This window comes from Anomaloglossus baeobatrachus, chromosome 7 (genome assembly GCF_048569485.1).
Source record: "Anomaloglossus baeobatrachus isolate aAnoBae1 chromosome 7, aAnoBae1.hap1, whole genome shotgun sequence".
Taxonomy (NCBI): domain Eukaryota; kingdom Metazoa; phylum Chordata; class Amphibia; order Anura; family Aromobatidae; genus Anomaloglossus; species Anomaloglossus baeobatrachus.
The window spans coordinates 120,047,729-120,119,817 of NC_134359.1; the positions used below are offsets into that span (position 1 = coordinate 120,047,729).

The window sequence follows — 72,089 nt, forward strand, 5'->3', positions numbered from 1 at the left end:
GTGATGGTATGAAGCAGCAAGTTGTTGTGTTGCCCCTCCGTGGGTAGGGGTTGGTGATCCCGGGGCCCAGTGAGGAGGTGGGGGATGCAGGGACGCGGGAGCAGCGCTGTGCCTTGCGGCACTGTGGTACTCACTCAGCCTGAGACGTTGACACAGTTCTCGGTAAAACACACGGCTGGAAAGACGGTTCCCACGGACGGCTGCACTTGCTTTCCCCAGTAGGTGACGGTGATGTCCCTTTTCCTGCATGTAATGTTGTTGATGGTCTCGATGGGTTCCCACCGGTAACCCGCTCCCCGGCTTCAAGCTGGACCGGAGGAGCTCTACTCTTTGCCCGCAGGCGCTGGCCCTTAGAAACTGGTGCCCTGGCGGTGGCGGTGTCTCTACTGTAATGGTTGGGATGTTGCCTTCAATCGGGACTTGGTTGTTGGGGGAATCTACGTCCCCTTCACTGACGGATTTGGCAAATTATGGCGACTCCTAGCCTTGCCGGGGTCCGAGAGGCCCCTGCCCTGGTGCTGACTGTCCTTTGTACACTGCTCCAGACCGCCGAGCCACCACCCGTCCGCGGTCCTTCCAGGAACTTCCAAACGGTCACCCCTCCGGACAATCACCGCCGTTGCTGACCTTGCTGACTCTGTCCTGCACACAGCTGGACCACTTCAGGCTTTTCTACTCTCACTTTTACTCCTTTTCTCCAGTTTTCTCCTTTGCTCCTCTACCACTTCACTTCCTTCTACTTTCACTTGTCTACTTGTTTACTCCTCACTGAAGCCCTGCCTGGGCTAAACTCTGTTCTCTCCACTTCTCCCTCCAAACTCTATCTGCCTGGTTCTTCCCGCCACCAGAGCTGTGAACTCCTCGGTGGGCGGAGCCAACTGCCTGGCCCACCGCCTGGTGTGAACATCAGCCCCTGGAGGAAGGCAACAAGGATTTTGGGTTAGCTTTGGTGTTCCTAACTGGGGTGTAGGGTGTGGTGGTGTGATGACCTGTGACCCCTGGCTTGCCCAGGGCGTCACAGCCGCATGGCACATGAAGTACAGAATATAGAGTAGGACCCCCCTATTGAGATTTGCCGTGACGTTGGCAGGGGTGGCTCAAAAAATTGATCAATTATTTGCTAACAATCTCATTTTTTTTATTATAGTACAGTTGGAATAAATCTGTGAATTTTCACTTTTTATATGATGCATGCTAATTTCAGATCGTGCTGGCTCCTTTTTCTCTGTTATGACTGTAGTTATGCTACAATTTCTGGTGACTGACCATCACCATACCATGCACGCCTGATTTTGGTTTGCAATGTATTCCTCCTGTTGGTAGCTGTTCAGATTCAGTTACCTCACCCCTTTCCACAGGCAATGTTAATTAAGCACCATTCTTGGATCTGGTCCGCCTTTATCAATGGTTGCTGTTTGGCACTGGGAGGATCAGTTGTGATATAGTCCTGGTATGTGTAGAGCTTGCTCCACATGCTGGGACCTGGGCTGGCCTCTATCCACATTTGCCTCTTTTGCAACATGGAAGCGGCTATATACAGGTTACAGGTATGTGTGCTCCATTATGGTTCTGCTTTTAACTTTATCTAGGAGGCTGCATGGCACATGAAGTACAGAATATAGAGTAGGACCCCCCTATTGAGATTTGCCGTGACGTTGGCAGGGGTGGCTCAAAAAATTGATCAATTATTTGCTAAAAATCTCATTTTTTTTTATTATAGTACAGTTGGAATAAATCTGTGAATTTTCACTTTTTATATGATGCATGCCAATTTCAGATCGTGCTGACTCCTTTTTCACAGTATAATAATAGATGACATTTTCTGTGGTTCATTCTCTTTCTTTTCACCTCCATCTTGACCAGGCGCCATGATGACTTTTCATACCCACAGCTTGTCTCAGTAGATCTACAGCCTTCCATCTTCTCTAGTCTTGTGCAGCCCATCCTGAGTCTTATTAAATGCCCTCTGCATAAAAATATTTACCATACTATGCCTTAAAGTAGCCTCTCATGGTATATGATCTCCACATTGTCTGCCCTTAGGAGCTACACCCACCACGCTGTCAGCCATTGTCAGCTATGACAGCTACACCGTATGCCCTTATGAACCACAACCTGTTCCATGGTTGTTACATCTCCAGCGTTTTCTCTTACAGTCTCTATATCTCCACTCTGCCTCCTCCACCGTCCTAACCTCTCCCCATACTATGCCTTCAATTCATACTGCTCAATCTCCATATCAATTCTGTACCCAGTCTTCACACTATGCCCTCATATTGCCCATTACAATGCCCTCTCAAAACTGTACCCCCTCTTCAAACTGTTCCCCTACACAATGGATACCACTGCCACCCATACATTAGAACTCTAAATATAAGAAAATTCTGGTTGCTATGACTATGAATGAACAGTGCTGAATGACCCTTACTGCCACATGGGTGTGGCTAGGGGTGTAACTAGGGGTGTGGTCAAAACTTGCCAAGGCGCGCCGCAGACTTTATCACTCTTTCTGTTCTTCTAAGGTTGGGAGGTATGCGTAATACGCATTCAAGAAGTCATATTTTTTATTTATAGAAGTAACAAAGTAAGAAGAAGTAATAAAGTTGGGGAAATTAAAGGGGTTGCCACTACCTGGACCCCACCTTATTCAATAAGCAGTTCCCTTTATAACATAAAATAACATAAACTTACCTCCTGCACTGGTGCCATTCCAGTGATGTTGACACAGTCTCCCAGGGCTTGCGTGAGATTGTCATGTTATGGGAGCCCTGCAGCCAATCAGTGGCCGCATTTGACTGCTCCTCAGTAATTCCGCTTGTCTGCGTTTTGTCAGAGGGACGTGACTGAGCAGCACAATTACGGTTGCTGATTGGCTGCAGGGTTCACAAAGTCATGTGAGCTCCAGGAAACCCAGCGCTGGTGCAGGACCTGAGTATATTTTATTTTTATTTTTACAAGAGGAATTTATAAAGGGGTTGTCCAGGTAGTGGTATTTACCACCTCATTTGGTACGGTTTCTGCAAGGAATCACATTTTTGTAGTCTTGTTTATGTATTTGGCACATCATTATATTATCTGCTTCTGTGCACTATATGGTTCTGTACAATATTCTACCAGACCAATTTTATCTTTTTCCATAAACCGCAATACAGCTGTATGTGTATTTTTAAATTAATAACATGTCAGGGTATCTGCAGATCGATCAGAAAATACTCAAAAGAATGAACATATGCATTAGGTTACAGAAAACGTTTATCACAGAACAAGTCATTATCTACATTTGAGTAGTCCGCTAGGAAAAAAGTCAAATAGATGTATGGATTATAAGATTGCATTTAAAGGGAACGTGTCACCTGCAAAAATGCTATTAACCCGCAAGTTAATAGCATTCTGAGCCTGCCTGGCACATGCACATTAAACCCCATTGCTGGATGGAAATTAACTTTAATCCTCCCAGCATTGTTCCGGCTTCTGCCACTGGGGTGGCGCTGGTTCAGTCACTACTCTGTGTATGGAGAGCAACAGCTGTAACTACACCCCCTGCACTGATTGACAGCTTCCTCTAATGTTGAGCGGTTGTTAGTCATTGTGGGGTTGGTTACAGCTGCCGCTCTCCTTACACAGAGCGGTGACTGAATCCACGCCGGTGCTGCCCTCGTTATTGAAACTGAAAAACTGCAGTGAGGATTAAAGTTCATTCCCTCCTGGCAGTAGGGCTTAATGTGCAGGCGCCAGGCAGGTTCAAAATGCTATTAACCTCAAGATTAACTCCATATCTGCAGATAAATTGCCTTTATTCCTCCCAGCAGTGTTTGGCTTTCAGTCATAGGGATTTCGCCGGTGTGGCTTGATTCACCATTCAGTATATAGTGAGCAGCAGCTGTAACCGCCCCGACACAAACTGACTGGTGGTTCTAATAAAGAGCGGCTATGAGTCAATGCGGGTGACGTGGTTATAGCTGCCACTCACTATACATAGAGCGGTGACTAAACCTGCACCAGCGCCACCCCTATGACTGAAAGCCAAATGCTGTTGGAAGGAATAAAGTAAATTTCCTCCTGACAGCGGGATTCTAAGTGCAAGTGCTAGAAAGGTGCTAGAAAGGTTCAGACTCCTATTTACCTGCAGATTAACATCATATCTGCAGGTTAATAGCATTTTTGGACATGACAGGTTCCCTATAATATAATAATTTATCAAGTAAAAACTCTGAATAACATTGTCAACTCTATTAGAAGATATTTTCTGAATAATTATTATTTATTTTTAGGGCATCATTGATTCCATGGTGCTGTACATGTGAAGGGGTTACATACAAAATACAGATATAGGCGGGCTTTACACGCTGTGACATCGCTAGCATAGGCTAGTGATGTCGCGTGCGATAGCACCCGCCCCCGTCAGTGGCACGATATCTGGTGATCGCTGCCGTAGCGAACATTATCACTATGGCAGCTTCACACGCACATACCTGTGCAGCGACGTCACTGTGACTGGTGATCCGCCTCCTTTCTAAGGGGGCGGTGCGTTCAGCGTCACAGTGACGTCACAGCAGCGTCACTGAACCGCAGCCCAAAAAAAAAAGGAGGGGAGGAGATGAGCGGCCGGAATATGCCGCCCACCTACTTCCTTCCTCCTTTTCCGGTGGACACAGGTAAGGAGATGTTTGTCGTTCCAGCGGCGTCACACATAGCGATGTGTGCTGCCGCAGGAACGACAAACAACATCGTTACTGCAGCAGCAACGATAATTGGGAATAGGGGGTGATGTCACCTATGAGCAATTTTGAATATTTTTGCAACGATTCAAAATCGCTCATAGGTGTCACACGCAACGACATCGCTAAAGGGACCGGATGTGCGTCACAAATTCCATGACTCCAACAAGATCGCTTTAGCGATATCGTAGTGTGTAAAGCCACCCATAGGTTACAGTGAATACACTAATAGTGACAGACTGGTACAAAGGGGAAAGGACCCTGGGCTCGTGGGCTTACAGTCTACATGATAGTGGGGAAGGAGAGAGTAGGCTTGAATCCTCAAGTATTCATCATTTCATAGCTAGCATAAAAGTCATACTAGTAATAGATGCAGCGCACTCTATGGAAGGGAACAACATCTACTGTCTTTCTGTTGTCACGAGCAAAATCCCACAAAAAGTTATTAATAAGAATAGGATTGACTTCATGGCTTATTTTTCCTCCTTTTTCTTTAAATAGTTCTTGTATTTGCTCATGGATCAGCTCCACGGCCCGGATTGAGCAGCCCCTGATCTCCATCTCTTCACGATCTCCATTCTTAAACAACCAACCTGCAAGAAGAAAAAAGGATTTATTCTCTAATATACAGTAGTTCAAAATATAAAACTTTTACTTCTAGTACATATAATTGGACACAAATACATAAGATCTTTTTTTCCTTGTATATGTTGGATTTTATTGGGTTTTAATACCATGTGGCACAATAGTAAAACGACTTGTTTTTATGAACACCAATCATGATTTCTCTACAGTAGATAATGTAAATCACTTCCGAAAGTTTACAATTCTAGTAAGTCAGTCTGGTTGTGTACAGTCATGGCCAAAAGTTTTGAGAATGCTACAAATATTAATTTTTACAACGTCTACTGCTTAGGTTTTTCTAATGGCAATTTGCATATACTCCAGAATGTCATAAAGAGTGATCAGCTTAACAGCAATTACTTGCAAAGTCAATATTGGCTAAGAAAATGAACTTTAACCCCCAAAACACATTTCAACATCATTGCATTCCTGCCTTAAAAGGAGCAGCTAACATTGTTTTAGTGATTGTTCCATTAACACAGGTGTGGGTGTTGATGAGGACAGGGCTGGCGATCAACCAGTCATGATTAAGTAAGAATGACACCACTGGACACTTTAAAAGGAGGCTGGTGCTTGGTATCATTGTTTCTCTTCAGTTAACCATGGTTATCTCTAAAGAAATACGTTCAGCCATCATTGCTCTACACAAAAATGGCCTAACAGGGAAGAGTATCGCTGCTACAAAGATTGCACCTCAGTCAACAATCTATCGCATCATCAAGAACATTATGGAGAGAGCTTCCATTGCTGCCAAAAAGGCTCCAGGGCGCCCAAGAAGGACCAGCACACGCCAGGACCGTATCTTAAAACTGTTTCAGCTGCGGGATCGGACTACCAGCAGTGCCGAGCTAGCTCAGCAATGGCAGCAGGCTGGTGTGAGTGCTTCTGCACGCACTGTGAGGCGGAGACTGCTTGAGCAAGGCCTGGTTTCAAGGAGGGCAGCAAAGAAGCCACTTCTCTCCAGAAAAAACATCAGGGACCGACTGATATTCTGCAGAAGGTACAGGGAGTGGACTGCTGAGGACTGGGGTAAAGTCATTTTCTCAGCTGAATCCCCTTTTCGATTGTTTGGGACATCTGGAAAACAGCTTATTAGGAGAAGAAGAGGTGAGCGCTACCACCAGTCTTGTCTCATGCCAACTGTTAAGCATCCTGAAACAATTCATGTGTGGGGTTGCTTCTCAGCCAAGGGAATTGGCTCACTCACAGTCTTGCCTAAAAACACAGCCATGAATAAAGAATGGTACCAGAATGTCCTCCAAGAGCAACTTCTCCCAACTGTCCAAGAGCAGTTTGGCGCCCAACAATGCCTTTCCCAGCATGATGGAGCACCTTGCCATAAAGCAAAGGTGATCACTAAATGGCTCATGGAACAAAACTTAGAGATGTTGGGTCCATGGTCTGGAAACTCCCCAGATCTTAAACCCATTGAGAACTTGTGGGAAATCATCAAGAGACGGGTGGACAAACAAAAACCAACAAATTCTGGCAAAATGCAAGCATTGCTTATGCAAGAATGGACAGATATCAGTCAGGATTTGGTCCAGAAGTTGATTGAGAGCATGCCAGGGAGAATTGCAGAGGTCCTGAAGAAGAAGGGTCAACATTGCAAATATTGACTTGCTACATTAACTCATTCTGTCAATATAACCTTTTGGTACTCATAATATGATTGCAATTATATTTCTGTATGTGATGTAAACATCAGACAAACACAATTAAAAACCAGAGGGCAACAGATCACGTGAAAATATAATTTTGGTGTCATTCTCAAAACCTTTGGCCATGACTGTACTTATAATATAGGAACTGAAACACTTGCATTCATTTTCCGTTTACTCACCATTATATTGTCTTCGAGTATGTCCACCACCATCTATTGAACTATCCTATTTTAGATGTTACAGTAAGTATAGACATAATGTATGTGGAAAGTACATTTTTTAATAAATAAATAGCTTTATGTGTTTCTTCATGAATCATGGGTACATCATGTCTTATAATTTAGACCTTCACAATTAAAATTGGATATTACTAGAAATAGGCAATAAACATCCCTAAGCGTTTATAGTGGATATGTTAGTATACCTTAGGCCTGTTCCATTCTATAGAAATAAGGTGGGATATATATATATACAGTACTTAATTATTGCCCGGAGGCTTCTTTTATGAAAGAAAAAATATTTACTGGTTCACACAGTACCATGAAAAGATTTTAGGCAGGTGAGGAAAACATACTGCAAAATGTGAACATTTTCAAAAATAGTAGAACTAGTTTATATTTATTAATTAACAAAAATAAGCAAAGTGAATGAACAAAAAAGTAAATTCAATCAATATTTGGTGTGAACACACTTTATCTTTAAGACAGCATTAATTCTTCTAGATACAATTAGGGTACCGTCTCACTAAACGACATACCAGCGATTCCGACCACGATATGACCTGGTCAGGATCGCTGGTATGTCGCTACAGGGTCGCTAGGGAGCTATCAATCAGGAAGATTTCACCAGCGACCAGCCACCAGCGACTCGTATAACGATGCTGCGCTTGGTAACCAGGGTAAATATCGGGTAACTAAGTAAAGCGCTTTGCTTGGTTACCCGATATTTACCCTGGTTACCAGCGTACACCATTTACAGGCTGCCAGCGCTGGCTCCCTGTATACATAGCTAGGGTACACATCGGGTTACTAAGCAAAACGCTTTGCTTAGTTACCAGATATTTACCCTGGCTACGTGTGCAGGGAGCCAGTGCTGGCAGCCTGTAAATGGTGTACGCTGGTAACCAGGGTAAATATCGTGTAACCAAGCAAAGCGCTTTGCTTAGTTACCCGATATTTACCCTGGTTACCAGCGTATGCTGCTTACACAGAGTCGGTGCTCGTTGGTCTCACGCCGTCAAACACACCGATGTGTGCTGCACAGTGGGAGACCAACGAGCAAAAAATGAACCAGAACAGTGTGTAACGATCAGCGATTTCACAGCAGGGGCCAGGTCGCTGCTTAGTGTCACACACAGCAAGATCGCTGATGAGGTCACTGGTACGTCACAAAACCTGTGACTCAGCAGCAATCTTGCTATGTGAGAAGTACCCCTTAGAGTCAGTAAGGTTTAGGATTATTGAGAGTTGTATGAGTAACTAACTAATTATACAAACCAGGTGATAATGATCATCATTTTTATATATAAGTTTAGACACCGTTGTTAACAGAAACAGCGGAGTACAAGGCTTAAAACTTAGTGAGGAACAGCCAAACTATGCTACAAAGGTGAGGTTGGGGAAGACAGTTTCATGTCACATGTCATATACCAAGGCAAGACTGAGCACAGCAACCGAACACATGGTAGTGATACTGCATCAGCCAGGTCTCTCCCAAGCAAAGATTTTAAAGCAGACTGGGGTTTCAAGATGTATTGTTTCAATTCTTATAAAGAAGCACCAAGAATTAGGCAATGCTGGACACCATAGACGTAGTGAATGGCCAATAAAACGTAGTGTAGCAAATGAAAGACACATCATACGAGTACGTACTTCCCTTGTAAATAAGAAATTGTCCAGCCGTGCAATCAGTTCAGAAGTGCCAGCAATCAGTGGGATCAAGTAACACCCAATTATTGTTCAGAGAATTCTGGTCAGAATGAAAGATTTTTGGGTTCACCGGGCTTGGGGGCACTTAAAAACAAAAATTCCAGTTCGGGACAGGTCTGGAACCTGAATCCCATACCCCATTTAAGTCTATGGGACCCAAAATTGTAACTGTGCTGTAAAATAGCATTAGTAAGGGCCAGGGGACTGGAAAAGGAAGCAAAATGGGGATTAAAGTAGGATAGTTATACTTACTGAGTTTCCATGCAGCTGTCACAGTGCTTCCGGTTCAGCTCATTAAACCTTATGAATATTCCCTGTTTCTCCCGCCCATCCTCTATGGCAGCATTTGTTACTGGTTGTAGTCAGACTGTCGGCATCTGTGATTGGTTGCCCTCACACTAGCTGTCTGGATCCCCGAAGTGGAGTGTGAAAATGAATAAATAATTGGAAAAAATGGCGTAGGGGCTCCCGTATTTTGATACCCAGCACAGATTAAAGCAAACAGCTGAAAGCTTGAGCCCCAGCTGTGAGCTTTATCTTGGCTGTGTATCAATAAATGAGGGACTGCATGCAATTTTTTAAAAAATAATTAAATAAGTAATTAAGAAAAAGCGGCGTGGGGTCCCCTATATTTTGATATCCAGCGCAGATAAAGCAGACAGCTGGAGGCTGGTATTCTCAGGTTGGGGAGGCTCATGGTTATTGAGCCCTCCTCAGCCTAAAAGTAGCAGCCTGCAGCCACCCCAGAAGTGCGCATCCATTAAATGCTCCAATCCTGTTGCTTACCTTTCTCATCCCTATTGCCCTGTAGCTTTGGCAATTGAGGTAATGTAGGGGTTGTTGTCAGCTGTGATTGATCAGAAAATCACAGCTGCCACAAATCCATGTGTTAGTAATGGATAGGGGTCTATGAATCTCCCCATTTCTAATAGTTTAAGTAAAAAGAAATAAACACAAAACACAGAAAAAAAATGTTTATTGAAAAAAAAAAACCAAAAAAATCCCCAACCCTTTCTCCAATTTATTAACCCCCAAAATGCTCCTGCAGGTTTGACGTAATCCACAGACACAAGGTTCCATGACAATCCCGGCTCTGCAACATCCTGACATTGCAGTGTGCTGTCACAATAGAAAACGTGACCGAGCACTGTGGTGTCAGGGACACACTGATGGAGCCGCAGCTGTGAGCGGTGACGTCAGTGAATTCACCTAAGGTCCCAACCGTAGGCTCCCACGTTTTCTAATGTGACCACGCACTGCAACCTCAGGATGTGCAGAGGCATGATCATAGTGGGACATGTCTGTGGATTACGTTGGACCTGCCGGGGTATTTTGGGGGTTAATAGATTGTGTTTTTTTTGTTTTTTTGAATTTTTTAAATAAAAGGATTTTTCTTATGTTTATTTCTTTTCACTTACAAGATTAGTAATGGGGGAGTCTCATACACCCCTCCCCATTACTAACATTGGCCTTGATGGTAACTGTGATTTTTTGACAAATCACAGTTGTCATTAATTCCTTATATTACCCCAATTGCCATTGCACTAGGGCAATTGGGATTAGCCGGATATGCACAAGGATTGTCACATCTATTTTAGGCTGGAGAGGGCTCAATTATCATGGGCCTCCCCAGTCTAAGAATACTAGCCTTCAGCTGTCTGCTTTATCTGAGCTGGAGGCAGGAGGGAGACACATGGACCAGCAGTCATTTTGATATGTAAGTGAATGGATTTGGTTCTTTATATGTGCAATAAATAGAGTGTTGATTACATATAGACCCTCAATACTTTATAACCTTTGGGAAACTGCTATTTGGTAGTGCACTTGTATTAGGCATTTATTATAGCTAAATATAAAGTTGGCATGTGGTGATCTATGAGCAGGTGTTATTTTTGAATAGGCATTTTTGCACTTTATAATATATTTATGTGCATTTATTATTTATATTGTCACTAAGAATATTGAGAAGTTTTAGTATTGCTATAGGGCTTTGAGATATCAGGCTGATTTGTACATGCATGTGTACATACATGTGCATAGTAATGTATGCATAATTAGCGATAATTGCTTAGTATTTATGTACTCTAGTTCTATTTGTTTACTCCTACACTGGTGGTATTGTCCATTTTTTTTAATAATGTTATGTTTTTAAATGTAATTAATAAAAAATATTTTGAAAAAACATTTTTTGGGAAATTGTGTCTGATGGTTCACATTTTTGGGTTCTTCTTCCTTGATTGAGATTGACATAGAACAGTGAGTCTGTTTTGATTGTAAAGTTTGTAATGACACATTTATAGATAAGAGAATTTTGATTACTTAATCTGAGCTGGGTATCAAAAGACAGGAGACCCTACACCATTTTTTCCAATTATTTATTTATTTTTACACTCCACTCTGGAGACCCAGACTGCTAGTGTGAGGGCAAACAATCACAGATGATGACCGTCTGACTGCAACCAATCATCCAATCACAGACGATGTCACTGAAGGTGGGTGGGGGAAGTAGTGAATATTCATGACATTTAATGAGCGGACCTGGAAGCAGTGTGACAGCTAGGCGGAAACTCAGTAACTATAATTGTCCTGCTTTAATCCCTATTTTGCTTCCTTATTTAAAATTTTTATCAGGGTGGCCGAACTCTAACAGTAACACGGACTTCCCTGAGAAGTCTGTGTTTGGGGTCCATGCACGGATCCTAAACGTTACAGTTTGGGTTTGCCCATCACTAGTCAGAAGTGGTCTAAAAGCTATATTTTCAACACGGAAACAAGGTCACTTGACTCATTTATGCAGGAAAACATTTAATTTGAGTGCAGAAAAATGGCAGCAGGTACTCTGAACTTATGAGTTCAATTCTGCAATATTTAGGTGCAACAATACGCAGCTTGTTCATAGAAGGCTGGAGATCGATAGCATAATGTGTGTCTGTGGGAATAGTTAAAGGAATTTTCCCATGAACAAAGTGCATGTTAAAATTGATTTTAATCAATAGATCTTGGAATAGTAAGAATTTCCACAATTAGAAGTGTTTAAATATGTTCCTCTGCTGATATAATCTTTTAAATGTGCCCCTGCTGTGTACTGTGTAATGGCCGTGTCTGACCGTACAGGAACATGGTGTGATCATACCACAGCTCCTGGGCAGTGAAGGAAGCAAAGGAGTATAAAGACATTACAGCACGGGATCACAGCTGATTTTATTTTGTGAGGTATAGCATTTTACGTTTTTTAAAAAATGTTTTACCTCAAAGAGAGTATTATTTGCAATCCTGTCTTTATACTCTTTTGGGTCCTCTTCTGCCCAGGAGCTGTGGTATGATCAGACCATGTCCCTGTACGGTCAGACACGGCCATTACACAGTACATAGCAGGGGCACATATACAGGTATTATGTCAGCACAGGAACATTTTTTAATCACATCCAATTGTATAAATTATTACTCCAAGATCTATTGATTAAAATTAACTTTGTTGGAAAACCTCTCTAATCATGACTGAGGTTCCTGGCAGTACGGGGTTGTTGGCGATTTGGTCAGGATTAATGGTGTCCACATTGCAAAAAAATGCAGGCAGATAATTGTCCGTCATGTAATACTATCGGGGAGGCATCTGATTGGCTCCAAATGTATTCTGCTACAAAACAACAATCCCAAATATACAGCCATTATTATTAAGTGGTTATTCTCCAAGTGTTTTGGACCAACCTCACTGTCGAATTAGTTCACAAATTAAGTAATTGACTATGTTATCCTATAACAGTACAAAAAGGTAGACCAACATATACCAAAATACATCATCAATGAGACTTTATGAAAACGGTGGGAAAATTAGAATACTTTTAAAGAGTCTAATGTAAGATTACAGGTCTCAGTTCAACAATTAAGCTATGCACAAAGAATGAGCAAGAATGCATTTAAACCCTGAAGCTTTGGATTAGAATGTTGACTGTAAGGCCCTGTGCGCACACTGCTTTTTTTGGTGCAGTTTGTGGTCCTAAACTGCATGTATGACCTTATCCAGCAAAGTACGTTTTTCTGCCAGAGGGTGCATTTTTCGCTGTAGAAACAAAACTGCAGTGTGCGCACATACCCAAAGGCTGCGACCGCACTTAGCGTTGTGCTACTTGCAGTTCTAAACGCACATTTTGTGCTTGATTTGACCAAAGTTGCCTTTTTCAGAAATTTAGCGCTGAAAACGCATGCGTATTTACCGCGTTTTAAATGCATTTTCAGCGCTTTTTACCTGCTTTTCCACCTGCGTTTTGACAAATGCATTTTGTAAATCAAGACACTGCTAAATAACGGTTAAACATTCAAATATATTGAAAAAAGATAAAAAAAGGATTAAATACATAAGTGCAGAAATTAAAAAGAAAATAGAAATATATAATGGAATTATAGCGGTAATATAGTATTTATTAGAAAAATAGCACTACATTTAACATTTTCTTTAATTTAATTGTCGGATTATGTGTGTGTGTAAAGGGACATATGAAATCATTAATTTAATGTGCAAAAAGCATACGTTTTGTAAGTTCAAAACGCATGTTTTCTGCACAGAAAAAGAAGGTAAAACACAGGAAATTGTAGGAAACTTGTTTTTTTGCCATTTCTCATTGACTTCAATGTTAGCAAAACACACCAAAATGGCAAAAACAATTGACATGCTGCTTCTTTGAACGCATGGTTTTTGTCACAAAATATGCAAATTAAACGCAGCGTTTAGAAACACAAAGTGCGGTCTAGAAATCCCCATTTTCCATAGACTTTGCTGTGAAATCAAAACGCATGCCTTTTGGCATGAAAAAGGTGCATCTCAAAACGCACATAAAAAGCAGCCAAAATGCAGGTGGAAACGCAAAGTGCGGTCGCAGCCTAAGGCTATGTGCGCACTAGGCGTTTTTTTCACGCTGCGTTTTTATGTGCGTTTTTGTCTAAAAAACGCACCCGCGGCTAAAAAAACGCGGCAAAAACGCATGCGTTTTTGCCGCGATTTGGTGCGTTTTTTGCTGCGTTTTTACTCACTGCGTTTTTAATCAGTGCACAATGCCATTAAAGATTGTTGATGAAAAAAAAAAAAAAAAAAAGGTCTGATGTCATTTCCTTCTTCAAAATGTTCATTGTATGCAGGAGAGCAGACAGCTGCAGAACTAGTGTATGCAGGAGAGCAGACAGCAGCTGCAGAACTACAAGTCTCAGCATCCTCCATTCACTAGTGTATGCAGGAGAGCAGACAGCAGCTGCAGAACTACAAGTCTCAGCATCCTCCATTCACTAGTGTATGCAGGAGAGCAGACAGCAGCTGCAGAACTACAAGTCTCAGCATCCTCCATTCACTAGTGTATGCAGGAGAGCAGACAGCAGCTGCAGAACTACAAGTCTCAGCATCCTCCATTCACTAGTGTATGCAGGAGAGCAGACAGCAGCTGCAGAACTACAAGTCTCAGCATCCTCCATTCACTAGTGTATGCAGGAGAGCATACAGAAGCTGCAGAACTACAAGGCTCAGCATCCTCCTTCCAGGACTGTATGCAGTTTTTTGCCCAAAAAGAAAAAAAAAATGACATGGGCTTCGCCATATTTTTGTATGCTAGCCGGGTACAGCAGGCAGGTACGGGCTGCCCCCAACCCCCAGCTGCCTATTTGTACCCGGCTGGGAGCCAAAAATATAGAGAAGCCCTTTTTTTTAATTATTTCATGAAATAATTAAAAAAAAAAAAATGACGTGGGCTTCGCCTAATTTTTGAGTCCAGCCGGGTACAACTAGGCAGCTGGGGATTGGAATCCACAGTGCAGGGTGCCCATGCTTTCTGGGCACCCCCACTGCGAATTGCAGTCCGCAGCCACCCCAGAAAATGGCGCTTTCATAGAAGCGCCATCTTCTGGCGCTGTATCCAACTCTTCCGGCTGCCCTGAAGCCGGGTGGCTAGCCAGGTAATAATGGAGTTAGGGCTAGCTGTATATTATCAGCTGGCCCTAAGCCCGAAATTCATGGTGTCACGCCAATATTAGACATGGCCACCATGAATTTCTAGTACAGATAAAAAAAACCCACAACACACAGAAAAATATGTTTATTAGAAATAAAACACAACACAATTAGTGACTCCATCTTTATTGAAATAAACCCCCCTCCGCAGTAATCCTGGGTCAGGGTCCCGCGCCGTCCAATCAGGATCCAATATCATCTGATCGGTTTGCTGGAAAGCATACCGATCAGATGATCTGTCAGGTTCAAGGATGTGAATCACATCACACATCAGCTGATTGTATAAAAGCCGATTATACAATCAGCTGATGCATCAGTAGAAAAAAAAAAAAAAAATAATACTCACTTATGTGCTGTGGTGATTACCGGCAGCTCCTGCAGCGATCGATTGGACAGGAGTCTGATCCTATACGATCGCTGCCGGAGCTGCCGGTAATCAGCTGATGAAGTCCCCTGACGGCAGGATCAGCTGATAGCCGGCCGGGCGCGAAAAAGCCGGCGACACCGCGATCAGCTGATGCGTCAGGTGACTGCATCAGGTGATCCACCGCCAGGTCCTGCAAGCAAGGTCCTGCCCCGGGGACACTGCACACAGCCAGAGCGGCGGGACCGGGAGGAGATGGGAGCGGGCATGGCACCGGGACCCTGCGGACAGGTGAGTATATGACATTTTTTTTTTTTTCTACTGTTCACTTTGGTTTTCGCCGCTGCCTCCACCTCCCGCCCAGACATGGCACCGCACGGAGCTGACATGCACAGGACGGGAGGTGGACGCGGCGGTGACGGTACCGGGAGGATTCCTGCTTCTGTGTTTACCAACAGAAGGAATCCTCTTCCTGTACACGTCACTGTAGTACCCACCCCTTGCGTTTATAGCTGCGTTTTTAGTCATAGAAACGCGGCTATATGCGTTATTCATTGCGTTTTTAACATCTCATTGAATTCAATGAGTGAAAAACGCAGTGGAAAACGCAGAAATAATTGACATGCTGCGTTTTTGTGGTCACCACAAAAACGCAGCTAAAAAAAAACGCTGTGTGAGGACAGCACTTCTGAAAACCCATTGACATTGCTGGGGAAGCAATGTCACTGCGTTTTCAGCACAAAAACGCGGTAAAAAACGCCGCTAAAAACGCGGCAAAAACGCCTAGTGCGCACATAGCCTTACTCAGGACCAGGACAATAGATATAAAGAAATGTAACCATGTTGCTATAGGGAACCTGTTACATTGTACATACAGTCCAATCTGTGGCCAGAAGATAGAGAGGAAGAACTGAATTACAGTGACAAGCAAAAGGGCAACATTGTTTTGAACTTTTGACTTTCAGGCTCTATATGCCACTATTCACTACAGGATTGAATGTCAGACTACCTTCATTTTATAGACATTCATCTTGGCTATCTCATACATAAATTTAGCTTGCAAACTGCATCATGTGAGTGCCATGACAGTTGGAGAATATGAAATGAAATCCATCCAATCAAAAGCCAAGAGGTGGAAGTCCAAGCAAAATATTGGAGTCAACAAGTCGGCTCATCACAAGCTCTATCAGTTCTGGAGCAACAAACACGGCAGTGGCGGAGGCTCGTGTGCTTCATAATAGTGAGATCACAAAGGTCCACGCAAGCACCAAGCAACATATGTTACACAAGTCTGGAATGGTAGCAAGAAAAAAAGGTGAAGAAGCCTCAACTTCAATATCATCATAAGAAGCATTGGCTCAAGTTTGAAAAGAAGTATGAAAAGTGGACACTAGAAGATTGGAAACAGGTGATTTGGAGAGATGAGATGGAAGTCAATAGACTAGACTCTGCTGAGTACAAATGGGTTTAGAAGAAACAAGGGAAAAGGGGTGAATGAATTGAGAAACTGAAGGAACTCTCAAGTTCAGTGGAGTAAATCTGATGATATAATTTTGTTTAACAGCCAAAGGCATTGGATACTTGACCAGGATCGATAGTGGTCTCAATGCTGAGCTATATGTGAGCTTCCTACAAAATGAGTTACTTCTTATACTTGAGAATTATTGGTATGAAAAGGACAACATAGTGCTCCAGCTGGACAATAACTGGAAGCATAGGTTGAGACTGACCAATAAATGGTTCAATGACAATGAAATAGAGGGCTGGATTGGCCCCCACAGACCCCAAACTTGAACCCAATCAAACACTTGTGGGTAGAGTTGAAGAAAACGCTGTATACATACCAAGTGAGTCGACCAGAATATTGGTTACGTGTAGCGGAGACCTGGGATCAGATTTCGGTTGAGACATGCTTGAATCTGATTACGAGCATGCTCAGAAAGATTCAGGCAGTGTTGAAAGCCAAAGGTTGATTTACAAAATAATAAAAATGTAAATTTAGATTTTTAGAAGCAAAATAGTAATAATGCAGTGACATGACAAAAATCTGCATATCTAATCTTAAGCTAAATAGTTGTAAGTGAAATTTATGTATGAGATAGCCAAGATGATTGTCTATAATATGAAGATAAGCGGGCTTTACACGCTACGATATCGTTAATGAATTATTGTCGGGGTCACGCTGTTTGTGACGCACATCCGGGGTCATTAACGATATCGCAGTGAGTGACACTTATGTGCGACCTAAAACGATCGCAAAAGTGGCAAAAATCGTTTGCCGCGGAGAGGTCATCCTAAAACAAAAAATCGTTTTCTTCTAATTAGCGATGTTGTTCCTCGTTCCTGTGGCAGCACACATCGCTGTGTGTGACACCGCAGGAGCGACGAACATCTCCTTAGCTGCCTCCACCGGCTATGCGGTAGGAAGGAGGTGGGCGGGATGTTTACGTTCCGCTCATCTCCGCCCCTCCGCTTCTATTGGACGGCTGCCGTGTGACGTCGCTGTGACGCCGCAGGACCCGTCCCCTTAGAAAGGAGGCGGATCACTGGCCAGAGCGATGTCACAGGACAGGTAAGTTCGTGTGATGGGGGTAAGCAAGGTTGTGCGCGACTGGCAACGATTTGCCCGTGTCGCACAACCGACGGGGGCGGGTACGATTGCTTGCGATCTCGCTAGCGAGATCGCAGCGTATAAAGCCCGCTGTACTCTCACGCTCAACAGTGTAGTGGATGGTGAATTTATGGAGCCCGAAAGTCAACATTTCAAAACATTGTTACACTTTTGCTTGTCAGTGTATAAATAGGTTTGTTGGAAAAAAATGAGTATAACTTGTATTTTATTACTTGAAATCCCAGGTGATTTTATGCACATCGATGTCAATGTGACATCAGTGGCTCTGCCAGTGTAAATGAAATGTGCCACTTAGAGCTGATGGGATCACTGATTGGCTGCAAAACTAATGTCACATCAAGAGTGCAGCAACCAATGTCAGACAATGGGAGTAGTGGCAGAGACTCAGTGTTTGTTTTTTTATAACAAACTGCTCCTGTGGACAGGGATTTTTTGAAATAAAACATTCCCTTTAAATTTACAGGCCCAATGCCACTGACTGTACTAATAAGTTATATTGATAACAAAAATGTCACACTGTACGAATAGACACACTGAAGCTGCAAGCAATGTAGCTTCAGAGTGCAATAAGCAGACAAACCACAAGAGGGCAGTAGAGTAGTCAGTGAGCCAGGTCTGCAACAGGAGGTCTTGTCAGTAGTATAGGGATAATTAAATTATGGTCAGGTTATGGCCGAGGGTGGGTAGCTGGGAAGTCACGTACAGTATATAGCCGAGGGAGAGACGGAGCCGAAGTCAAAAACAAGGATACAGCTCAGATGTCGGGAAGTCTAAGTAACATACAAGGGTGGAGGGGATGCAGGTCAGGACCAGGATAAGTGTCACGCTCCCCGGGTCCTCGGCTCCCCTCCCCGGGTCCTCTGCTCCGCTCCCCGGGTCCTCAGCTCCGCTCCCCGGGTCACCTGCCATGCTCCCCGCTCTCCAACCTCCGGTGCCCGTCCTTCCCAGGCCCCCTGGTCTCCGCTCCCGGCGCCCGACGGCTTCCCAGGTCCTGGCCGGCTCCCCTGCGTCCTCCTCTCAGCTTCCTTCCCTGGATTCTGGCACCCGGGCCGCGCGCATGCGCATTAGGGCGCGCGCGCGGTCACTGACCCTTTCTTAAAGGGCCAGTGTCAAATTACAGGAAATGATGCACATAGGTACAGGGTATATAGGGGGTTAATGTCCAAGGGAGCGGGGCCTGTTCTTCGTGTTTTCCCAAGCTAGGAGTCAGGTCTCCTTGTGTTTTGTGAGATACTTACCTCTCTATCTTCTAGAGCCGATCCTGCATCGCCATCCGGTCCTGCGGTACCTCGAACCCCGAACGCTGCCCATCTGCCATCCTGACAGTCCGTACCATCTCGGATCCCTGCGGTGACCCGTCAACTCGCTCCAACGGTTCCGGACCCCGCCTGACACCATCACGGCTTCCGAACCTGAGCTCCGTCACCCGGACCACCATCAGTGACCTCGTGGTCCCAGGGACTTCTCCATTTTCTCCCAGTGCACGGACTGTCCTGCTACCTACAGTGCTCCGGCTACCGGACTCCTTTCCCTCATCCGGGAGTTCGGCCCAGTGGATCCACCTCCAGGGTCTACTCGTCCATCTGGCCCTAACAGTAAGAACAGGCCATGGATCCCGCCGAAGCACTAGCGGCCTTGCATGAGGAACTCCAACGCCAGCGTGAAGTTCAGACCCGCATGCTGAACTTTATGACTTCCGTGGACACCCGCCTGACCACGCTACAAGCAGCAGTCACGTCTTCAACATCCCGAGCCTCCTCTAGTCAAGCCACGACCCCCGCTCCCGTGGCTGCCTCTTCGGATGCTTCCAGACTGCGTTTGGCCTCACCACCCCGGTACGCCGGAGATCCCAAGACCTGCAGGGGGTTTATAAACCAATGCTCCCTCCATTTCACGCAGCTGCCACATCTGTTTGCCTCCGACCAAGCCAAGGTCGCCTTCATCATGTCTCACCTAGAGGGCGAGGCACTGGCGTGGATGAACCCCTTGTGGGAGAAGGAGGAACCTATGACCAAGAACCTCCAGGAGTTCCTGCAGGCCTTTCGCAGCACCTTTGACGAACCCGGACGCGCCTCCGCGTCTGCGTCATCACTTCTCCGGTTACGTCAGGGAACACTGACGGTGGGTCAATACGCCATCCGTTTCCGCACCTTGGCTTCAGAACTCGGGTGGAATAACGAGGCCCTAACCGCCGCCTTCTGGGAAGGACTATCGGGTCGAATCAAAGATGAGCTGGCTGGACGTGATGTACCGTCCACCCTGGACGCCCTGATTACCCTAGCGACTCGAGTGGACATACGCTTTCAGGAGCGGTCCAAAGAGGTATCCCGTGAGAGACGTCCGGTACGGCATTCCTCTCCTCCACGGAAGCCCGCCGTACTCCAGTCAACGGCCTCTGGTGTCTCCGTCCATGAGCCCATGCAGATCGACCGTGTGCGACAGTCTGAACAACGTCGAGCAGAGCGGCTCGCCAAGGGTCTCTGCTTTTACTGCGGAGAGGGCACACACCTGCTACGCGCCTGTCCAGAGAGGCCGGGAAACTCCAAAGCCTAGGGTTGGTAGGAGAGGCCACCCTAGGTGCTGGGACTCTCTCAGACCCAGTTACATGGACTGTGCAAGTAACAACGGGAGAGACGCGGTTTACGGCTGAGGCGTACCTCGATTCTGGGGCAGCAGGCAATTTCATCCAGCAGGCCACGGTGGACAAGTACCAGGTGCCTGTTACTCCACTCGACAAGCCCCTGGTGATTGCCTCTGTGGATGGGAGACCTCTCTCTGACACCATCTCCTGGATCACCAAGCCGCTTGAACTGCGTATCGGTGCTCTGCACACCGAGAACATCGCTCTCTACGTCCTCCCACATATGTCACATCAAATTCTGCTGGGTCTTCCCTGGTTGCGGACACACGAGCCTTCAGTCAGCTGGGGCACTGGCGATATTACTCGATGGGGGCCTTCTTGCCATGAGAGGTGTCTGAAGACCATACAACCCATCCGGCGACCTCCGGTTCCCGAGTCCCTACCGGGACTGCCCTCAGCCTATTGGTCCTTCGTGGACGTCTTTGACAAGAAGGAGTCCGAAGTACTTCCACCACATCGTCCTTACGATTGTGCCATTGACCTGCTCCCGGGAACTACACCACCTCGAGGACGGATATATCCACTGTCTCCAGCCGAAACAAGGGCCATGTCTACGTACATCACAGAGAGCCTGGCTAAGGGATTCATCCGGAGATCCTCCTTTCCTGCTGGAGCAGGCTTCTTCTTCGTAAAGAAGAAAGAGGGTGACCTACGCCCATGTATAGACTACCAGGGATTGAACCTGATCACCGTGAAAAACAAGTACCCCCTGACGCTCATCCCCGAATTGTTTGATCGGCTCAGAGGAGCTCGTGTGTTCACCAAGTTGGATCTTCGGGGTGCCTACAACCTGGTCCGTATCCGCTCAGGGGATGAATGGAAGACCGCGTTCAACACTCGCGATGGGCACTATGAATACTGCGTGATGCCCTTCGGCCTGTGTAACGCACCAGCTGTCTTCCAAGAATTAGTGAACGATGTGTTTCGGGACCTTCTCTACGTCTGTGTGGTGGTATATCTGGACGACATCCTTGTCTTTTCTCCGGACCTCCAGACCCACCGAGAGAACGTGCAACTGGTTCTACAACGACTGAGAGAGAATCGTCTGTACGCCAAGTACGAGAAGTGCGTCTTCGAACAGTCTTCTCTCCCCTTCCTGGGGTACCTCATCACCGATACCGGACTGCAGATGGATCCCAAGAAGGTCTCCTCCATTCTCAAATGGCCTCCTCCTTCTGGACTGAAGGCAATCCAACGCTTTCTGGGATTCGCTAACTATTACCGCCAGTTCATTCCTCACTTCTCGGCTCTGACTGCTCCTCTCTCCGCCTTGACCAAGAAGGGGGCTAATCCAAAGGACTGGTCACCTGCGGCCGACGCCGCGTTTGGCGCTCTAAAGCGAGCCTTTGCCTCCTCTCCTGTACTCCACCGTCCAGAGTTAAACCGCCAGTTCACCTTGGAGATGGATGCCTCCTCCTCGGGAGCCGGAGCAGTGCTCATGCAGAAGTCCTCCTCCGGGAAGATGGTGACGTGCGGTTTCTTCTCCAAGAGCTTCTCCGCGCCTGAACGCAATTACACCATCGGTGACCGAGAGCTATTGGAGGTCAAACTGGCTCTGGAGGAATGGCGCTATCTTCTGGAAGGAGCAGTGTACCCTGTCATTGTTTACACGGACCACAAAAACCTGGAATACCTGCGGACTGCTCAGCGACTGAACCCACGGCAAGCCAGGTGGTCCTTGTTCTTTGCCCGGTTCGACTTCCAGCTTCATTTCCGACCCGCAAACAAGAATGTACGCGCTGATGCCTTGTCTAGGTCTTTCGTGCCCATGGAACAGGAGGAAGAGACATCTCAACCCATCATCTGTCCAAGCAAGATTATTCCGGTGGCTCCTGTCACCCTGGCCCAGATACCGCCCGGGAAGACCTATGTCTCTGAGACTGACAGGCAAAAAGTGTTACACTGGGGCCATGCCTCGAAAACAGCCGGTCATGCAGGTCAGAAGAAAACATGGAGCGCTATTGTACGTCATTACTGGTGGCCATCCCTGCGCACGGACGTCACCTCTTTTGTCTCTGCCTGCTCCTCCTGTGCCAGGAACAAGACACCCAAACACCTGCCATACGGCCGTCTTCTGCCTCTGCCCATACCCTCAGTTCCCTGGCAACACATAGCGATGGACTTTATTACGGACTTGCCATTGTCCTCCGGACACACAGTCATATGGGTCGTGGTGGATCGATTCTCTAAAATGGCCCATTTCGTTCCTATGGCTGGATTGCCCTCTGCTCAGGAACTCGCGGACGCCTATATACATCACATCTTCCGCTTGCATGGCTTTCCATCACACATCGTGTCCGACAGAGGAACTCAGTTCACCTCCCGCTTCTGGAGGGCTCTCTACAAACATCTGGGAGTGACTCTAGACTTTTCATCTGCCTACCATCCTCAGTCTAATGGCCAAGTGGAGAGGGTCAATCAGATATTGACCTCTTTCTTACGTCACTACGTGAACGCCCATCATGACGATTGGTCCACGCTTCTTCCTTGGGCAGAATTCTCCCATAATCACCACGTCAGTGAGTCCTCCTCCAGTTCTCCCTTCCATGTCGTCTACGGACTTCAGCCGTCTGTCCCATTGCCTGTATCCTCGTCCTCGGACATCCCTGCTGCAGATGCAGTACTCCGTGACTTTACTACCATTTGGGACTCAGTTAAGGCGTCCCTTGCACGGGCAACCCTGCGGATGAAGAGACACGCGGACAAGAGACGCCTAGATCCTCCGTGTTTCTCTCCGGGAGATCTCGTCTGGCTTGCTTCCAAGTACATCCGACTGAAGATACCATCCTACAAGCTGGGACCTCGCTACATAGGGCCGTTTAAAGTCCTCGGCAAGATCAATGAGGTTTCCTACAAACTACAGCTCCCGGCCACAATGAGAATACCCAACTCCTTCCACGTCTCTCTGCTCAAGCCGGTTGTCCTTGGTCCCTTCTCCGCTGCCGCCAGCCCGGCTCCTCCTCCTATTGCTGAGGACGACATCTATGCGGTAAGAGATATCGTGGCCATGAAGACCGTACGTGGTCGGCAGTTCTTCCTGGTGGACTGGGAGGGGTATGGTCCTGAGGATAGGTCCTGGGAGCCCAGGGAGAACGTGGCACTCCTCTGATCCGTGCCTTCATGTCCCGGTTGCAGGGAGGGGGGCGTGGGGGGGGGGTACTGTCACGCTCCCCGGGTCCTCGGCTCCCCTCCCCGGGTCCTCTGCTCCGCTCCCCGGGTCCTCAGCTCCGCTCCCCGGCTCACCTGCCATGCTCCCCGCTCTCCAACCTCCGGTGCCCGTCCTTCCCAGGCCCCCTGGTCTCCGCTCCCGGCGCCCGACGGCTTCCCAGGTCCTGGCCGGCTCCCCTGCGTCCTCCTCTCAGCTTCCTTCCCTGGCTTCTGGCACCCGGGCCGCGCGCATGCGCATTAGGGCGCGCGCGGGGTCACTGACCCTTTCTTAAAGGGCCAGTGTCAAATTACAGGAAATGATGCACATAGGTACAGGGTATATAGGGGGTTAATGTCCAAGGGAGCGGGGCCTGTTCTTCGTGTTTTCCCAAGCTAGGAGTCAGGTCTCCTTGTGTTTTGTGAGATACTTACCTCTCTATCTTCTAGAGCCGATCCTGCATCGCCATCCGGTCCTGCGGTACCTCGAACCCCGAACGCTGCCCATCTGCCATCCTGACAGTCCGTACCATCTCGGATCCCTGCGGTGACCCGTCATCTCGCTCCAACGGTTCCGGACCCCGCCTGACACCATCACGGCTTCCGAACCTGAGCTCCGTCACCCGGACCACCATCAGTGACCTCGTGGTCCCAGGGACTTCTCCATTTTCTCCCAGTGCACGGACTGTCCTGCTACCTACAGTGCTCCGGCTACCGGACTCCTTTCCCTCATCCGGGAGTTCGGCCCAGTGGATCCACCTCCAGGGTCTACTCGTCCATCTGGCCCTAACAATAAGACAGACAGGGCTGGGAGAACAGGCAGACAGGTTCGGGTAGTCAGTAAACGGGACAGACGGAGGAGGACGCGGGTCAGAACAAGGTAGCTGGGAGGCAGGACAGATAAGGAACTGACAGGAGCCAGGCACGCACGCTACAGAGCAGGAACTATCACTGGCACTGTACCGGAGGTGCAGCGTCAGGATATAGCGTACTGACATCTGGAACAAACCCCTCATGACCTGACCCTGAGATGAAATACCATTCATGGCACAGCAGCGACAGAGCCAAGCATAGATCATGACAAAAAGACTTTAAATAAGCAAATACATTGATGTCTCTGCAAATACTTATGTAACTATTCTACCAGTGTAGGAAATTGATCTCATTGCACCCGATGAAAATCAGGTTAATTCATTTTAGAGTTTGATAGACTGGACTTTTTTGAACAGTGTGATACCAAGTATTTGTATTTTTTACATATTGTTATTTTTAACTGAGTGATTCCAATTTTATTTTTTTATTTTACTTTTCATTTTATTCTCGTAAGAGAACATATACAAACCTGGGATTGTTTGATCACTTGTGCTATATACAGCAATACCCAACAGTTTAACTAAAACTTTATTAATGTACCGGTAATTGTTCTCTTTCTATCCAAGAGATTATGACCAGTAATGGCTCCAAAGGTTAAATTCCCAGGAGTATATAACATCATAAGCCATCCAGCTTTGGTGATTGATAAATCAGTATTACTCCTTAATGTGTACTGACCTTCCTTTAGCTTTTTCACAAGTTCTTCTGAATATCTAATGACTCCAAAGTGGAGTAAAGTTTGAGGAACCCGATAGTCAGCAAACATGGTAATGTCATGGATGTCGTAGAAGGCGCCCTCATCTTTTCCTTCCAGGACTGCCCAGGTGTCTCCCACTAGGATCTGGGCACGCTTGTAAAAAGCCACCTTCTTACCCTGCAGATGAGAAAAGAAATGTTTATGAAATGACATCCGCACCAGCCTACATCTGGAGACATTTAGGCTATGTGCGCAGTGCGTTTTGCACGTTTTTCAGGTGCATTTTTGTGCGTTTTTGGGCTCAAAACTGCATGACTTTGCTTCCCCAGCAAAGTCTATCAGTTTTCATTTTTGCTGTCCGCACCCAACTTTTTTTTTAAGCTGCGTTTTTTAGCTTAAAAAAAAAAAAAGGACATGTCAATTCTTTCCTGCGTTTTTCTACATTTTCCCCCCATGCAAGGCATTGGAAAAACGCAGAGATCAAAAACGCAGTAAAACGCAGCCAAAAACACACCATGCGTTTTTACTGGTGCGTTTTTTACCGTGGGTGCTTTATGCGTTTTTGTGCGTTTTTAGCGGCCAAAAACGCACAAAAAGCGCAGCGTCAAAAAAACGCAGCGAGCGCACATAGGCTTACAGGTCCACTTTGCTGGGTAAAAAACAATATGTCAGCCTGTCCAGTTCCAACAGGAGCTACTATATAGATAATGTGAGGTAGCGTCGTCGGCTGCGCTGCAGAAGACACGGGATCCAGGCACCAAGGTTCACAGCACACGGTTTATTATCCAAAGAAAAAGTCCACAATAGTACATATGTGCCTTTCCGGCAGAGAACTCAGGGAGATGTGATCACTCCCTCACACCCGGCACACCTGCCCTCGTTCCTGAATCTATTTAACCCTTCCTTCAGCCTGTAGGGAAACAGCATTAACCCTATAGTGGATTATCATGGAGTGAGCACAACCGAGGCGAGACATACCGGCCGTCATAGATAACCCCGGTCACAGTCTCACATATTCCCCCCCTCAGTTCAAGCGTGCGGGGTTGAACTCCTGCCATCAAACACGGGCCGCGGGACAAGGCATCGGCGTTGCCCTGCAACCTACCGGCCCGGTGTTCAACCGTAAACCGGAAGTTCTGCAGAGAAAGGAACCACCGGGTAACCCGGGCATTCCGTTCCTTGGCGGACCTCATCCAGACCAGTGGAGAGTGATCCGTCACCAAGCGAAACTGACGTCCCAGCAGGTAATAGCGTAGGGACTCCAAGGCCCACTTGATCGCCAGGCACTCCTTCTCCACTACGCTATAATTCCGCTCGGGAGGGGTGAGCTTCCTACTTAAGAAGGTGACGGGGTGTTCCTCCCCCTGAACCACCTGAGACAGCACTGCCCCCAGGCCGACCTCCGAGGCGTCAGTCTGTACTATGAACTCCTTCCGGAAATCAGGGTTTACAAGAACGGGCTGTCCGCACAGGACCCCCTTCAGGGCCCGGAAGGAGTCCTCGGCCTGCGGAGTCCAGCGCACCATGACGGACTTCTTGCCTTTGAGAAGGTCCGTCAAGGGGGCTGATAGTCCCGCAAAATCTTTTACAAACCTCCTGTAGTACCCCACGATACCCAGGAAGGCCCTAACCTGCTTCGTGGTCAGGGGTCTAGGCCACTTCTGGATCGCCTCGACCTTGTTAATTTGGGGCTTAATCACTCCTTGGCCTATCACGTAGCCCAAGTAGCGGGCTTCCGTGAGTCCCCATGCACATTTCTTGGGATTGGCTGTCAATCCGGCTGTTCGAAGCGCGTCCACCACCGCTTGTACCTGTTCCAAGTGAGTCTGCCAATCGGAGCTGTAAATAATGATGTCATCCAGGTACGCTGATGCATACGCCTGGTGGGGTTCCAGCACTAAGTCCATCAACCTCTGGAACGTGGCCGGAGCGCCATGTAACCCAAAAGGCAAGACAACATAGTGGAAGAGACCCTCCGGCGTAACAAAAGCGGTTTTCTCCTTGGCGGACTCCGTTAGTGGCACCTGCCAGTACCCCTTGGTCAGGTCGAGCGTGGTAAAATATCGCGCCTGTCCCAGCCTATCAATCAGCTCATCCACCCGGGGCATGGGGTAGAGATCAAACTTGGATATTTCGTTCAATCTCCTAAAGTCATTGCAGAACCTTAAGGAGCCATCGGGTTTTGGTATTAGGACAATGGGACTAGCCCATTCACTCCGGGATTTTTCGATGACCCCCAGGCGTAACATTGTCTTTACTTCCTCCGATATGGCTTGTCGTCGAGCCTCCGGTACCCGGTATGACTTCAGGCGTACCTTCAGGTGGGGCTCGGTGACAATATCATGTCGTATCAGACTGGTCCTACCGGGCAGCTCAGAGAAGACATCGGGGTTCTGCTGAACCAACCGTCTGGCCTCTCGCCTCTGTTGCTTGGTGAGAGCTTCTCCAATCCTTACTTCCGGTTCGTCCTCTCCGGAGGTCGCTGGAGCCGGATGTGAACGACCCGAAGAGGAGGGAGGTGGGGAAAAAACAGCCATCAGGCTTTCCCGTTCCTGCCAAGGTTTTAATAGGTTGACATGGTATATTTGTTCAGGTTTCCGCCTACCGGGCTGCAATACTTTATAGTTAACCACCCCGACTCTTTCCTTTATCTCGTAGGGGCCTTGCCACTGAGCCAGGAATTTACTCTCCGCCGTGGGAATCAATACCAACACCCGATCCCCGGGATTAAAGGTCCGCACGGTGGCTTGTCTATTGTAGCGGCCGCTTTGTGCGGCCTGAGCCTCCTGTAAATGCTCCTTCACAATTGGCATGACCGCGCTTATGCGGTTCTGCATACCCAAAATGTGTTCAATCACACTTTTATGGGGGGTGGGCTCCTGCTCCCAGGTTTCTTTTGCCAGGTCCAACAATCCCCGGGGATGTCGCCCGTATAACAATTCAAAAGGCGAAAACCCCGTGGATGCATGTGGCACCTCTCGTATTGCAAACATCAAATAGGGAAGCATCATATCCCAGTCTTTCCCGTCTTTGGAAATCACCCTTTTGAGCATGGTTTTCAGGGTTTTATTGAATCGTTCCACTAAACCATCCGTCTGAGGATGATACACAGACGTACGCAACTGCTTGATCTGGAGTAGCCGGCATAGCTCTTTGGTCACTTTAGACATGAATGGGGTCCCCTGATCCGTAAGGATCTCCTTGGGCAACCCCACCCGGCAGAACACAGCAAACAACTCCCGAGCTATAAGCTTGGCTGCAGTATGTCTGAGAGGTATCGCCTCTGGATACCGGGTGGCATAGTCAACGATCACTAGGATATGCTGGTGCCCTCGAGCAGACTTTACGAGGGGCCCCACCAGATCCATCCCTATCCGTTCAAAAGGGACTTCTATAATGGGTAACGGTACCAACGGACTGCGAAAGTGGGTCAGGGGTGCGGTAAGCTGACACTCCGGGCAGGTTTCGCAGAACCGTTTTACCTCCCCAAAGACCCCGGGCCAATAGAACCTTTGCAATATTCGCTCCTGCGTTTTCTTGACCCCTAGGTGACCACTCATCAGGTGTTTATGAGCCAAGTCGAGGACCCGCCGGCGATACGGCTGGGGCACCACCAACTGCTCTACCCCTACGCCCCGTATTTCATCTACCCGGTAGAGTAAATCCTGCTTAAGAGCGAAATGGGGGTATCTTACCTGGGCACCAGGCAGCTGTGCCACCCCGTCAACTACTGTCACCCGACTCCGGGCATGTATTAATGTAGGGTCCTGGAGTTGGGCTGTCCCAAACGTATCCGGGGACGCCTCCAACTCCGGGATGGGCTCGACCGTCTCAGCCTCTCCTGCCAATACCTCTAGGGGCGACCTATCAGGTTCACATCCTGTCCCTATCATGGGGACCCCTACGGCAGGCGTCCCGGATTCAGGATTGTAGGGCTCAGGTCCCGGACTGACCAATATCTGAGGGGACTTAGGAGGTCCCTTCCATAAAGTCCAAAAATAGGGCAGATCCCTTCCTAGGATCACATCATAGGGAAGAGTATTAATAAGTCCCACCTCATGTTGCACCTGACCGCAAGGTGCTGTGATGGTGACTATCCCCGTGGGATAGTCTCGGCGGTCCCCATGTATGCAAACCACCCCCACGGTACGTCCTGTGGCCTTTACTTTAGCCCTTAGGGTTGATCGCACAAGGGTCACTAAGCTTCCGGAATCCAACAAGCCTGTAACCGGACATCCATTCACCTGAATTTGGCACAAGTGGGGCTCAGTCTCTGGGTAGACCAGGTCAGCGGTACACACCACCTGAGCATACATTGAACCCCGCCGGGTAACCCCACAATCCATGGGCTCCGTGGTGAGTGGACACTGGGCTTCCATAAGTCCCACCCACTGGCACCGCCAACATCTAATAGGGAAGGACACCCCCTTGACGAGTTGTCGTTTAGGGTACATAGTTTTCCGGACCTCAGGGACGGAGGGTGCGGCCTCAGACGGGACGGTAGCGGACTCCCGCACCGGTGTCCGCGGTGGGTCCTTGGCCCTAGGCTTGGAGGGGCCGGACCGACGGGCGGTACGCAAAGTCTCAGTGTCCCGTATCAAGTCCTGCGTAGCCACATGCCGCTCTACCAGGGACACTAATTGGTCCAGGGTACTCGGGTCACCCTGTCCGACCCACCGTTGAACGGTGACGGGTAAAGTGCGCACAAAACGATCCACTACTACCCTTTCCACCATTTGCGCCGGGCTCAGAGTGTCAGGCTGCAACCACTTTTTTACAAGATGTAACAAGTCATAGGCCTGTGAGCGTACGGGTTTGGCTTCCTCAAAGAACCACTGATTTACCCGCTGAGCCCGTACATAGGTATTCACCCCCAACCGAGCCAGTATTTCGGCTTTCAGGGTCACATAGTCAATGGCGTCCTCGGTACAGAGGTCCAGGTATGCTTTTTGGGGTTCCCCCGTCAGATAGGGTGACAATACCTCAGCCCACTGCGGGGTCGGCAGCTTTTCCCGCTCGGCCACCCGTTCAAACACCGCCAGGAACGCTTCCACATCATCACCCGGGGTCATCTTTTGCAACGCTTGTCTCACCGCTTTCCGGACGCTGCCGTCGTCACCCGGTCCCTGGGTTGTTGCTGCCGGTCCGGCACGGATCGACTTGGCCAGGAGAACCATCTGTTCTTGGTGCCTTTTTTCCTGCAATTGCAAGGCTTGCTGCTGACGTGCATTGGCCTGATCCATCTGTTCTTGGAATTTTTTTTCCTGCACTTGCAAGGATTGGAGCAGGTGTGCATTGGTCTGTTGCTGCTGTGCATTAGCCTGTTGCTGCTGTGCATTAGCCTGAGCCAAATGCTTTAGTATGTCCTCCATGGCGTCGCCGGGTTTGGGCTGTAGTATAGCCGCTCGAATCCAGGACATGCGCAGCTGGGTCACCAGGGATGGATGCTACACCTCACCGGCTGTCATGCCCGCATTCTCCACCATATGTGAGGTAGCGTCGTCGGCTGCGCTGCAGAAGACACGGGATCCAGGCACCAAGGTTCACAGCACACGGTTTATTATCCAAAGAAAAAGTCCACAATAGTACATATGTGCCTTTCCGGCAGAGAACTCAGGGAGATGTGATCACTCCCTCACACCCGGCACACCTGCCCTCGTTCCTGAATCTATTTAACCCTTCCTTCAGCCTGTAGGGAAACAGCATTAACCCTATAGTGGATTATCATGGAGTGAGCACAACCGAGGCGAGACATACCGGCCGTCATAGATAACCCCGGTCACAGTCTCACAATAACCAATGTTCCAGAGCAGCAAACCAGTGTAGTACAGCACGGCCTGAAAATGCTGAATAACAGCCCCTAGGGGATATCTAATTATGTTCACACTGTTACTCAGAGTTAAAAAACAAGATCTGTCCCAAACTGACATATGGCATTGTGTAGTACATTCTGCTATTGGCAGTGTGGATAACATGGTGTTGTGGTATTTCCAGAAGAGAATTAGTTCCCCGAACACTTGGCTATTAACCTGAGCCGCTATTATGTAACAGACACTGCCTGATGTATTTGGGAAACGCGTTTCAGTGGGTGAGCCTTTCTATTACTTTATGCTAATATCTTGTTCGATTTATCTTCCTTCACCTTATATGTGGGATGTATACTAATATCTGGTTCTCCAATCTCTACTACTGTATAGATATGTATTAAATCACATCGCTCACTGTTGATACCCCCCACAATTACTCCGTAATTGGTGCCTTTTACCATTGGAGCTCCCACAGTGGCTCACCCCCAACTTGTCCTCTTGTCTGTATTGTTGGGTCTTTTTGCATATGTCCTTTTTGATGTTTTCTACATAATAAAGTTCATCCTTTTAAAATAACTATTGTCATGATTTCAGTCCTGGCACATATTTTGCCTTGTTTTCGTGCATTTTGGGACACTTCACCCATTCCAAGATTGCAATCCACCATAGCTTATGTCAAATACAATGTTTATTTTAAAGGAAATCTGTCATCAAGTTTTTACTATGTAATTTTAGAGCTGAATGAGGTAGGTTCAGAGATTACAGTGATAAGTCACTTACTGGACTGGGTTTTGCAGTTTCAATAAAATCAGTGTTTTACTAGCAGGATATTCTCACAAGAGGATTACATGTCTCAAGCCTCCTGGTCCAAACATGACACCACCACTGAGTAGCAGCTTTCTGTCAATATCCACAGAAAGCTGTCAATCAGTGGTGTGGACAGGGTTATACACAGCTCAGCATTTCAAGCTCTGCTAGATCTGCATCAGAGAAAACCATGATTCTATCATAACTGATGCACCCAGTAAACTAAGTGGTACATTGCCGGAATCTGTCCATTGTATGATTTTAGCCCCTGGTAATCATACGCAGAGGTAGCGGTACTGGTTTTTCAAATCAAATTGTAAAATTTATTTACCTTTATAAATTTCAGGCTTAAGTAAATGAAACAAAAACAACAAACTTTTCTAGAGCAATAGTTAATAACAAAAACAGTCCGTCTTTTGCAGGCTTGGTAAAAAAAGAAATTAAATGGCCTCGCCAATTTGGTAACAGCGGGAGCTCCTCAGGTTATCACACATGGACAGTCTCAGCAGCAGACCTGTCTCTATTCAGGCCCCTCACACAACGGCTTACTCCGTTTCATCAGCATTAATGAGTCTTTACCCTGCAGCTCACAGGTTAGACACACCTGAGCCACTTTTGCTGCCTTTTCAATTGTCAATTATTCCTGCGGAAATACCTGCGGAAATCCCGGCCCTCCACTATGGATATGCACGGCGGGACTTCCGCAGGTAAGTCGCATGAATATCCGCAGGTTTACCGCATATATTTTGCTGGAATCCCGCAGCAATAGATAGCTGCGGATTCCGGGGAGCTGCTGTGGGAAACCTGTGGACATACCTGTGGATATATCCGCGGGTACATTGTCCCGTGGGCACATAGCCTTAGGGAGCAGCCTTTCCCACCTGAGCTCTTTGGCTGCTCCTAAAACACAGATCCAAAATTAGGTCCCTTTAAAACCTCTCAGCACCCTATTATTACTGGACCCTTTCTTTCCAAGCCTTACATCACAGAGACTAGGCACCTTGGTGATACATATCTCCCATCTAGGACTTTCCCACTTACTTTCATACACCATACATTATGCTGCTGTCAGATTACATTGTAAAAACCTGCTGACAAATTCACTTTAAGTATCATGGTATGTGTTATAGGAAAATTAAAGACATTTAAAAAGAAAATAACCAGATAGTTTGGATGCTGACATACATACACTGTGTGCAGAATTATTAGGCAAATGAGTATTTTGATCACATGATACTTTTTATACATGTTGTCCTACTCCAAGCTGTATAGGCTTGAGAGCCAACTACCAATTAAGTAAATCAGGTGATGTGCATCTCTGTAATGAGGAGGGGTGTGCTGTAATGACATCAACACCCTATATAAGGTGTGCTTAATCATTAGGCAACTTCCTTTCCATTGGCAAAATGGGTCAGAAGAGAGATTTGATGGGCTCTGAAAAGTCCAAAATTGTGAGATGTCTTGCAGAGGGATGCAGCAGTCTTGAAATTGCCAAAGTTTTGAAGCGTGATCACTGAACAATCAAGCGTTTCATGGCAAATAGCCAACAGGGTCGCAAGAAGCGTGTTGGGCAAAAAAGGCGTAAAATAACTGCCCATGATTTGAGGAAAATCAAGCGTGAAGCTGCCAAGATGCCATTTGCCACCAGTTTGGTCATATTTCAGAGCTACAACCTTACTGGAGTATCAAAAAGCACAAGGTGTGCCATACTCAGGGACATGGTTAAGGTAAGGAAGGCTGAAATACAACCACCTTTGAACAAGAAACATAAGATAAAACGTCAAGACTGGGCCAAGAAATATCCTAAGACTGATTTTTCAAAGGTTTTATGGACTGATGAAATGAGAGTGACTCTTGATGGGCCAGATGGATGGGCCAGAGGCTGGATCAGTAAAGGGCAGAGAGCTCCACTCCGACTCAGACGCCAGCAAGGTGGAGGTGGGGTACTGGTATGGGCTGGTATCATCAAAGATGAACTTGTGGGACCTTTTTGGGTTGAGGATGGAGTGAAGCTCAACTCCCAGACCTACTGCCAGTTTCTGGAAGACAACTTCTTCAAGCAGTGGTACAGGAAGAAGTCGTTATCGTTCAAGAAAAACATGATTTTCATGCAGGACAATGCTCCATCACATGCATCCAACTACTCCACAGCGTGGCTGGCCATTAAAGGTCTAAAATATGAAAAAATAATGACATGGCCCCCTTGTTCACCTGATCTGAACCCCATAGAGAACCTATGGTTCCTTATAAAATGTGAGATCTACAGGGAAGGAAAACAGTGTCTGGGAATCTGTGGTGGCTGCTGCACATGATATTGATTGTAAATACATCAAGCAACTGACAGAATCTATGGATGGTAGGCTGTTGAGTGTCATCATAAAGAAAGGTGGCTATATTGGTCACTCATTTCTTGGGGGTTTGTTTTTGAATGTCAGTGCAGTTATATTGGTTTACCTGGTGAAAATAAACAAGTGAGATGGGAATATATTTAGTTTTTATTAAGTTTCCTAATAATTCTGCACTGTAAGGCTATGTGCGCACAGTGCGTTTTTCGCGGCGTTTTTGCGCGTTTTTTGGGTGCGTTTTTGGCCTCAAAACTGCATGACTTTGCTTCCCCAGCAAAGTCTATGAGTTTTCAATTTTGCTGTCCACACACAACTGTTTTTTTAAGCTGCGTTTTTGAGCTTAAAAAAAAAATGGACATGTCAATTCTTTCCTGCGTTTTCTGCGTTTTCCCCCCATGTAATGCATTGGAAAACCGCAGAAAAACGCAGAGATCAAAAACGCAGCAAAACGCAGCCAAAAACACACCAAATCGCGGTAAAAACGCATGCGTTTTTTGCCGCGGGTGCATTTTTGTGCGTTTTTAGCGGCCAAAAACGCAGCGTCAAAAAAACGCAGTGTGTGAACATAGCCTAATAATTACCTGCCCAATCAGATATCCTCCTAACATAGCCAAATCTAAAAAAAAAAACCACTTCAACTTCCAAAAATATTAAGCTTTGATATTTATGAGTCTTTTAGGTTGATTGAGAACATAGTTGTTGATCAATAATAAAAAAAATCCGCTAAAATACAACTTGCTTAATAATTCTGCACACGGTGTACATGTATAGAAATATTTGTTTAATCGTTCGTATGCTAACCTGGTAGACCGCCTCATCCCTGTAGGAAGGAAAATTTTCCACCACCAGCTGTAAGAGTTTCACTGCACTTCTCTCACTTTTCTTAACACAGTTTAGAAAAGATCCTCCAAAGTTTTCCATCAATATCTTTCCAGTCTGATGAAGGATCTCAAGACGGGTTTCAATCATGGTGATTGGAGTTTCGGTGTCAGAGCGGAAAACATGCTTTAGCTGTTCCAAGGTTACAGTGGAATAATAAGATGCTGTTGTGATGGGAATTCCTGAAAACATAAAAAGTTACATTTAATAGATATTTTGATGATATTTATGAGGCAATATCGATAAATATTTGGTTGTGAATATTTCTATCGGACAAAAAATAAATTCCATTTCTATATATATCAAATTTGACAAGTGCATATATTAAGTTTTAGCAGAAAAGGTTACGTCAATTTGAAATTGTGATTAAAAAAATGAACCATGTGAGGTGAAAACTGGAACTCCTATAAAAACTTTCCAAAGGCGTCTTGATTTTGCAAGATACCACGCTGCCCACAAATCTCATTATTGCCCTGCAAAACCTCAATGAAATAAGCTTTGAAGTTGTCCATCATCCTTCATTTTATCCTGATTTGGCCCCATCTGATTATTATCCCTCTTCACGAAACTCAAAAAAAATATTTGGAAGGATGAAAATTTATGATGAGATGGTAATTGATGGACTCGTGGTTTTCAGAACAGGATAAGACTTTTTTTGTAAAGAATTAGAATTACTTTTTGATTGATGCATTTAAATGTATAGTCCCCGATTCATCAAAGTGTTTAACAGTTCTAAAACTCGCAAAATTTCAGGCAGCTCTGCCAAATGGGTGGAGGTAGGGAGGCACTAGGCAGGACGTGGGATGGCTATGCCTGTCCATCAAAGTTATCAATACTTCTAGTGTTTCTCAAGACAGAGATGTTACTCCAGTCCATGATTGGAGTAACATTTCTGGCCCCTTGGATGCCTATGAGAAGATGCGCCCAATCCATTAAGTGGCTTGCAACTCTTGGTGAATTTGGTGCATCTTATTCCTGCACTTCCTCCATTAAGAATGGTGACCGCAGTCTTTATGAATTGAGGCCTTAAGGCCGCTTTACACGCAACGACATCGCTAACGAGATGTCGTTGGGGTCACGGAATTCGTGACGCACATTCGGCCTCGTTAGCGACGTCGTTGCGTGTGAAACGTACGAATGACCGCTAACGATCAAAAATATTCACCTTATCGTTGACCGTTGACACGTCATTCTAATCCCAAATATCATTGCTGTTGCAGGACGCAGGTTGTTCGTCGTTCCTGAGGCAGCACACATCGCTATGTGTGACACCGCAGGAATGACGAACAACACCTTTCCTGCGTCCTCCGTGGTGGGCGTCACTTTCTTTCGGCTGCTTTCCGCTGCTCCGCTTCTATTGGATGCCTGCCGTGTGACATCGCTGTGACGCCGCACGAAGCGCCCCCTTAGAAAGGAGGCGATTCACCGGCCACAGCGACGTTGCTAGGCAGGTAAGTCTGTGTGACAGGGACTAACGATATTGTGCGTCACGGGCAGCGATTTGCCCGTGACGCACAAACGACGGGAGCGGGTGCGATCGGCAGCGACATCGCTAGCGATGTCGCTGCGTGTAAAGTGCCCTTTAGTCTTTTTCAATGCTAGGCCAACTATACAATGAATTAATTCCTCCTCGGACAATTCGGAGAATCAGAGGCAGGCTCATAGACACGTCAGTGATTTTATTCATTTTAGATCAGATTTCCATTAGTATTTAATATTTTACCTTTAGTGTTTCATGAAAGATTTTCTCATATTAAAGAAAAAAATATTTTTCTACCCATTGTAATGGTTAAAACAGACACCACCCAGATGGCATTTGTGCAATTCACCTCTCATTTGTTTATCTTAATTAATTAGAGGCATAATATGTTGTTTACCTTCTGTGTAAATAATTCCACACAAAGTATTTAAATAGGACCTATCAATAGATCAGAATTGTCATGTTTTCGCTCTTATTTTATTCCCGCTCTTACTCTGAACATTCAGTTTTTTGTATTTTTTTTATTTTCAAATCTACCATTCGGTTCCATAGACAGAAGTGTAACTATATTAAGTGCAGAGGTTGCAGCCGCACCTGACCCTGAACATTGGGGGCCCCAAATATCCCTTTTACCAATATTAATAAATACCTGATACTTGGGGTCCTGTTGGAGATTTAGCCCTGGGGCCTAAGAGCTTCAACTTGTTACATCAGTGACTAGAAATATGGGTCTTTTCTCATAGGACTCATTTTTACAGTGTTTACCAAGGAGGTGTGTCTCACAGGATTCTCAAGAGGTAAGACCTTAGGCTGCTCTGCATTATTACAGTGAGCCACACCCTCTTGGTATAGGCCATATAAATTATCACTAAATAGCAAAGCTCAAAATTCTGGAATGGTGGATTAAAAAAATAAGAAAATAGAAAGCAGAATAATGAAGGAAGTGTGCGCCCTCGTGCCAGCAGCCGGCGCTGCTCGGATCCGGATCTACGGTACGGCTCGAGGGGTCCTCAGGGGTAACGCGGACACGCCGAATGAAAAGGGGGACGTAGTTGTGCTGCCTTGGCCGTATTCGGTTCGTGACGCCACCCACGGTGTGTGGTGAAGTGGGACACCACCGCTGTTGTTGTGGGATACCCGGGGAAGCTGTAGTAGCAGCCGGATGTTAACCCCTTCCGTGGGTAGGGATGGTTGCCCCGGGGCCTAGTGTCTCTGTGCAGGGTATGGCGATGGCAGGGCCTTGCGCGCCCGGACGTACCAGGGGAGGTTTGGTTACTCACAGTCAAATTAATCACTCGAGTCTTTTGGTAAACCAAGGTGCTGGTGGCCGGCCGCCGCGGCCGGTTGTACTCTGGTCCCCCACCTGGGCTGGTGGTCGCCGTCTCTTCCTCTGCACTAGTTGTGGTTGTGTGTTTAGACTTCCCAGTATGGAACACGGGAGTCTGCTCCCGGCTTTCTGTGTGCCTGGGGAGCCGTGCCCGCTGACGCTGACCCGTGGGATCTATGGGCCCTGGCGGTTGCCCTATCCCTCTCTGTGGGTGGTTGCCTGCTTTTGGGACTTTGGTTGGGACAGGACCTATAATCCTACCCTCAATCGGTTGATTAGCTAGGCCGTTGGTTCCAGGCCTGGCTTCAGGGTCTGAGTACCCCGTCTGTGCACGGTTTCCGGTCGGGTCTCCGGTGTTGGTACCGGCGGGCTCCAACCCTGTCCCGGTCCACCTCGGATCTGCCGAGCCGTCTTCCCGTCTCCTGCTGAGGGAGACCACCATCTGCCACCTAGCCAAGGTACCAGGGCTCCGACCTTGGCACCGTTCAACTTGAACTTCTCCTCCGCTGGAGCTACACCTAGCTCTAGCCTCCACTCCTCTCAACTTGAACTCCAAACTTAATCTGCTTGTTTTCCCGTCCTGTCTAGACCCCTAGGAGGGCGTTTACTAACTGCCTGGTCCCACCCACTGGTGTGCCTGTCTTGCCCTGAGGGGGGTGACTAGGGTTTCAGGTTGGCTGTATGTAACCTAGGTGAGGGATGTTGTTCTTCGGGGGCCTGATGTGTGACTACCTGGGTTTGTCAGGGCGTCACAGAAGCAGGTATTAAATGAGAGTGAAAATTGGCCACTTTTGATCAGGTGACAGGTCCTCTTGAATAGACACCAAATTGAATATAATAGTGCCATGAAGGCTATGGTGATGGCTAAACACTCATTCAGCCATCAGCTATATCCCCCGTCTTCTGCATATATACAACCTTTCGTCCTAACTGCATGTTTGTTTGTTTTCAAATGCCTCTGACAGCAGTTTAATTTCCTGCAGAACAAAAATGTTCAGGTCTGGACCTCCAAAGCCATCAAACTGTTGGCCAATACCGTCGTTATCGACTGGTTCAGCCAACTCTAACGTGTATAATGACCATAAGAACAAAAATAGGCTGTACAGGTAGGTATCGTAGCCATCTTACTAACCTTCATCCAAGGCTCGGTTTATGGCAGCACAGAATGACCAGTAGCCGCTGTACTCCTTCCCTTTGTACTTGACCAAGTATTTTTTATCTTGATTTTCTGACCAGAAGGAAAAGTTCAAGGTGTCAGCAAAAAACACCCAATTCACAGCATCTTCCCCAGAGCCCTGCGGATTCAGCTCATGAAGAAATTTCCATCCCTTCAGTGTGAGTTCCTTGCGATCAATCTTCTCATAGAGCTTCTCAGCGAGGGAGCGGACACCCTCCAAGTCCACAGACACATCCTTGCTGTTCTCAGTAATGAACTTGCCAGTCTCTCTGGGTCCAAGTGCAGCTGCCATTCTGTCCTGGAACGAGATTTAACATCAATCACAATATTCATATTCATTAATAACAGTCCCATTTATGTGAGTAATAGTATCTTACTGCATAATATTATAAGATACTAATATGCAGCAAATACAAAATTCTAAAACCAGCCAAGGTACAGCAGACAATTGGGGGCTGATATTATTAGGGTGGGAAGGGCCATGGTTATTTGGACTTATCCAGCCTAATCATAGCAGCCCGCAGTCACCCCAGGAGTGGCGCATCCATTAGGTGCGGTGGCAATCGGGGTAATAAGGAGTTCCTTTGTGGTCACAGGTGGAGGACTCCAGCTGTGGCCGCAGCTAACCTGAATGACGTCACCACTAATCATGCGGCTCACTTCAGTCGCAGCGTGGAGCTCACAGCGGGCAGTCATGTTTTATGGCACTTGCTGTGAGGTGAGATATAGATGTAGCAGTGCTGGAAGCATTGTGGGATGTTTCATGGTGTTTCGTGGTGTTTTGGGGGGGTTAATAAAGTGGTGAAAGAGGGTGTTTTTTGTCTTTTATGTCAACTAAAGGATTATTTTGGTGTTTGTGTTTATTTCGTTTCACTTACAGGATTAGTGATGGGAATGTCTCATAGACGCTTCCCATTACTAATCTAGAACTTAGTAGCAACGGTAGGCTCCCATTAAATACTTATTACCCCGATTATCACCGCACCAATCGGGAAGAGCTGGGTAAAGTGCAGGGACTGTCGAATCTAATGGATATGGCAATTCCAGGCTGCTGCAGGCTGATATTTTTAGGCTGTGGGGCACCCAATAACCATGGGTATCCCCAGCCTGAGACAACCAGCCCCCCATCTCTCGGGCTTTATCTGTTCTGGGTATCATAATATGGGGGAATCCTACGCCAATTTTATTTATTTATTTTACTGTACGATATAAACCCACATCTGTGATTGGTTGCAGTCAGACACACTGTCACTTAGGCTGGGGGTCATTTGACTGCAACCAATCACAGACGCCGGTGGGCGGGGAAGCTGTGCATATTCAATGAAGGTAATGAGCGGCCCACGAAGTGAATGAGCAGCCGCAAGAGCAATGTGACAGCTGCCTCGATGAATCGGTATGAAGCACTTGCTCACACCCCTTTGTGCTGGATTCTGGTCCCCATAAATAATATGGAGACTGTCATCCGGCCAGATACCAGACATCAATCCCCCACCGAACCAGAGTCGTCAGAGGATTGATCTGTGAGTCCTGCCATCACTAGTGAGAAATGCAGGGACGAAACGCAAAAAGCATTGACATGCTGCATTTCTGTCGTCACCACAAAGATGCAGCCAAAAAAACCTGCAACGTGCGCACAGCAAAAATGAAATCTCATAGACTTTTCTGGGGAAGGAAACGCATGCAGTTTTGGTACCAAAACTGCATCTCAAAAACGCGACAAAAAAACGCAGCGAGCGGATGGGGCCTTATAGTATTACTGCTGGGGATATAGGGCTGGTAAAAAAAAAGGCAACAACATGAACTCTGGGATAAATATATGGATAAATGCCTTTAGATAACTTATCATTGCCAAAAAGTTCGCATTTAGATAAGGTCTTATTGGGATTTTTTATGTTTTTAGGAAAATCCACAGGATATGCCATAATTGTATGATGAAGGGGCCCCACATTTATCTGTAGGTCAGGGGTCCCTTACTCACATCTCTGTGCACGTTACGGACATGTGGCTGCACATACAAAGCTGTCAATTCACTTTTGTTACGTTTCTGCAAACAACTAATGTCAGTAACATCCATGTTCCTATATACATAAAGGAATAGGGAATTAAGTGTTAGGCTATGTGCGCACGTTGCGTACAGTTCACTGCAGAAATTTCTGCAGCGATCTGAAGAGCACATGTGCGCTTTAAATCGCTGCAGAAATGTCCGTAGTGAAGCCAATTCCATGCGCTCTGCCTGCAGCTCCTGCCATAGACAGAGCAGGGGCTGCCGGCAAAGCGCAGGAAAGAAGTGACATGTCACTTCTTAGAACGCAGCGCTTCGGCAATAGCCGAAGCGCTGCGCTCTAAAATGCCACGTGCGCACGGCCCCTGTACAATCTCCATAGACTGTGCAGGGGACGCAGGACGCATGCAGTTGCGCTGCGCTACAAAGCGCAGCGTAACTGCATGTATTTGCGCAACGTGCGCACATAGCCTAAGAAGCAAAATAGTGTAGGAAATAGTAGTCTGGTGGGACACACAAATGCCTGCTCTAACAGTAAAGTCACAGCAAACTGAACACATCAGACTTACCTCGCCCTCTGCAGGAATAATGTGTGAACGTAAAAACAGCAAGGAATATATATCTGCAGGAAGCCGGGCACGTGAATCGTAGGAAACCTGCACACGTCACATGGTATTGCACAATCTAAATTACGAAAAATGAATGAACATCGTAACAGATCATTGTGAACATGAGTGAACATGTTTATAAAAGGGGATGAGTCTGGACATGTCTTCTAGTGATTCAGTTATAAAAGAAAATTAATAAATAATTAAAGAGATCAGCTACTACTTTTCCATTGATGGTCTATCCTTAGGATAACTCATCAATGTCTGGTCGGCTGCGGTCTGATACCTGGCACCCCCACTGATCAGCTGTTCTTGCTGCCAGCGGCGGGAGCAGGCGGCTGGAAATGCTCTGATCCGGAGCTGCTCTATCAACTGAAAGTGGCTGGGTACCGTACATCCACCTCCCATTCTATTCATTAGGAGTCAGACGTGCAGTACCCGGCGGCTATCAATTGACGGGGTAGCTCCAGAGTTGATCGGCACGGGTACGGTGTGTCGGACCTCAGCTAATCAGACAATGATTACTTATCCTAAGGATAGGCCATCAGTGTAAAAGTAATGGACAACCTCTTTAAATAAATATAAAAAACACATTATTATTCAAACACACTGGATTTAAAAGGGAGCCTGACATCTTATTTATAATGCCTAATTTCTGGCTCCCCCTGTATATGCTGTACCCTGTATACCTTGTCTTGCTATTAGATGTCTAACAAGAATTTTCAAATTATTTTTTTCCTTTGCAACATATATGTATAATTGTTGTTGAGGTGAGACTACAAACGATCTCTTAAGGTCTGACTGCCGTGTTCAGATTATAATATCATGTGTGCACATGAGAAAGAAATAACTGATTCTCGATCGGTTAGGAGCTTTCTTCCATGACAGACGCCAAAAGAATTGTGCCTGTTTATTTTTCACAAAGCCTTTATAGTTCTAGGTAAGGCTATGTCCGCACGTTGCTTTTTACCTGCTTTTTACCTGCTTTTTTGCTGCTTTTTCAACTGCAGCGTTTAATGGCACAATGGTTGTGTTCTGCTTTTCAAGCAAAGTCTATGGGAATTTGGGTTTCTTGTCCGCACTATGCAGTTCAAACTGCAGCCTTTTTGTTGCAGAACTTTGGTCAAAAACTCAGCTTTGCTGTGCAAAACCCAAATGGCAAAAACAATTGACATGTCAATTGTTTTTGCCATTTGGGTTTTGCACTGCAAAGCTGAGTTTTTGACCAAAGTTCTGCAACAAAAAGGCTGCAGTTTGAACTGCATAGTGCGGACAAGAAACCCAAATTCCCATAGACTTTGCTTGAAAAGCAGAACACAACCATTGTGCCATTAAACGCTGCAGTTGAAAAAGCAGCAAAAAAGCAGGTAAAAAGCAGGTAAAAAGCAATGTGCGGACATAGCCTAAAGGGTGTAGACAAAATATAGTCCAATCAAGTATTGCAGGCTGGACTAAGAATGTATAGGAATTTGCATAGTCTCTGCTGGTTTGGTCAGTCCATACGTTGAGAATTCTTCCTCATGTTTATCATCTTGGGTGTTGTTTAGGATGTAGGAGCCATCTTTGTTACATGTGCTTACATATTGTATTAAGGAAAATCATTGAATTAATATATATACAGTCAAGACCAAAAGTTTGGACACACCTTCTGATTCAAAGAGTTTTCTTTATTTTCAGGACTCTGAAAATTGTAGATTCACATTGAAGGTAAAAAAACCGGTGAATGAAAACATGTGGAATGAAATACCTAAAAAAGTGTGAAACAACTGAAAATATGTTTTATATTCTAGGTTCTTCAAAGTAGCCACCTTTTGCTTTGCACACTCTTGGCATTCTCTTGATGAGCTTCAAGAGGTAGTCACCGGAAATCATTTTCCAACAGTCTTGAAGGAGTTCCCAGAGATGCTTAACACTTGTTGGCCCTTTTGCCTTCACTCTGCGGTCCAGCTCACCCCAAACCATCTCGATTGGGTTCAGGTCTGGTGACTGTGGAGGCCAGGTCATCTGGCGTAGCACCCCATCTCTCTCCTTCTTAGTCAAATAGCCCTTACACAGCCTGGAGGTGTGTTTGGGGTCATTGTCCTGTTGAAAAATTAATGATGGTCCAACTAAACGCAAACCGGATGGAATTGCACGCCGCTGCAAGACGCTGTGGTAGCCATGCTGGTTCTGTATGCCTTCAATTTTGAATAAATCCCCAACAGTGTCACCAGCAAAGCACCCCCACCACCATCACACCTCCTCCTCCATGCTTCACGGTGGGAATCAGGCATGTAGAGTCCATCCGTTCACCTTTTCTACAAAGACACAGTGGTTGGATCCAAAGATGCTTGTTGCCTGTCCTTAGCAATGGTTTACTAGCAGCTATTTTACCATGAAGGCCTGCTGCACAAAGTCTCCTTTTAACAGTTGTTCCAGAGATGAGGTGTGTCCAAACGTTTGGTCTGTACTGTGTATATATATATATATATATATATATATATATATATATATGTATATATATATAATTGCCTTATTCTGTCTGTCTGTCTGTCTTGCTCCAAAATTGTGTCCTTACAGTGACAACCGTCGGATTGGCCGCTGGGCTCGGCCTGGCCCCGCCCCCCCCACATGGATTGGCCGCTCGGCTCGGCCTGGCCCCGCCCCCCGCATGGATTAACCGTTTGGCTAGGCCCGCCCCCAACACGCGATGCCCGCTAGGCCACGCCCCCCGCACGCGATGCTCGCTAGGCCACGTCCCCCCGCACGCGATGCTCGCTAGGCCACGCCCCCACACGCTAGGCCACTCCCTCACATGCGACGCCCGCTAGCCCACGCCCCCTCACGCCCGCTAGGCCACGCCCTTCGCACGCAATGCCCGCTAGGCCACGCCCTTTGCACGCGATGCCCGCTAGGCCACGCCCCCGCACGCGATGCCCGCTAGGCCACGCCCCCACACGCGATGCCCGCTAGGCCACGTCCCCCGCACACGATGCCCGCTAGGCCACGCCCCCGCACGCGATGCCCGCTAGGCCACGCCCCCGCACACGATGCACATTCGGCCACGCCCCCCTCACACTATGCCCGCTCGGCCACGCCCCCGGCACACGTTGGGCACCTGTACACCACCCCCCAGGACTACTCCTCCCATTATACTCCTCTTTCCCCAGGACTATTCCTCCCATTATACTCATCCCATTATACTCCTCCTATTATACTCCTCCTATTATACTCCTCTCTGAGGGGTTCGCAGCATGGGGGATGGAGCACGATGGGGAGTGCAGCATGGGGGATGGAGCACGATGGGGGGGTGCAGCGTGGGGGATTGAGCACGATGGGGAGTGCAGCGTGGGGGATGGAGCACGATGGGGGGGGTGCAGCGTGGGGGATGGAGCACGATGGGGGGTGCCCAGAATGGGGGGATGGAGCACGATGGGGGGTGCGCAGCATGGGGGATGGAGCACGAAGGGGGTTGCGCAGCATGGGGGATGGAGCACGATGGGGGTGCGCAGCATGGGGGATGGAGCACGATGGGGGGTGCGCAGCATGGGGGATGGAGCACGATGGGGGGTGCGCAGCATGGGGGATGGAGCACGATGAGGGGTGCGCAGCATGGGGGATGGAGCACGATGGAGGTGCGCAGCATGAGGGATGGAGCACGATGGGGAGTGCACACCTCCCCCCCAAAACACACACAGACCGCCACATACGCACCACACAACACACCACACACACACTGGGAACCACAAACACCGCCCTACACAGACACCCACACACACACAACACCCAACACACAAACACCACGGCACACACAAATGTACGCATATACCGCACAACACACACATTGCACAAAACATACCTCCCCCTAAAACACACACACGCACCCCACAGCCACACAAACCGCGCAACACACACAGCACCATACACACAACGCTACAGACACACAGCGCTCCACAAACAACGTAACACACACAACGCAACACACAAACAATACCGCTCTCACCCACGCCAAACCCAGACAACACCCAGAACATGTACAGCGCCCTACACAAACACTTGGTAACTACACACAACAACATCTATATATATATATATATATATATATATATATATATATGTAACAAAAATCATACATTAACTACACAATACATAAATTCTAGAATACCCGATGCGTAGAATCGGGCCACCTTCTATATATATATATATATTAGTAAGAAAGAAAAGCATTCATAAATATATGTTAGGCTACTTCAACTAAACTACATATTTGAGTCTGTAAAATGGCTGAATTAAGTATTTCATGTTACTCAATTCTTATCTTCAACATTGTAATAGCATTAACACTTTCTTGTAACAAGGCATATTTTATGACTTTATTATACTCTGGGCCCCCCTGGTTTGTGCGCCCCAATCTTGTCTTTTTGTGTCACACGTCATCATCCCGATTTTTCACCTGACTAAAAGTTTTTTCACTTTGGCTGTTTGATCGCTTTTTTTCTTTTTCTTTGTTCCAGCACCTTTGTGTGTAAGGAAATAAATGCTATTATGAGGGTTGAGCTTTTTTTTTCAGTGTTTCAAACACAATGCTAAAATAATTATAAAAATTAATTGTTAACAGAATAAATCCTAGATTTTTATTTGTGTTTATTAACAATTAACTGTAATCCAAACAGGAAATTTCCATGTGATGATAAAAAAGTAATAGTTGTATTTTATATGTTACTCCCCCTGGGGCACAAGCAGAACTTATTGCGGTAGGTAAGGAAGACAAGGTTCAGACGAGCGTAGGAAAAATCCAGAAAAAGATGATTTTCAATTTTTGACACGAACGGGCAAGTCTCATCTAAAAAATGGAAGAGGGTAGTACATGCTGTGAAGTTTCTGTGTCATAGGTAGACAGACCTTTTTAGCACCAACTATAGCAATAAGTTGGAAATGCATATAGTACCAATGATGCACGCAGCCATATTAGATAGGAGGTATTGTCATGTTCTGCTCATACAATTTGTGACCTCATGACACTCATTTGGGAACTATAAGGACTACAGAAATATTTAAATAAGTCAAAGCAATTTTTTTTTTTACAATTTTTCATCCTGTTTACCATCACGTATGCTGTGACTTGTTGGCCTACAACATCTGGACAAGACAGTCTTACTACATTTTGAAATAAAGAAAAAAAATGAACAAAAAACGCTCGTAAAAAACCCAAAACAAAACACAATTGTGTTAATTTTCGATCCCTCTTCAAACCCTCTGAGGCAACTTTTTTTTTTACTTAAACATACGTACTTCAGTGATAATATATAAATCATATTTTGCATCTTGGGACATGTTCACACTAGCTTCTTCTGCCCGAGAACATGTTTTACTTAAGACTATAGTTTGAAAGAGATTTTCTCATTGCAGATTGTTGGAGGACAGAAATGATGACATTACATTTTTTTTTTTTTATTGAGGCTCAAACATTGGAAGCTCCATTGATCCCTAGCACAGTGCTGGCCAAACCCGGCAATTGGTGGAGAAGTCAAATAGGCAGGGGGCATTTTTAGTCAATCTTTTGCCATTGTTTTTTTAACTTAACGCATTTTTATTTGGTGATGCTGTAATTTAGCTATGTATAAATACAGTTTTATTTTTTAAATTTCTGTTTTCCCTTTAACTAGGGTTTGAAATATCAATGCATTTTTTTCAGGGGAAGGCAGACGGCTGTATTTTCGGTCCGAGTGTAATCTGCAAAACAATGTTTAGCACTCTGGGCAATGAAAAAAATAGCAGCATTCCCTGGTATGATCAAATATTTGGATTGCATTTTGCAATACAAGTCAATGAATGGAAACCATTGGACTGCACTCGCATGACATCTTCCGTGCACATACAGTCATGGCCAAAAGTTTTGAGATGACACCAAAATTATATTTTCACATGATCTGTTGCCCTCTGGTTTTTAATTGTGTTTGTCTGATGTTTACATCACATACAGAAATATAATTGCAATCATATTAGGAGTACCAAAAGGTTATATTGACAGTTAGAATGAGTTAATGCAAGTCAATATTTGCAGTGTTGACCCTTCTTCTTCAGGACCTCTGCAATTCTCCCTGGCATGCTCTCAACCAACTTCTGGATCAAATCCTGACTGATAGCTGTCCATTCTTGCATAAGCAATGCTTGCATTTTGCCAGAATTTGTTGGTTTTTGTTTGTCCACCCGTCTCTTGATGATTGCCCACAAGTTCTCAATGGGATTAAGATCTTGGGAGTTTCCAGGCCATGGACCCAACATCTCTATGTTTTGTTCCATGAGCCATTTAGTGATCACCTTTGCTTTATGGCAAGGTGCTCCATCATGCTGGAAAAGGCATCGTTGGGCGCCAAACTGCTCTTGGACAGTTGGGAGAAGTTGCTCTTGGAGGACATTCTGGTACCATTCTTTATTCATGGCTGTGTTTTTAGGCAAGACTGTGAGTGAGCCGATTCCCTTGGCTGAGAAGCAACCCCACACATGAATCATTTCAAGATGCTTAACAGTTGGCATGAGACAAGACTGGTGGTAGCGCTCACCTCTTCTTCTCCTAATAAGCTGTTTTCCAGATGTCCCAAACAATCGAAAAGGGGATTCATCTGAGAAAATGACTTTACCCCAGTCCTCAGCAGTCCACTACCTGTACCTTTTGCAGAATATCAGTCGGTCCCTGATGTTTTTTCTGGAGAGAAGTGGCTTCTTTGCTGCCCTCCTTGAAACCAGGCCTTGCTCAAGCAGTCTCCGCCTCACAGTGTGTGCAGAAGCACTCACACCAGCCTGCTGCCATTGCTGAGCTAGCTTGGCACTGCTGGTAGTCCGATCCCGCAGCTGAAACAGTTTTAAGATACGGTCCTGGCGTTTGCTGGTCCTTCTTGGGCGCCCTGGAGCCTTTTTGGCAACAATGAAAGCTCTCTCCTTGAAGTTCTTGATGATGCGATAGATTGTTGACTGAGGTGCAATCTGTGTAGCTGCGATACTCTTCCCTGTTAGGCCATTTTTGTGCAGAGCAATGATTGCTGCACGTGTTTCTTTAGAGATAACCATGGTTAACTGAAGAGAAACAATGATACCAAGCACCAGCCTCCTTTTATAGTGTCCAGTGGTGTCATTCTTACTTAATCATGACTGATTGATTGCCAGCCCTTTCCTCATCACCACCCACACCTGTGTTAATGGAACAATCACTAAAACAATGTTAGCTGCTCCTTTTAAGGCAGGAATGCAATGATGTTGAAATGTGTTTTGGGGGTTAAAGTTCTTTTTTTTAGCCAATATTGACTTTGTAAGTAATTGCTGTTAAGCTGATCACTCTTTATGACATTCTGGAGTATATGCAAATTTCCATTAGAAAAACTTAAGCAGTAGACTTTGTAAAAATTAATATTTGTAGCATTCTCAAAACTTTTGGCCATGACAGTACACATTGGAGAAGATGTAGAAATGTTGTTTTCCATCTTATGCTGACATGTGGATGAAAGTCTGATCAGAGATTGATCAGAAGGTCATTTGTATCATTGGCCCAATTCTCTTGGATAGGAGAATCTATGGGAGAATAGGATATAGAATATAGAATAGGATGGGAGAATCTGCTCCTAATCTAATGTTGATCTGGGTCCCAGAAGCTGTTTCATATACCCAATAATAACAATTAGTCGCATGATCAATGAAACATTAGGGCTATGTGCACACGTTGCGTTTTTTTGACGCTGCGTTTTTGTGCGTTTTTGGCCGCTAAAAACGCACAAAAACGCACCCATGGCAAAAAAAAACGCTATTTGGTGCGTTTTGGCTGCATTTTGCTGCATTTTTTATCTCTGTGTTTTGCTGCATTTTTCCAATGCATTGCATGGGGGGAAAACGCAGAAAAACGCAGGAAAGAATTGACATGTCCATTTTTTTTTAAGCTCAAAAACGCAGCTTAAAAAAAAAGTTGTGTGTGGACAGCAAAAATGAAAACTCATAGACTTTGCTGGGGAAGCAAAGTCATGCAGTTTTGAGGCCAAAAATGCACCTGAAAAACGCGCAAAAACGCCGCGAAAAATGCACTGTGTGAACTTACCTTAAAGGTAATCTGTGACTCAATTCATGCTGCCTGCCCTGCTTTACTTGATTTCCAGGTCTCTTTATATGTACCTGCTTTGGAGAAACCTGTCTATCAACTGGAGTGATCTGAAAAATAAGGAGCGCTGATAGTGTAATACCAACAGATCAGTGAGGTAGATCAGGAAAAATACACTCACCTGAAATGGTTGTGATAGTCATGATGTGATGAGCGATGAGCATAGGATGATGGCGGCTGCAGCCCCACGTGGATGTGCATACAAATCAGAGTGAAAAGGGGGTTAATGCCGTGCATCAGCCAAAATGAAGATGTAGCACGTTGATGTTATAAACGTATTCTTTTATTCCATCGGTCTACGTGTTTCGAGGATATACCTCTTCTTCAGGACCAGTGCATCAACACAGTAACACTTAGTTACTATGTTGATGCACTGGTCCTGAAGAAGAGGTATATCCTCGAAACGCGTAGATCGATGGAATAAAAGAATGCGTTTATAACATCAACGTGCTACATCTTCATTTTGGCTGATGCACGGCATTAACCCCCTTTTCACTCTGATTTGTATGCATATCAACTGGAGTGAGGCAGGAAGAAGCCTATAATACCAATTACCTTTTCAAACTATGTTATAAAACATACCTGTCTGCTATCTCGCAGCTCTGCTTTGAATCATGCTGCCCCTGATTTGGGTAACATGAATCTAGTGACATGGTCTTTTTAAGCTGTATTGTATCCACCAATACCCCCTTTGCTATGAGGGGTCTGGTGTACAGATAGCTATCCTCTCTGAAAGACATTTATAGACTTTTATTGCAGGCTCCAACGTGTATTGTTTTTACTATGATAATACATATATTTTTCATATCCATTTTGGGCAGGACATCTAGCTAGTGCACCGAATATCTAAGACCCGCAACACACATCCGTTTTTTTTGTACGTGTGCGGTACGTATTTGCACGTACCGGAGGCACGTACACACGGAGACCCATGTTATTCATTGGTAGATGGCACACACACGTAAAATCACACGGAACGTGTGTCCGTGTCGTAAGTACGGGTGTGCGCTTTTCTACATGGACGACATGTCCGTTTTTGGCCGGCAGCACGCAGGCACGGACCCACTTTAGTCTATGGGTCCGTGCCTGCACGGACCGCACACGGAGTATGTCCGTGTTCAGCATGTTTCGTGCGTGTCCGTTTTTAATCACAAAATCTGAAACACTTGTTACCAATCTATCAGGTCAATTGATGGCAAACAAAAACACCAGGATCTCATGATGAATGATTAACAACGTTAATTGGGTAAGAATGCGGGCCTTTATAAACGGACAGCACACGGACAGCACACGTACGTATTTTATGTCAATACGGACATTCCACACGCACACACGGCTCGCATACGCCATCACACGGATGCCATACGTACCAGAGAAACGCCCCTAAAAAACGGAACACGGACCCAAAAAACGGACTGTGAGACACGTACTTTTTTTTGCGGAAGTGTGTTTTAGGCCTAAGACATTGTTGAAAGGTTAAGTTAAGCTTTCTAATATACCGGCTACCAAATTCATTAAAACTGTCATTGTAGATGGGAAGTGTTGGTACAGAATATAAATATGTATCCTAAATACAGTGTATATCCCTCCCTGTTGTGCTGAAAGGGAGGGGGAAGGCAAAGGAGAACCATGTGTTTGAATTTACATTTTAGCCTCAGCCAGGATGGAAGGAATCTCCTCCAACACTTGGCAATGCACACACCGCCATGACATCACAGTTTTCAGCCAATGATAGGGGGAAATTAATCTTGGTCACAGGCCCCTATATAAGCTGAACACAATTCCTGTGAGCTCTTTTGCATTCTTTTTGCTCTTGCTTGGACCAACATGAAGCATAACCAACATGGCGGAGTATCGACCCATATAGGGATAGTGTTATTGTTGGGTGGGCTGTAATGGTGTGTGTTTTGCCAATGTGGGTGGTAAATTATTTGTTATTTGTGGGTTTAATAGTGTATTAGTGAAGATACTATTTACTAGTGTTTTCCTGTATTGTAATTGAGTACATGCTTTTCATATATGTATTGACCTGTGCTAGTATCATATTGTGTATTAAGCGTAGTCTTGTTAGCAATTAAAGTTGTTATATTTTATTATAACAAAGTGTCGTGAGTCTGCACCATGTATGGAATACACCAGATAGATAGGGCAAGACGGTGGTAAAGTAGTAACAGACAAAATATAGCCTAGGACACACGGCAGGAAAAACGGTGTGAGTGAAATGCGATAAAAAAATTGCATTCCACTCGGACCAATATTAGTCTATGGGGCAGAACCCATGAGTGATTATTTTCTCAGTCCTAATCGGACCGAGAAAACAGTCGCAGCATGGTGTGAGTGTAATGCGATCCTGTTCCACTCGCACCCATACAAGTCTATGGGGTGAGAAAAACATCGCACTGCTCTCTTGTTACACCGGTGTAACACGAGAACAGCGCAAGAATCGCAATAGCCAGCAACGGAGGAGAGAGGGAGATAAATGCCTCCCCTCTGCAGTCCCGCTCCCCCCCTCTACAATTGTGGTCTGATCGCAGGATCGGATCACAGTCGCATGACACTCGCAAGACACTTGGCTCCCGCTGTGCTGCGAGCGTGTGCCGAGTGTCATGCGAGCACTCGCACACATCCCTGTGTGGCCTCGGCATAAGAATAAGTAACCTTTCGTGCCCTTTTACAATGGCATTAATAGAAATATATGTCCACTGTGCTTTTTTACACTACATAAACTTACCTTCTGTGTGGGTTTCCAAAATACAACTTGTCAATTTCTTTTGTTTTCAGTACAGAATTTCCCTATAGACCTGCATTAGATGAGTAAAATCCGTAGCTAAGAAAGCGCACATGCATTTTAGTGTATTTACGCAGTGTAAACGCACAAAAAAAGAAAAGGCGTCTAAACAAAACATATCCGGTATCAATAAAGTTGCTTGAAACACAGCTACGGTAGAACAAAACAGGAAGTTGCCCAAAGCAAAGAGTTCAACTGTTATGCTAACAGATTATATTATTATATATATAATATATATATATATATTATATTATTTCCCAAATATAAGACAGGGTCTTATATTAGTTTTGGATCCAAAAGATGCGCTAGGGCTTATTTTCAGGAGATGACTTACGGTATATTTCTTTGTTGCATGGTCCTGCTGTTTTCTTTAATGGGAATCTAACAGTCATTTTTGGGTAATATACAAATACCTGTTATCCTGAAATATGTCTTAGGCAGCCCTTTCAGGGTATGTAACGTTTTTGCAGTACGTTGCCCCGTTGTGTTGCTGTAAGCCATGGAAAATGTATAGCTGCTTGCTGGCTGTTAATGCTAATGATTAATTAATAATCACCCCTCCCCCCGTCCATAATCTCACCCGCCCCTCTGCGCCGGCGTCAGTGATTGGGTGCAACTATACATTTTCTGGGGCTTTCAGCCACACAACGAGGCATCTTACAGCAATAAAAAGTCCATGGTTATTTAGGCCTTCCGAGCCTAAAAATACCAACCCGCAGCCACCCCAAAACTGGCACATCACATAAGATGTGCCAATTCTGGCACTTCACCTTGGCTTTTCCTGATATATACTGTTTATATTTTTTTTGTGTATCTGTATATGTGCAGTGGAGCGTGGGGACATGCAGTGGTACTTATCGATGTGTTCTATCTCAGGTCCTCTATGCGTTCCACTGCAGGTTCTCGTATGCTACTGCACTGCGTCCCAGGTTCCCCTGTTGGCCGTAAGCAATAGGTATCATCGGATGTGGTGAGTGTGTGTGAGATCTGATGTGTGTGTGACTGCCGGCCGGAAGCAGGGGAGGACCGCTGTGAAGCATACCTGATGGGAGCGATCGCCGAAGATCGCAGGAGGACCTGGGAGTGACGCAGACGTCCGTCGTCTGGAAAGTATGATTCTCCTGGAAAGTGGGGAGAAGGTCTGCTTTTTTCAGGTGGTAAACGTACTCCCAACCTGTTTCCCCGAGAATAAACCCTACCCAGAAAATAAGCCCTAGTGCATTTTTCAGGGCCAAAAATAATATAAGAGTGTCTTATTTTCAGGGAAATATGGTAGGAACTGCTGCATTTACTGTTAACAAGGGCATTTCTAGCAGAAGAGTAAAGAGATGGCTATGACTGGGCTAAAAATGAAACTGCATACAACATCAAACTAATTTCTGGACAGCTATCATTGAACTATAATGTAACCTTTACTATTAATTATACGATGTTATTTGTTAGAGGGATTTGCAGCAAAGTAACATGTTAGACACAAAAATACACACGGTCTTGTTTTTCTCCCAAACTCTCTCTGGCAGATCTATTTTCGTCCTAAGTCATCAGCCTGACAAGGACAGCCTGTCACTGCAGCGCTGACATTCAGACCTAAGACGCCCTGATATTTCTCACCGCAAAATTCAAAATAATCCTACTTGTTTTGGATCTATCACCTTCGTCATCCTCTTCTTTGATTGACAGTTCTGGTTTTACAGGATACAGAGGTTGGAAATAGATGGAAAACAAGTAGGTGCAAAGCCGCATTGAACTACTCTGCCAAGCCGAGAATGCACAAAAAGCCTCATTACCACATTTGATTAAATGCAGCAACGGTTTTAGATACTAAAAGTAGGATTTTTGTGTACTCACCGTAAAATCTCTTTCTCTTAGTCTTCATTGGGGGACACAGGACCATGGGTTATGCTGCTGTCACTAGGAGGCTGACACTAAGTAAACAGAAAAAGTTAGCTCCTCCCCAGCAGTATAACCCCTGAGCCGGAGGCGGGCTCAATCAGTTTAGTGCACAAGCAGTAGGAGGAGAACCAAACAATCCTGGATAAAACAAGGTAAAAAACTATGACGAACAGTCGTGTGACCAGTGACCTGGGAATATGGGCACTGGGGAAACAGGCATGTCATATATAACAAAAAGCACAAGCAGGGTGGGTGCTGTGTCACCCAATGAAGACTAAGAGAAAGAGATTTTACGGTGAGTACACAAAAATCCTACTTTCTCTGTCGTTTCATTGGGGGACACAGAACCATGGGACGTCCAAAAGCAGTCCCTGGGTGGGAAGAAAACCATCACCGGAGATAGGAAGGAAGTCGCTTCCCCTTGCCGGGCTGACCCGGACCTACAAGCGCCTACGTTGTTACAGGTGTGCCACTGCCACCCGCAAACCTTACACCAAGACTGGCCTCTGCCGAAGCTTGAGTGAGAACCTGTTAGAAACTAGTAACGGTACGCCGACTAGATCGGGTGGCGGACCAGAGGACCTGGTTGACCGACGTCTGGAGCCCAATCGTTCAAGGGTGCCCCTTGCTCGGTAGACCGCGGCGGAAGTCCGACCTTCATGCGATAGTCTTCATATATGGAGGACATGATCCATGTGATATTCAGGCCCTTGGCGCCGGCCTATGCTTCCTGGGAAAGGGTGGAAGGATGGACTGACAGTCGGTGTAACCGACAAAAAAATGGTGTCCTGCAGACACGAAAGACTGAGGGCTCGTACCAGCCCTAGAACGAACTATGCCTCTTTCAGGCTGAGAGGGGAGCCTAGAACCGACAAAAAACGAAACCTAAAGTCCTCTTCTGGAAGGAAAGCCGAGGTGTCTCGGACAGAAACGAAGGGTTCTGGCTGGAGCCCCCCCCTTATCCTGCTGGCGGAGCGGAAAAAGGGGGAGAAAAGACTACGAGAGGGCTGTCCGCCCTGATGCCGTCTGTAACAACCAGATGGCCACGAGGAGCCCACCTATCAAAACAGGTGGGAGCAGGGAAAAAAGGGGTACCTTGAGCAAACTCATCACTGGATTATGGTCCCACTTTTCTAGTGAATGATGAAAAACGCCGAGCCAGATGGACGTTTCTCTGAGCGAAGGCCCTGATTGATGGAAAGTGAAAAGTCTCTGAAGATGCGGTCCTCACACCACAGGGGGAGCTCTTTCCAAGTGGAAATAAATCTTCGAGGGAACTGGATTCCAGGCCCTCCTCAATGTCTGTCATCATCTTGTTCACAGACCTGACCGAGCCAGCATCCGGGATCCACTGGTGAGGCCATGGAACCTGGGACTTCTGAGTCCTGGTAGAATCTGGCGGTCTGGAAGGAGCCACGGGGCATCTGCGAGGAGATGAGTAAGTTATGCGAAACTATGCTCGCCTGGGCCACTCCCGAGCTATCGCCTGCCTAGGTCCCTCTTGAGAACCCTCGAGATCATGGAAAGCCGGGGGAAGATGCACGAGAGCCTGAACAGGCTACACGACCGGTCTAGGGCGTCGTCCTCTAGTCCAGAGCAGGTGGCGTATTCGACGCACCATTGACTTGAGAGTTGGATCGGAAGGCCAAAAAGTCACGACTGGAGGTCTTCCTTCGCCAGAGATCTGGCTGTTGATATCCCTGTTGGAGCCCTTTACCTACGCGAGACCTATCCTACCGCGGAAATCGGCCGTCCAAACGTCCACGCTCGGGATGTGCTGCCGAGATTAGCGAATGAAAGAGCCCGTCCCAGAGCAAGAACCTCTTGGCCTCTTCCCTTGCCATGACGCTCCCTGCGTCTTCCTGGTGGATGATGCACATCACTGCTGTGGCATGGTCCGACTGGAACCTGACTGGACAATATGACCCAGAGAAGAAATTGTAACCGGGCTAACCGAATGGCTCTGAGTCCGGAATGTTGAAGGGGAGGCGACACTCTAGGGGTGTCCCTCGGGACCGTGCCGAGGAATGGTGGGGTAGCATACCCTAGTACGGGAGGCTGGTGACGGTTGATAATAAGCTCCAGAAGAGGAAAGGGAAGCTTCCCAGGGATGGTTGCGAAGATTGGTCCTCTAGGAGGAGATTGGCCGGTCACCCTCGAAGACGGAACCTTCCTGACCCCGTTCTTCAGTGTGTTCCGTTGGAGAGTCCGGGATGAAATCTGGTATGTGCACCATCGCTAACACCGCCACAGACTGTCGAGGACTCGCATAGCAAAAAACCGAAGGGAAAAAAATGGGAGCGGGAGGCAAAGAGCCGCGGGACCCTGTGCCAGGAGGGAAACTGCTCCTGCGTGAGGAGTAGCAACCCTTGAACGGCTCGAATACCGTGCCTGAGGAGTGATGGACCGGGCCGGGTCTGGGAGGACTCCTTCCTGTAGCTCAGCTACCCTAGTAGCGAAAGGTGATGATGATGGTCTAAACCTCAAGGCGAGGATCCTTGAAGGGAGACTCTGGGTCTCCCGGTCGTTCCTGGGCAGAGAGAGCCTGAGGATGCGTAGGGAACGTGATCCCTGCAAGCACTGTTAGAAAGCTGGGACGGTCTGCAGCCACGCAAGGCGGAGACGGCTGTTGTAGGGATAAAGGCTCCCTGACGAACCTAGCGTGAGGGAACGAGTCCTGGTGCATCAGGGCCGATGCCGGGAAAGGGATGTACCCTTCCCTTACGCAGCCAGTCTACCCTGACGTAGCCTAGGGGATAAACTGGACTCGCCTATCTCCGAAAGGGCGATCCCGAGAGCCGGAAAGGAAGTCAGCGACTTCCTAGATGTCGAATCTGCGTTCCTGATCCCGAGTCAGAGCTCTCGACGGGTAGGTACACTGATGTTAGAGGCTCAGGCCGTGTAGCGGGCAGACACCAGATTTTGTGAAGAGAGGGTACTCACTGAAGCTGATAACCAGTCCTGGGTCGGCATAGGTGGAGCGCGGACCGCTGCGTAGAGTGTCCGTGGAGTCCCTGCGGAGCGTCACGATAGGGACGAGAAGCCAGGAGGAACCCAGGCGGGTCAAGTACAGGATAGCGTGCCCCTTCATCACGGAGCCCTCTACGAGGAGGGGTAGGACAATATAAAGGACTTACCGCTGGTGAGAATTGTGTCCGGGGAATATCCGTGATCACGCCGTCACACGGCGAACTGGATGTCCACTGAAAACTCGCAGGGGCCCCCACCTTGTCTGCAAGGTGCCATGCCCCCTCGCTCCAGAGCCCTCTGGGGGAATGATAATGACACTAACCCGACTTACCGCAGGTAAACGCCGTGTCTGGTTGTTGTCTGTGATCACTCAGCGACTCCAGTGTGGCATGCCCATTCTCACCGAGACCCCTTTTTGGAGAAGGGAATAAAGACGATGACAAGACTTACCGCTGGCAAACGTCGTGTCTGGCAGTTGACTGTGAACACGCGGTAACTCAGCGAGCTCTGGATGTCTTCTGAGCACATCAAGGGTCCGCTCCAAATGACTTAAGGGGGACCTGCGTGCATGTAGATAAGAGGGCTGTCCGTAGCCTTACGGCCTGACTCACCAATTCCAGCAGGCCTTTAGTCATGCGCCAAAACATCCAGGTCCTGCTCGGAGTCCAGCAGAGGTGGAAAGCCTGGGCCATCACCCGAGAGGTCGGAAGACTGCGGGAGAAAAAGCAGTCTGGACCTGGGGAATAAGGTGGAAAACAGGGGGGCCACAAAAGACGAGACCTGTCGGGTCCGCTTCTAGCATAGGGAAAGGTCCCTGGTACGAGACTCACCTCCCCGAGGGGATTGCGCTAGACCTATGGAAGGTATAACCGAGTATTGGCCGGGGACGCAGCGCATGCGCGCGAAGCCGAGGGACGGCGGCGAGGGGATCTATGGCCTGAGACAGGGCATTAACCCGCCGGAGGGGACTAAACTAAAATCTCGAGCTTTGGAGCGCGATATAAAAAAGGTGAAGCAAAACAAGTGCCCGAAAAGTACTGTAAGAGTTAAGGTGTAAAAAACTCATGTATGTAAAATTTTTAATAAAAATCGACCTAAAATAGAAAATACCCACTAAAGAAAAGTGTGTTTTATTTTCTCCCCCGGAAAAAGAAGGTGATGCTGCGGCCTCAGTAAACCCAGACTAGTAGTCTGGAATAACTCCCATTCTCTTTTTTTTTTTTTTCTCTTTCTTTATTTAAAATGGACGCTGTGAGCGGGAAAAAAATATCCCCCACTCCCCAAGTGATGCCTGGAGCACGGCGGAGGGCGGGAACAGAGAGGCCGGCGTCCAATAGCGCCGTGCGGGAGGCGGGCCTGGGGACGCCGAGGACAGGGCCGAAGCCGGGGGCTAAATTTTGAAGGTGCCGGGGCAGGCAGAGGCCGCGCCGGCGGACCCGGCCGCAGGCGGCGGCGGAGAGGATCCTCGGCGCGCTGTGCGGGATGCGGCCTGGGCACGCCGAGGACGGGGCCTAAGCAGAGGTACCGTCGCGGGCAGAGGTAGCGCCGGGGGACCCGACCGCAGGCGGCGGCGAGGATCCTCGGCGCGCTGTGCGGTAGGCGGCCTGGGGGACCGAGGACAGTGGCCGAGCCGAGGTGCCGTTGCGGGCAGAGGCAGCGCCAGCGGACCCGACCTCAGGTGGCGGCGGCGTTTGAAGCCGTTAAAAGGTACAGGGGCAGCGCCGCCGGACCCGGCCGCAAGCGGCGGCGGCGGCGCAGCAGCGATGCGGGGCCGCCCGACCTCGGAGTCGGCAGGGAGCTCCACGGACGCAGCGGGGGAGTCCGGCGAGTAGGCCCAGACCGGGGCCTAAATTTCTGCAGCCGTCCGATGGGGGAGAAGGTAGGGGTCCTACCTGATCCGCGGCGCGCTGTCCAGTGTGCAGGCTGAGACTCTGCACATGCTCCTGTGTGCTCCGCTCAGCGAAGGAATGGCTGCGGGCACAAGGAAGCAGGCTGAAGAAGGCGGGGAGTTGGACGCCATTGGGGTGGAAGCCCCTAAATGTAGCAGCGTTGTCCCATCCAAAAAATCCAGATGCGCTGCGGAGGTCCAGTCCCTGCTGTATGCCCCTTGCGACCCTTTGGGGTGGTACCGCAGGGTGAATAGGGGTGCCCAGGAAAGTTCAGCCCCGCGTGCCAACCGGGGAGTGGTACCGTGGAATTGGACGGGGGAGAGGGCCCGACGACTCAAGCCTCTGCGACCCAGGGGAGTGGTACCCACACGGGCTGCGAGAGCTGAGGTAGAGAAAAGATACCTGCAGAAAAAGAAAATTACCACAGATGAGAGCGACGAGCGTCGCCGAGAAAAAATGAAAAAAATAACGCAAAAAATCAAGTGGCTGAAGGGGACACAGTCGGCCCACATCAGCCTCCTACGACACTAAGCAAAAAACTGATTGAGCCCGCCTCCGGCTCAGGGGTTATACTGCTGGGGAGGAGCTAACTTTTTCTGTTTACTTAGTGTCAGCCTCCTAGTGACAGCAGCATAACCCATGGTCCTGTGTCCCCCAATGAAACGACAGAGAAAGTATTATTTTGCTGTTCTCTACAAGAAGCTGTGTGTGGAGGCAGCGAGCGGGATTAGTGGACCCACTGGACCAGAGGGGGACCTGGGCTTATCCTTTAGTGGGAGGGGTTTAACTAAGTGCCCACCGCGAGTCGGACGCCATGTACCACTCCCAGGGCAGTGACTGGGACTGTGGCAGCTGACCCCAGGACAGGTGATGGACTGTGGTGTAGACAGGTACCTCCCCTAATGGAAGCATGCCTTAAATACATAGTGCCTCTCAGCCATAGGCTGAGAAGCATTTCCGGGAAATGGCACGCCGGCCTTTTCAGAGGAGGGCCGGTGCACGTGCAGTGCGTCTTAGGGTACTTTCACACTTGCGTTCAGCGAAGTCCGTCACTATGGAGAATAGCGCAGTCCGTTAACGCACTGCGCTATTCTCCATAGACTTGTATGGATGACGCACTGTAACGCAAGTGTCAGCGTTGCATCCCCTGGACGACGCAGCATCGTTATTTTGACGCTGCATTGGGCGGAAGGAACGCAGCATGTAACTTTTTTTGAGCACCGGAAACCTTTATTTTTCACTGCGCATGCTCATTTTTTTTTTTTAAAATCACAGAAATTTTATTTTGTTTCTCAGTGGTCAAACGTGCAGCTGAGCGCCCGGCCGCCGGCATGTGAGAGCGCTCAGCTGAACGTCCGGCAGCCGGCTATTGAGAGCTCTCAGCTGAGCGCCCGACCGCCGGCATGTGAGAGCTCTCAGCTGAGCGCCCGGCCGCCGGCATGTGAGAGCTCTCAGCTGAGCGCCCGGCCGCCGGCATGTGAGAGCTCTCAGCTGAGCGCCCGACCGCCGGCATGTGAGAGCTCTCAGCTGAGCGCCCGGCCGCCGGCATGTGAGAGCTCTCAGCTGAGCGCCCGGCCGCCGGCATGTGAGAGCTCTCAGCTGAGCGCCCGACCGCCGGCATGTGAGAGCTCTCAGCTGAGCGCCCGGCCGCCGGGTGATCAGCTGATCGTTCACAATAGTCTGCTGCCGGTAAAACTGTAAAGAAGGAAAAAAAAAATAAAATAAAAAAAAAAAAGCTTTCCGTTGTTTTGTACGATCCGTTGCATCCATTGTGTCATTATATGCAACGCATCCGTCACACAACGTAATGCAACGGATGCCGTTCAACGCAAGTGTGAAACTAGCCTTAGGTGCACTCCCAAGAACCCTGTGCAGCATGTACAAGGCCTGGGAGGAGAAGGAAGCAGCAGCACACGTGAATAGCCGGGGGAGGAGGTGAATATGTCAAAGTCTCTACAGAGACACCGGTGTTAAGGTAGTGTCACACACAGCGACGACGACAACGACGTCGCTGCTACGTTACCATTTTCTGTGACGTTGCAGCGATGTCCCGTCGCTGTCGCTGTGTGTGACATCCAGCAACGAGCTGGCCCCTGCTGTGAGGTCGTTGCTCGTTGCTGAATGTCCTGCTTCATTTTTTAGTCGTCGCTCTCCCGCTGTGAAGCACACATCACTGTGTGTGACAGCGAGAGAGCGATGAAATGAAGCGAGCAGGGAGCAGGAGCCGGCGTCTGGAAGCTGCGGAAAGCTGTAACCACTGTAAACATCGGGTAACCAAGGGAAGACCTTTCTCTGGTTACCCGATATTTACCTTCGTTACCAGCCTCCGCCGCTCTTGCTGCTAGTGCCGGCTCCTGCTCTGTGCACATGTAGCTGCAGTACGCATCGGGTAATTAACCCTATGTGTACTGTAGCTAGGAGAGCAAGGAGCCAGCGCTAAGCAGTGTGCGCGGCTCCCTGCTCTCTGCACTGTGACATGTAGCTGCAGTACACATCGGGTTAATTAACCCGATGTGTACTGTAGCTAGGAGAGCAAGGAGCCAGCGCTAAGCAGTGTGCGCGGCTCCCTGCTCTCTGCACTGTGACATGTAGCTGCAGTACACATCGGGTTAATTAACCCGATGTGTACTGTAGCTAGGAGAGCAAGGAGCCAGCGCTAAGCAGTGTGCGCGGCTCCCTGCTCTCTGCACATGTAGCGACGTTATGATCGCTGCTGCGTCGCTGTGTTTGACAGCTAAGCAGCGATCATAACAGTGACTTACAAGGTCGCTGTTACGTCACAGAAAATGGTGACGTAACAGCGATGTCGTTGTCGCTGTCGCTATGTGTGAACCCAGCTTAACACTGTGCTTGGTTTGAACATTTTGTGCGAAAAGATTAATGTTTAAGTGTTGTATTAGATTATAAAATTTACTGCATAGCGTCTAGGAAAAATCCACAGCAAGAAAGGGCAGCAATGTTTACCTGCCCAGGACACAGACAAATGCACTCACAGGATGCAGCACTTCAAGGGTCCTCATGCTTGTGAATCCCTACACTAAATTTAAAAGCTAAACCCCAAAAAGAGGAATTAAATTTTCCCCCAAAATGAATTTGAGCATCCGTATTTTGGCCAAGATATCAACCAATACCTCATATGGGCATCATCAATAGGCTGTAATCCAGACACTGCGCACCTACATGTGTGAATGTGAATACAAGCAATTTGTGTGCAATTTTAACACTAAGCAATCCATTCCATGGAGTGGCAGTGAGTGGTTCTTCCATCAGTGTTTTGAATCTGTTGCCTCCATCTTTATTAAGGGGTTTTGCTGCATACTGTGAGAGCATTTGTGTTTGTGGCCTGGGCAGTTAAACATTGCTGCCCTTTATGCTGTGAATTTCTCAGAATTTTTTGGAGAAAATTTAATTCCTCTTTTTGTGGAATAGCGTATAGAGTAGCACATACAGTGAGGAAAGTACGTATTTGATAAACTGTCAATTTTGCAAGTTTTCCCACCTACAAAGAATAGACAGGTCTGTAAATTTTTATTATACTGTGTATATTCAACTGTGCAAGGATTTTGGCCCACTCCTCCATACAGATCTTCTACGTTTTCGGGCTGTCACTGTGCAACGTTGAGTTTTAGCTCCCTTCAAAGATTTTCTATTGGGTTTATGTCTGGAGACTGGCTAGGCTACTCCAGGACCTTCAAATGCTTCTAACGGAGGCACTCCTTAGTTGCCTTGGCTGTGTGTTCCGGTCATTGTTATGCTGAAAGACCCAGCCATGACCCATCTTCAATGCTCTTACTGTGGTAAGGCGGTTGTTGGCCAAAATCTCACGATACATAACCCCATCCATGCTCCCTTCCATATGGTGCACTCGTCCTGTTCCTTTTACAGAAAACGACCCCCCAAGTGTATGATGTTTCGGTATTATTGTGGTATGTATCCACCTTCACAAAAGATGCTCCGACATATGTTTTCACATTCTATTTATTTTTTACATCTGTCAGGAAAAACACAGGAGCAAACTCTGAACACTACCTTTACATCTGTCAGAAAATACACAGGAGCAAACTCTGAACACTACCTTACACCAATGGAAACTGTCGAGAAATTTCTGTAATTATATCACAAAATGGCGCATTTGAATGAAGCTTCTTCCACCAGTACTCGGCCAAATGTCCTGACAACAAATTTTGGGACGTGCCACGCATCTTTCTCAGTATTTCCGTCTTCACATGACCCCAATGCGCTTCGATGCGCTGAGTATTAGCACCAGTTATCGGATCAACGAAATTCTGCTCATGATTGATGGTTTGATGCGCATAATTGAACATGGGCCAGTTATTTATATTTCAATAAGCGGCCCACTGATCAGAGATGATCCTAGAACCAGGCGCAATGTGACGCTGAATAATAGGTCTCAACGTTGCTTCATTACGGCGAAGGACGTGAAACATGCGTAATTCTTGCTCTGACTGGAGCATGTCAGAGTATCTTTTGTGGAGGTGGATACATGCCACAATATTTGGATCAAAACTGACTGCTCTATACATACTGGAGCATGTCAGAGTAGTTAGTGGATGCATACTGGATGTCAGAGTACCTTTTGTGAAGGTGGATACATGCCACAATAATACCTGATGTTTCCACCCCCATACTTCATGATTGTGACGCTGTTCTTGGGATTGTACTCATCCTTCTTCATCCTCCAAACAAGGTGAGTGGAATGATATAAAACAAATTCTATTTTGGTCTCATCTGACCACATGCTTCCTTTGGATCATCCAGATGGTCATTGGCGAACTTCAAACGTGCCTGGACATGTGCTGGCATGAGCGGGGTATCATTGGGTGTCCTGCAGGATTTTAATCCATGACGGCGCAGTGTGTTACGATCATTAATCTTTGAGACTGTGCTCCCAGCTCTATTCAGGTCCTTGACCAGGTCCTCCCGTGTAATTCAGGTATGATTCCTGACCTTTCTCAGAATCACCCTTACTCCACGAGGCGAGATCTTGCATGGAGCCCCAGACCGAGTAAAATTGACAGTCATCTTGCGTTTCTTCCGTTTTCTAAATTGCGCCAACAGTTGTTGCCTTCTCACGAAGCTGCTTGCCTATTGTCTTGTAGCTCATTTCAGCCTTGTGCAGGTCTATAATTTTGTCCCTGGTGTCCTTAGGGTATGTGCGCACGTTGCTTTTTACCTGCTTTTTTGCTGCTTTTTCTTCTGCGCTGTTTAATGCCAAAATGGATGTGTTCTTCTATTCAAGCAAAGTCTATGGGAATTTGGGTTTCTTGTTCACACTATGTTGTTCAAAAGGCTGCCTTTTTGTGGCAGAACTTTGGTCAAAAACTCAGCTTTTCAAAGAAGCAACATGTCAATTGTTTTTGCCATTTGGGTTTTGCACTGCAAAGCTGAGTTTTTGACCAAAGTTCTGCCACAAAAAGGCAGCATTTTGAACAACATAGTGTGAACAAGAAACCCAAATTCCCATAGACTTTGCTTGAATAGAAGAACACATCCATTTTGGCATTAAACCGTGCAGAAGAAAAAGCAGCAAAAAAGCAGCAAAAAAGCAGCAAAAAAGCAGGTAAAAAGCAACGTGCGCACATACCCTTAGACAGCTCTTTAGTCTTGTCCATGGTGGAGAGGTTGGAAGGTGATTGATTGTGTGTACAGGTGTCTTTTATACAGGTAATGAGTGCAGAGTAGTAGGGCTTCTAAAACAAAAAAATAACAGGTCTGTGAGAGCCAGAATTCTTGCTAGTTGATCAAATACTTATATCATGCAATAAAATGTAAATTAATTATTTAAAAAAATCATACAATGTGATTTTCTGGATTTTTTTTTATTCTGTCACAGTTGAAGTGTACCTCTAATAAAAATTACAGACCTCTCCATCCTTTGTAGGTGAGAAAACTTGCAAAATTGGCAATGTATTAAATACTTATTTTCCTCACTCATGTAGAAAACAGTGCTTTTTTATCAATTCACCCAGTCTCCTTTCATGTGCTTCTCTGAATCCAATTAAGGCCGGGCGGTGCAAGGAAGGATACCAGGCAATCCAAAGGACATATTTGTGGAGAAAAAAAATGCAGCATCTCTTCTGGTTGAAGTATAATTAAAACCAACTTTATTCCATATACTTTAAAAATTCCAAAGAAATGGAAGTCATAAAACCATACAAGGTGCACTTTTATAGAAGACGCTTACGCGTTTTGGACTACATGTCCTTACTCATAGCTTATTTTCCCAACTGTAGCTATAATATTATTCTGTAACTATAGCCACAAATCAACAAATCTGTTATTGCATTTAAAGCCCCACTCAAGCGTTTTTTTATGCTGGAGTGGTGCTTTAAATGTAAGCCCCCTGCCCCATCATATACTCACCTTCTGGTGGTTTCACCTTTTACCATGGCACCATCTTGTGACTGTAACTTCTGATTAGCTGAAAGTCAGACGTTACATCACACGCGCTCAATGCATCTGTATGAAATCCAGAACAAGGCCAGAAAAATGCTCTCATAGAGATGTACTGAGTTGTGACCTCCAGTGTGCTCCATGAAACCCTGAAACTGCCAGCAGGTCACAATTCACCGAAGACCAACAGGAGTGACACTGGAAACAGATGAAAAAAGCGGCAGGTGGGTATAAAACAGGGGCAGGGGACTTAAATTTAAAGCACCACTTCAGTGGTGCAATTGAAAAAAAAAAAAAAATGCTGGAGTGGTGCTTTAAAAATAATTTCCCTGGGAGTTGGTTATTTTATTAGAAAATATATAAAAGGTCTATAAATTTACGAACTACACACAAAAAATGAAAACACCATTATAAATCTATGATATTGATTTTATTCAGTCCATCCATTAACAATTCAGTACTAAATTCATAGATTGAAAGAAAAATACACACAAAAAAATCCCAAGAACATTTAGACAGAGAACCGGACAACAGAAAAGTCGGCACAAGTTGGGTTGAATCGGGTGTATACAGTGATGAAATATATTGAAAAGAGTACAGATATCAAAAATGCCAGCAAGCCAGTAGACTAATCTAAGTAGGTGCCCCGAAAATCAATCTCAACACTTCGACCTCATGCATATGGCAGGATTTCAGGTCCCGATTACACAGATGAATGGGAGCCTATAGCCTGCTATGGTCCAAACTGCACCTATGCGTGGCTTTGATTGTTACACAGATGTGCAAAAAGGATTTTGGCTCTGGAGGAAAATCTGTAAGGAAATAAGACTGTGGCATACTCCATTGCATGCCCTATTGTAGAGAGAGCTCTTGCACATGGCACAGAAGGTACAGACCGGGGAGAAAATGCTCAACTTCTCACAACTGTTTATGATGCTCACCAGGCAGGACTTTCAGGTGTAAAAGAGCCATAACTGATGAAAACCGGCACTTCACCATGGTACGAATCTGCATATAGTGTACGCATTGTGGAGCAGAGACACTCCATGTGTTAATGACAAAGAATGCTGGCCATAGGAGGCGCCACTTGTGCATTTCTACTGTCACCACTGAGACCTCCTAGCCTTTATGGCCTAGATATCCAGAGTTTGCACCGAAATGCCACTCTTGGAGCCCAAACTTAATGGAAGACAGTGGTAAAAGATGCAGCTACATTCCCTAATTTGCTGACTGGACACGGTTATTGGCATTATAACGTTAAAAAACCTCACAATGCCCGTTGGCTGTACTAAGAAGTTTACAAGCAGCTTATTTATAAACTGCTAGGACTGAAACATTGGACCCCTGAGTGGATATTTTGGTGGGTGGGGGGGAGGAATCTCTAGTTTGCTTATGTCCTGCTAGATTTCAAGCTTCATGTCAAATTGGAATACAGATTTTTCACTGCAAGCTGTTTAAGGTGCAATTAAGTTTCAGATCAATTAACAAGTGCATGACTACAGGGTGATTAAGTCTAAATTTAGTAAGCCTTTTTTTACTTTAGCAATTTAATAGTAAATACACCTAACCCTGTGAAAAGGAACATCCTTAATGTCTTCCCGATAATCTCGGGCATAATCCCAGAGAAAATGATCAATCAGGACAGGATTGATTTCATTGCTCATTTTCTCTTCATTCTTCTGAAACAACTCCCGTAGGTGGTCACAAACCAGTTCAACAGCCCAGATTGAGCAACCTCGGATCTCCATCTCGTCACAATCTCCATTACAGAATAGCCAACCTAAAATTAAATTGGAATATATGTAAGTATGAGTATTTGGGCACAAGACCGATCAGATCATGGTCACCAACTAACAAAATCCTAGTCAATAAGAAACGACTTGCTAGTACACAAGCCAGTACTACGAGTAAAGGCAGCTGATGTCAGCACATGGCACATGTGTCCCAGGTACGTCGTACCTATCCAGTTTGTTATCCTGGCTTTGATCGCCTACTATTCCTACCTGTTTAGCACGTATGAAAAGTATTAATCATTGCCTCCAATTACACAATTATTTTCAACATAACAATCCAAAAGCATGCAAGTCTAATCAATGGCAAGAGGTGTTGTAAACGTCTTTCAATACCGTGTAGCTTTCAATTACTTGAACCCCTCCTCGACCAGGTGATTTTCTGGTTTTTGCTCCCCTTTGTCCGAGAGCCTTAACTTTTTATTTTTCCATCAATCTTGCCATATGAACGCTTGTTTTTTGCAGGACGAGTTGTACTTCTAAATGAAACCATAAGTTTTTCCATAAACTGTACAATATCTGTACTGGAAAACTGAAAATAAATTGCAAGTGCGGAAAATTGCATATATAGTGTGATGGCACGATTGTTTTTGGGATATATTATTCTCCGTGTTCACTATATTGTAAAACTGATGAGTCGTGATGCCTCAGGTCGGTGCGAGGCCGTAGATACCAAACATGTATAGATTTACTTTTATCTTTTATCTAAGGGGTGAAAAAAAATCTGACATTTATCCCAAAAAAGTGGCACACTTTTTTGCGTCCTTTTCCGAGACCCGTAGCGTTCTCATTTTTCTGGATATGGGGGTTCAGTGACAGCCTAATTTTTGCATCTTGAGCTGATGTTTTTAATGGTACCATTTGTGTGCAGATTCCCCATTATGATTGCCTGTTATTGCATTTTGCGCAAAATTTGTGACAACCAAAAAATGTAACTTTGGCATTTGGAATTTTTTTGCCACTATACTGTGTACCGATCAGGTTAATTCATTTTATATTTTGATAGATCGGGCATTTCTGAAAGCGGCGATACCAAATACGTGTATATTTTTTATTGTCGAATTTTCAATGGGGAGAATGGGGTGTGATTTGAACTTTGAGTTTTTGTTTTTTTTAAAAAACTTTTTGGTTTTACTTTTTTTTTTCGCAAAGCCTCCAATGGCGGAGGGGAAAGGCGTGTTCACTGCCGTGGCTATTTAAATCAAGCTGTGACATCTAAGCGGTTAACAGGCACGGGTGTGTCCTAGCCTATTAGCCACACATGTCTGCTGCTCAAAACAGCAGACATGCAGGGATCATCACCGGCTCACCGCAGCATCCGGCGGTGATTACCCCGACATGATTTAGGATATACTAGTACGTCCTAGGTCGTGAAGGGGTTAAGTATCAGAAAATTGGTATCCAAGAGTCTCCCAAAGTTAAAATGAAGAGTCAGACTAGAGAGTTTATTTTACCGTTCTTTTTGCCTGCCCTCGACTATCATTCACACATGAAACTAAATTTATACTTTGTCATTTAAATAAGCAAGTCTATACTGAGCATACTACAGAAAAATTATACAAACCCTCTTTCAGCTTTTTCAGAAGATCGTCTGAATATCTCATCGTACCAAAATGGACTAGAGCTTGAGGAATCCTGTAGTCGGCGAACATGGTTATTTTATCAATGTCATGGAAGCAGCCATCATTCTGTCCTTCCAACACCCCCCAGGTGTCTCCTACAAGAATCTGAGCACGCTTGTAGAAGGATACCTTCTGACCCTAGAATTGGAAAAGGACAAGGGGGATAATCGCATAATCAACCAATCATGCTGACTATATATAAATATTATATATACAGCACACACACACACACACACATATACATACATATATACACACACACACATATATATATATATATATATATATATATATATATATATATATATATATACACATATACGAAGCGTAGGTTTACTTTTCCAGACTAACCAATATTTGCGAACACATAAATAAGTCAGGTCAACTTTTGTGCCTTCGAGCAAAAAATAAAAATAAATAGCAAACTCATCAAAATTCTCTAATGTTGATAAGGTTATCAGCAATAATAGTACAATGACTATAGTGACAGCAAAACGTTGGCATCAAACCAATGAGAAAGTGATAAAAAATTGCCTCAGTCACCTAAGTAAATCAGTAGATTAAAGATTCCCGACAACGATTTACGACACCAATGGCACCAGAGGACAATTAATCTTGTTGTGTAGTAGCAGTAATATGGCCTAAGACTTTTATAGCAAAGGAAGCCTTCTTATATTGCTTTTAGAAACAGTTTATTTGTAAAAAAAAAAAAAAAAAAAAAACAACAAACCCACATTTTAAAGGGATTGTGCACTGCTTGGACAACTCCTTCTCATTCCCCTTGTTCGCCCCCGTAAAAATAAATAAGCCTATACTCCTATTCGATGCAGCAGTGGTTCCAGCGATATCTAAAGCCGCGTTCCTGGGGCCCGTGTGATACTGTTATGATATACGAGCCCCACAATCTATCGGCTTCCGGCGTTTCTCTCCCCGCCTTTGGACATTTGAGCAGGAAGTTAGTGCTGCGCTGACTTTCTGCTCAAGCGTCTGAGGGCAGGGAGGAGGAAGCCGCCACCGATTGATTATCCAAGTAGTGGACAACCTCTTTAAGGGTGCTTTGTGCAGCTAGATATAATGTTATTTTTTTAAGACATCCGCTATACATGAACGACGGATGTCAGGTAAGTATGTATGGAGCGATGTGCTGTTTAACCCCCTTAGATGCCTCTGTCAGTGGCTGACCACGGCATCTAACTGGTTAGATCTGGGATATGCTCTGCTTGTATTACCATTGAAGCCACGGACCTGCTGAGGACTCCAGTTTGTACACCTATGAAGCTCAGCCTGCAGCTGGTATTCATAGGAAATCAGTAACGTGCAAGTATACTGTAATACTAAAAATATTGAAGTGTATTGATCAAATTATTACAGGTTAGTTACCTTGGGTGACTAAAGTAAACAAAATATGTAAGAAAAAAAACAAGACAAAAAAAAACAAACCTAAAAAAAAATCACTTTTACCGAAAAGAAAAAAAAACCCTGATATCGCTGCATCTGTGAAAGTTTGGTCACCCAAGCTATGAAATTATTTAAACAATCCATACCACTATCTCACCCCAGAAAAAGAAATAAAAAGTAATATAAACGTTGTATGTGCCACAGATGGCTATGGCAATTAGGCTATGTTCACACACTGCATCTTTACTTAACTACAACGATGCAGCATTTTTGGCCCCAAAAACCGCACCCGCGGCTAAAGCGCATAAAAAACGCATGCGTTTTTTTTGCTCCATTTTAACCGCATTTTGCCCAATGCGTTTTGTTTTTTTTAAGTCAAATCCATTGACTGGAAGGGCTAAAACGCTGGCAAAAAAAAGCAAAAAGAATTGACATGCTGCATCTTCAAAAATGCAGCCAAAAAAAGATGCTCAGTGTGGACAGCAAAACAGAAATGCCATAGATTTTGCTGGGAGAAGGAAATACATGCATTTAGGTGCATCTTTGGGACCTCAAAAATGCTCAAAAAATACAGCAAAAGATTTAGTGTGTGAACATAGCCTGACCGTAAATAAAAAAAAAACAACCCGCATACAGCTCCATCGTATTTTTGCTCTAAATGCTGACAGAACTCGCTGAAGTTCTATATTATACTGCCTTCACGTGTCCCGGAATATATCAGAGTGAAGTAATGAAATGGAGACATTTTAAAAGCCACAGAATGTTCATTACTACTCAGAAATTCTCACTAAAAAAAAGCTGTGGATTACTGGAAGCTCATTGTGTTAGATAATCCACTGCTTCAGCTGTGCAGAGGTTTATCTTCCAAATTTTTTTTTTTTTTCAGAATCTGCTGTGAATTAGTCTTGCTCCATTCTACAGTGGAAACAGCTTAAAGGGAACCGGTCACCAGATTTGGTGACTATAAGCTGCGGCCACCACTAGTGGGTTCTTATATACAGCATTCTAACATGCTGTATATAAGAACCCAGGCCGCTATATAGAACGTAAAAATCACTTTATAATACTTACCTAAATGGTCGCTGCGGTGGAGTTGGGTCATATGGACGTTTCTGTTCTCCGGGTGCTGTCACCTCCTCTTTCAGCCACCTTCATCCTCCTTTTGAAGCCGGGGTGCATTACGCGTCCTACGTCATACACACTCGCCGGTCCCACGCAGGCTCACTACAATACTTTGATCTGCCCTGCTCAGGGCAGATCAAAATGTGGCTCCGCAGGATCTCAATGCCGGTGAATGTGTATGACGTAGGACGCGTCATGCACTCCGGCTTCAGAAGAAGGATGACAAAGATGGCCGAAAGAGGAGGCGCTGGCACCAGAGAACGAAGACACTCATGACCCAACTCCACCGCAGAGACCGTTTAGGTGAGTATTATAAAGTGATTTTTACGTTCTACACAGCGGCCTGGGCTCTTATACAGCATGTTAAAACGC

The 72,089-nt window shown here is 46.3% G+C and overlaps 2 protein-coding genes across 4 annotated transcripts in view; both read right to left on the reverse strand.

Annotated features, from left to right (window-relative positions):
* Positions 1–2,392: 2,392 nt before the first annotated feature.
* On the reverse strand, positions 2,393–41,756 carry LOC142245182 (queuosine 5'-phosphate N-glycosylase/hydrolase-like). The gene is made up of 5 exons (XM_075317632.1): positions 41,671–41,756; positions 39,055–39,397; positions 35,038–35,297; positions 25,259–25,454; positions 2,393–5,311 (listed from the first exon to the last, which is right to left on the reverse strand). Exons 2-5 carry the CDS (start codon positions 39,389–39,391, stop codon positions 5,079–5,081), a joined length of 1,026 nt encoding a protein of 341 aa, XP_075173747.1. The 5' UTR covers positions 39,392–39,397; positions 41,671–41,756; the 3' UTR covers positions 2,393–5,078.
* A 24,444-nt stretch (positions 41,757–66,200) lies between these two features.
* Positions 66,201–72,089, reverse strand: part of QNG1 (Q-nucleotide N-glycosylase 1) — a 54,833-nt gene continuing 48,944 nt past the window's right edge. For all 3 annotated transcript variants that reach the window (XM_075317636.1, XM_075317637.1, XM_075317638.1), the window contains exons 4-5: positions 69,140–69,335; positions 66,201–67,565 (exon numbers count right to left, since the gene is read on the reverse strand). In XM_075317636.1, coding sequence (XP_075173751.1) covers positions 67,333–67,565; positions 69,140–69,335 — 429 coding nt within the window. In that variant the 3' untranslated portion in view covers positions 66,201–67,332. The remainder of the gene's footprint in view (positions 67,566–69,139; positions 69,336–72,089) is intronic.

Excerpts from the sequence above, each read along its gene's own strand:
- LOC142245182 (XM_075317632.1), bottom strand. The coding sequence starts at position 39,391 with ATGGCAGCTGCACTTGGACCCAGAGAGACTGGCAAGTTCATTACTGAG. Across the intron at positions 25,455-35,037 it reads GGGATGAGGCGGTCTACCAG|GGTAAGAAGGTGGCTTTTTA; the intron begins GTTAGCATACGA and ends TCTCATCTGCAG. Across the intron at positions 5,312-25,258 it reads TGTGAAAAAGCTAAAGGAAG|GTTGGTTGTTTAAGAATGGA; the intron begins GTCAGTACACAT and ends TTCTTCTTGCAG.